The 67,684-nt window shown below is 53.6% G+C and overlaps 1 protein-coding gene across 2 annotated transcripts; it reads right to left on the bottom strand.

The window, feature by feature from the left end:
* Positions 1-10,022: 10,022 nt before the first annotated feature.
* On the bottom strand, positions 10,023-47,487 carry CMKLR1 (chemerin chemokine-like receptor 1). 2 transcript variants are annotated; one of them, XM_037052357.1, is made up of 3 exons: positions 47,133-47,487; positions 12,216-12,291; positions 10,023-11,594 (listed from the first exon to the last, which is right to left on the bottom strand). In XM_037052357.1, exons 2-3 carry the CDS (start codon positions 12,216-12,218, stop codon positions 10,479-10,481), a joined length of 1,119 nt encoding a protein of 372 aa, XP_036908252.1. In that variant the 5' UTR covers positions 12,219-12,291; positions 47,133-47,487; the 3' UTR covers positions 10,023-10,478. The 2 variants fall into 2 exon arrangements, with proteins under 2 accessions (XP_036908252.1, XP_036908253.1); XM_037052358.1 differs by lacking the exon at positions 12,216-12,291 and having other exon boundaries at positions 47,133-47,486.
* Between the last annotated feature and the right edge of the window lie 20,197 nt (positions 47,488-67,684).

The following is a 67,684-nucleotide window of genomic DNA, read 5'->3' as shown; positions in this document are numbered from 1 at the left end:
GTAGGGTAATAATATGGGTGTAGTAGTTTATAATTTTAATTTGAACACCCCACCTAAAATGTCATATGGTGTGCTTGAGTGTGATATTGTTATGTTACAGAATTACATGCGTATGATTTTGTAATAAAAGAGTTTATAATAAAAAAGGATGTTATTTGTGCCGGGCCCTGTATATACAAATCTTTCTGCTAGTTAGATATTGAAGGGTCTCAATGTCCAGACTAGACTGTAGATGATAAACTAAAATGATAATAATGCTTATCTTGCAAGATCCCTCAAGTTCAAGGTGACTTCCTTTTTCTTTTTGCTGGTTCATATATTCTAAATTTTTTTGCCAAGGATGGTGCATTATTTAATATACAGCGATCCCTCACCTATCGCGGGAGTTACGTTCCAGAGACTCCCATGGCAGGTGACAATCCGCGAAGTAGCGGCGTTATATTTATTTTATTATTTATATTTAAGGCTTTATAAATCCTTCCCACACTCCTATAAACCTTTCCCACACTCTTATAAACACTTCATATGCCCTTAAACACCTTCTAGACTCTTAAACCCACGTAATTCTAACAACATATAAAATTCTATACGGGGACTCACCAGTGAAGTATACAGTCATCCCTCACTATGTCGCCGTTCACTTATTGAGGATTCACTGTATTGCAGGTTTTAAAAAGCCGCAATAAGTGAACCGCGATATAGCAAGGGACGATTGTAAAGAAAAAGAGGAAGTCATTACTCTTGGGGGTAAATCATTCTGATTTTCTAAGAAATAAGTTCTTTATTTCTAACAGCTGTTTCCTTCAGGCCTCTCGCCACAATTTTGCTCAGATCTGAGAATTTATTTTTTCTGGTAACAAGAAGGTAAAGCTACGCTCTGATCAGTTTGCTCGTTATTTTTTATAGCATCACCTCTCTTCTCAGGGTGACACACCCAGATGCCTGTCCCTAATCCACTCCCCTTCCCACTGGCATTGAAACCTGATTGTGTTTGAATGGTCATTCCTCTACCAGGTGACTCCTGGGTGGATCCTGATTGGTTGAAGCCATCTCTTTTCTCCATCACTGATTGGTTTAGCAGTAGCCATGTGACCCAGTTCTAGCCAAAGAGGTGTGAGGGGAGCTCTGCGTGCAGAAGGCTTGGAGAGAGGTACTCCGACGATGCTGGGAAACACTCGCCTCTGCTGCCTGATGCGCCTGGGGGCTGGACCTCTGACGCTCCGGAATCCATCTTATGACCAGGAGAGATGCTGTCCTCAGGACAAAGCCTAACCTGTGAATATGACAGAGCAGAGAGAAGGAAACACTTTGGGTCCTCGATGTCATCGTTCAGCTGCTAAAGTCCCAAACTCAAGGTGTTTTTATTACGGGAAGGAAGGTACTTTCCTCTGGGCTTCAGCCATTTGGAGTCTCTGAGGGTTCCGTTACTTGAAGCCAAATACATCCTAATTGATGTCATCTTATTTCTTGTGACGTTTGCTTGGTTCATTTCAAGTGGTCGGTCCAAAGAGCAATGCCAGCGAGTGTGGATGATGACTTTTATTCATTTCATTTACATTCCCAGCCTTTGAAGATACACTGATTTTGCTTCTCTGCCTCTCGGGGTTATGTGGATGGGTGTGTCTGCACCAACACATGAGAGAAAGACTGAGTTGTTGATGGGGGTGGACCATCACACTGTAGACAGAACAGGAAACAAAGGAACCGGGCACAGGGACAGCTGGGTTCTTGCCCTGGCTTACCTGTGGTGGGACTGGTTTCCCATCAGGGGTCCTCAATTCAACTGACCATAAGGACCTTGTCATCTGACACATTAAAAACAAGCAAGCAGCCTTGGCTGGTGTGGCTCAGTGAGTTGGACATCATCCCGTAAACCAAAAGGCTACAGGTTTGATCCCTGGTCAGGGCTCATGCCTTGGTTGCAGGTTCATCCCCATTTGGGGTGTATATGAGAGGCAACTGATAAGTGTTTCTCTCCCTCCCATCTCCTCTCTCTAAAAAATCAATAAGCATGTCCTTGGGTGGGCAGCTGTTTCCACTGAGCTGTCTGCATCCTTGAAGATGCTGTGGTTGGGGAGCAGAACAATCCAGAACCAGAAAAGGGTGACATTTCAGATTCCAACAAGCTGAAATTGTCCCTGTGATGAACCTGGAAGGGGACCCGAGAGCCTCCACTCCATTCCCAATTTCGCGGTCCTTCAACCCACCTTGGCTCCTGTAGTCCCCCCTTTGGTGCGCCATCCTGTTGGGGGAAGCAGGAGGGCAAGAGCTGCTGGATGCGATCACTGTCCTCTTGGATTCTGAGCAATCGGGGCTGGGGGAATCTGCTGGAATCACAGACAGGGACACGCGGTGCCCAGACTCGGTCTCAGTCCATCCATCCCGGCCAGGATGTGAGTCTTCTCTCTCCAACTCCTGAGAGACCCAAGCCTTTATAAAGGAAGCCTTCCTGCACTCTATTCTAGTTTCTCTGTACCTAATTCATTTAACGTGGGAGGCAGAATATCAAGCGAAAGAGGACAAACCACAAAGCCATACAGACATGGGTTCAAATGCCAGCTCTTCTACATACTAATATGCTGTGAGATTTAGAAAAGTAAGAACAGTGACAGTTGTTGTATCCCCAGAGCCTAGCACAGTGACTTGCACATAGTAGGTGCTCAATAAAGAGGGCTGGCTATCTGTGTGGTTCTGGGACATTCACTTAACCCCTTTGAGCTTCAACTTCTTTGTCTTTAAAGTTAAGATAGGTTTACCCTTCGGGTTTCCAATGAGGGTGACAGGGGATGATGGATGTGCAATGCCACCGGCTGCCTGTCACCATGCCTGAAATTCTGTCACCAGTCACTCCTTCCCAGTAAAGCACTGGAGCCTGGGTGGTAACCTGGGCATCGCAAGCTGCCTGCCATCAACCAGGGGCTCCCAGGCTGTATGACCAGCCAGCCACCTGCCAAGACTAGGACCCCCTCTGCCATCTTCCTGTTCCAGCTCCATGGCACCGGCATCTGGGAGACACCCCTGGATGCCAGAAACTCATTCCATCATCCAGATGTCCGCTCTGTGGGTGCCAAACATCTGCACAGTGCAAACCAAGGGAGAGATGATCCTGGGTTCAGCCCCTCCCAGAGCGAGGCCTCTGGGCTCTGGGGGCATCTGGGGGTCAGGTATCTGGCTGTGCTTCTGCCGCAGCATCGCCCAGCGCCCAGTGGATTTCTCCATCCAGGATTTCAAAGTGGAAGCATAAACACAGGAAATGTGTGGTCGTCACAGTTGTACCAGCCAAATCCTTAACAGAGGCCTGGGCCGGAAGAGGACTACAAAACAATAGGAAGAGGGGGAGGGAGGCATCTGGCTTCTTTATGTTCAGGCTGCAATTAATCAGACAATGGGAAGAAAAAAGGCTGAGGAAGGTGAAACCTCCTCGATGTGTGATTAATGGAAACCTCCTTCATGTGTAACTGCTTCTGATGGGCCAAGGGAAAGAACTGTGGCTTCTCCACTCCCGACTAAGTGACCTGGGGCCTCAGTTTCCATATCTGTGAAATGGGGATTATCCTACCATTCTTCCCAAGCTCCATCCCTTTGGAGAAAACTCAACAATACTTTACAAATGGGTATCAGATGGTCATGAAACTCCAGGGTGATGATGCTAAAAAGATAACTTCAGTCTATGGTTATTTCTTCATTCATTCCACAAATGAAGTCTGGGCACCTTTTCTGTGCTAAATTCTGGGCACTGGGGACCCAGAGGTGAACAAGGCAGACAGAGTCCCTGCCCTTGACAGAGCTCAGCGCCGAGTAGGGGAACAGACTTAGGGCAGCCGCACACACAAATAAATGAAACTCTTCCCTATGGCACGGAGCACTGTCATGAAAGTAAAATACGGACTCTAACCGGCAGTGAATGGAGATGGGGGCTCCTTGAAGTGGGGACAGGTCAAGAAGGACCCGTCCGACGAGGTGACATTGGAGCTGAGACCTGGAGGAGGAAGAGGGACCCGTCACACAAACATCTGTCTGGGAACTGGAGGAAGAGCACATGCAGAGGCCTGAGGCGGGAACAGTCTCAGATTGGTTAGTGTTGTTGCTGTTGCTGATGTGGGGTTTTTTTTTCCCTAAACCCCCACCTAAGGATATGTTCTCTGATGAGAGAGAGGGAGAGAACATTGATGTGAGAGAGAAGCACAGATGGGTTGCCTCCTGCACACGCTCCGACCAGGGATCGAACCTGCAACCTGCCGGTTTGCAGGAAGATGCCCCACCCACTGAGCCGCACTGGTTAGGGGGATGTGTTTGTTTTCGAGAGGCAGACAGGCTGGCCTGGCTGGAGTGCGGCATGAGGCGAGGATGGAGGCTGAGGTCCTGGCCCTCCAGGGCGCTGCCAGTCATGGCCCAGAGTGCTCTGCGGTGGAAGCTCGCTCAGGCTGCTTTGTGGAGAGTGGGTTGTAGGGAGCAAGCCTGAAGGTGGGGAGCCCAGTGAGCCCCATCTAGATGGGGCTCATTATATCCATTTTACAGATGAGAAAACTGAGGCTTTGGAGGGGTTTAGTGGCTTACCAAGGTCATAGAGCCTAATCTAGCCCTAACTCCAGCTGATGTAAATGGTGCAGCTGGGATTCAAGCCCAGGTGGTCTGACTTCTGAGTGCATGTGATCCCGTGTCAAAGCCATCAATGGCCCTTTGAGTCAGGGGATTGGGCTGGGGTGGCCCCTGGGAGGATTCAGTCCTTCCTGAGACCCTTTGGGTGGACCCCACAAGGACCCCATCCCTCTGCGATGCTCTTTTGAATCAGAGAGAAGCCCCTAGACCTGGTTCTGCCCAGAGCACGATTGGAAGTGAGAAGTCCTTCCTCAGACATCATTTTACTCTTAAAAATTCTTTTATTGATGCAGAGCTTGCTCTGTAAGTATGTTCATCTTATACATACAGACAAATGGACATATGAAGACAGCCACGGCCCTGGACAGTGTGGCTTAGTTGGTTGAGCATCATCTCATAAACTGAGAGGTCACAGGTTTGATTCCCAGTCAGGGCACATGCCTAGGTTACAGGTTTGATCCCAGTCCGGGTACATATGAGAGGCAACCGGTTGATGTTCCTCAGGGGACAGCTTCTGTCTGCAAGTTGCTTTACAGTCAGACACACTGGGGTCTGTCACTTATTAGCTATGTGCCACTGGGCAAGGCACTTCGCCTCTCTGAACCCCCACTTCCTCATCTGTGTGTGACACAGCAGTGGTCCCTGCCAGAAAAACTGCTGCAGGATCCAGAGATGATGAAGTGAAGTGGCTGGAGGCTGCCCCAACCTTGGACATCTTCATGAAGATGACCTACTATTGTCACTGTCCTTGAAGCTCTGAGACAACACAAGCTGTCCCATGGACCTGTGCTTCCTCCCCCTTGACCAGCGCTGACCTTGCACCCACGACCCGTTGGCCGGGTCTCTAGGGCAGGAGCTGCAGGACATGCCCAGGTGTATCCCTATCGCCTGGGGGGAGGGACTTCTGGAAGACCCCCCAGGACAGAACCTGGTAACCTCCAAGGTTAAACCTCAAGTCCAAGTGCTTGGAGTCTTGTCTGCATAAATTCTCTGTAGCCATCATGGTGATTGCAGCATTAACATGCCCGCATTCCTCGTAGGTTAATATATGTATTATTTATAGGGCTTTATTATGTGCTCAGAGGGCTCCCCTGAGACATATAATTGTGCTTTGGGAGGTAAATTTGAATAATATTTACAATTAAGTTCCGTCAATAAAGCCACGCACCGAGGCCTCTGTAGAGCTGAAATGGCCCCTGGGTTGGTTTCCCATTAACCACTCCCCTGAGAAAGGCTTGGGGGGCTTTTAAATCCTTCTCCAGCCATCCACTTCCCCCTCCATCTACCTTTGCTTTCAGAATCCAGGCCTCGCCAGAGTCATTTGGAGGCCGCCCCCAAGCCCCTAACCTTCTTCAACCTGTCCTCCCCAGAATGCCCCGGGCATAGGGCATCATTTCCATACACAGTCAACTGACTTTGCTGTGGCCCCTCCCCTTTCAGGCCTCCAGATTCACTCTGCTCCCTCCCACATCAACGCTGCTCCCATGCTGCCCCCTGCCAGCCTCAGCACTCTCCACCAAATCAGCGCCTGCCTCTCCTTCACCTCTCAAGTGTCTCCTCCCCAAGAAAGTGTCCTTAGCCTTTGGACAAGGTCAAGTCCCTCTGCAACAGTAGGTGTGTTGCACTTACTGAGGCTGCTTTCCACTCAGAGGGTGTTTTTACCAATTATTGGCTGTCTCTCCCACTAGCCAATGCAGGCGTTGATAAAGCCAGAGTGAATGCCTACCACAGGGACTGGCAAAAGGTAGGCATTCAATAGAGTTTTATGGAATGGATGAACAGGTGGAGATATATATATATTTTTGTTAAGTGCATGGGCGGGTGGGTGGGTGGGTGGGTGGATGAGTGGACAGGTGGGTAGATAGGCAGGTAAAGGATGGCTGGATGAACGTGTAGACATTCTGCGATCCTTGAGTGGCCTGATACGGTGTCAAAGAGCACAGAGGAGGGAGTAAGCCATCCCGGTTCCAGTCTCGCATCTGCCGTGGCTTGCTGTGTTATCCTGGGTAAGTCACTACCTGTCTCATATCCTTGATTGCCAGGAAAATTAAATGAGTAGAGGGAAATTTTTCCAAGATGCCTATATTTTGAAATCCAAAATTTAGGGGGTGGTAAGCTGGGAATTTCAGGGTTCCGCCTGCTGTCTTATAACACAGCTGTGTGACTTTGGATAGGTTGCTTGGCCACTCTGAGCCTCAGCTGCTATTCCGGGAGGCGGCTGGGGAAGGCAAGGGGGAGTTTGCGGTGGGAACCTCTGGCACTAGCTTCACTCTGGCCTCAGTCTCTTTCTTCGAGAGAAACTTTGTCCTCAGAGATGGGAAGCAAGCAAGTCCCCCACTGAATTATTACACAGCAGGACAAGAGGCTTCCTGGTTCCTCCTGGTCCTGGATACAGTCCCAGCCACAAATCTCCAAATCTGGGGTCTGGCAACCACAGGCCCAGGGCACCCCAGCTCCAACCAGAGCATCGCATGTCAGGGAGGTGCAGGACAGAGAGGAGGTGGCAGAGGGGGCTGGGGAATCACTGACCACTTCCATTCAAGCCAAGCACCGTGTGCTTTTGCAGACTTCTCAGAGGGAAGCTCTCAAAACCTCAGCTCCCTGGTCAGTGAAATGGGAAAGACTGAACCAAAGGAGTGGGAAGGGTCTTCATGGCTCTCACTGTAGGATTCTATCCTCTCCCACCCATTCAGGCCCCTGGGCCCCACCACCCCGCCCCAGAGCTGACTCTGGGCTCAGGTGTAAGCCAAACTTCTCCCTTGGCCAGCACCCTGTCCATATCCCCCTCCAAGCCCCGACCCTTCACCTCCTTCCTCTAAAGGGCTGAAGACGCTGGGAGCATAGGTAGCAGACCTGGTTCAAAGCCCGGCTCTATCATTAATTAGCCGTGTGACCTTGAACAAGTGAGGTCCAAACTCTGAACCTCATTCCCTGGATCCCCCAGGCAGATCTGATGGTCCTCTTCTCACAGGACGCTTGGGGGACATGACAAAATGTGATGCCTGCACATGGCAAATGTTCAGTGATGCTGGCTCCTTTCCTTCATCATCATTCTCCATTTCCATTGTGCTGCCCTCCCCACTTCCTGTCTGCCCCGCCCCGTGTCCTGTCCCTCTGCCTGCTTCTTAGCACCCCCTGGCCCACCCACCCCACCCAGGAGGCAGCACTGAGAACCCATGGGCCAGGTTGAGGCCCCCAAGCCCGGGCTCAGGGGCACAAGGCAAGCCTGCCGCTTGTGGGGTAACGCAGGCAAACACACTCTGTGAATTGCAGGGACTTTGTATGTGTGATCGGTGGCAATCCCCAGAAGAAGCTGCAGGGACAAGATTGAAGAGGCTGTCACAGTGACATTTTAGCATTTGAGGGGATGCCACAGTCAGAACAGGAAGACCCGTGGGGCGGCCAGAGAAAGGAGGCCTGGCCCGCAGGAGGAAAACAGCTGGTTTGGATTTTGCTCCTGTTCATCAACTTTTCCAAAGACCGAACGATTTCCTGGCTCCCCGGGCCCGGCCTGGCGGGGAGCCACACCGAGGAAGCGGCCCCGTCCTGGGGGCCAGAGGCCCACCTGGCTGCTGACTGTCTCTGAGACCTGGAACGCGCCCCACGCCATCTCTGGCCTTGGTTGCTGCACCCCCACGGAGTTGGAAGTGGAGGCGGATGGGGGCGCTGGGCGATTCTGAAAACCTGTCCCCACCCAAACCACCCAAGTGCACACTGCTGGAAACAGTCAGAGGCTGCAGCTTGGGATCGATTCCGAACTGGCTTGTCACAAGCACAGGGACTCAAGAAGTGAAGGAACAGTCTGTCTCTTAACGAGGTGTGAGTCCAAAGAGCCCATGGCCTTGGAGCTGGCCTGCGCTCTTTAGGTGCTACATCTGTTTTGGTGCTTCTTGGTGGAGGCTGGCTTCACAGGGAAGGGTCTTGGAAGAGAACAGAATGCAGACCCGGGGGCCCCCAAGGGCCTCTCTCCAGCCAGGCCTCCGTCCCCAGTGCCCTCCCTGAGGCCCCAGGGGTGCAGGACAGGGAGCCACATGGGTGTGTGTGGATGGATGTCCAGGAAGCAGCATTTTCTCTACTGTGCTGGGTCGTTTTCAAAAGCAAATTGCCAAGCTGACTTAAAGGCCACTAACATGTTTATGTCAGTCTGCTGAAGAATAGATATTGATGGTCAACCCCCCAGCCCCTCTCAATACCTTAAGACTCTGCAGCCTTATTTGAGCCAGACAGAGATCCGGGTTCAAATCCAGACTCTGGCAGAGACCAGCTGGGCCCTCTGTCAAGTGGCTTAACCTGCTGCTAAGTCTCGGACACCCATACGGAAAAGGGAAGTAACACGTAACTGTACCTAACTCAGGGCAGCGGTGAGGGACGGACAAGCGGATGGACGTAAAGTGCTTATCACAGAAAGTACTGAACCCCCGTCGGCTATCATTTGGCTCTAGGACGTTCTCAGCAGATGCGTCCTCTACACGGCCGGACAGAGCCCCTGGCTGGCTGCGTGCATGCTGCTGGGTGAGTTGCCTGCCTCCTCGGAGCCTCAGCTTTGTCGTCTGTAAGAGGGAGAAGGACTCTGCAGGATAGGAAGGTGTTGTGCTGGGCGAGGGAAGGCACAGGGCTGCCCACAGGCGCTCAGTGCCTCTGACACCCCAGGACCCGCATCCCAGAGGCACAGCTCAAGGAGTCAGGCTCCAGGCTCTGCCCCGTGACCTTGAACAAGCCCTTGGGTGCCCTCAGCAGCTCACCAGGTGCTCCCAGGTTGCTTTCTGATGTTGATTTTGGACTAGTCCCCGGCGAGGCTGTGAGCAAGTTAGGGACAAAGAGGAGAAGCCCTCCTTACTCACCTCTCCCCGAGGAACGGGTGAGGGAAGGAGAGAGGGATCCTGGGACGGGGTGGAGGCTGCTAGTGAGCCTGGATGCCCAACCCAGCCCCGCCCACAGGAGCAAATGCAAAGTGAGAACAGGCTGGGGGAAGGGCTAGCACCACCCCCCACCCCAAGATAACTACAGCAGAAACACCCTCACCCAGGGAGGGGCTCGGGGAGCTGCCTCATGCCCCACCCACCGGAAGTCCTTTCCTCTGCTCTCTCCCTCCTCCCCAGACTCCTCATGGCAACCTGTGTGTGTCGCCCTCACAAAGAGCTCACGTGACCCCTCAGGACCTATTCTTTGTCTCCCCAGAGGATCTGAAAGCCCAGTGCATGGTCCTGGGAGTTTTGGGACCCACGTCACCTTCTTCTCCCAGGTAACCTGTGCATTTCCACATGCCCGGGCCCAGAGGAATGGCGTGAGGGGTGGACTCTGGCTGGCTGTGGTGCAGGCACGCCAAAGGGCCACATCCAGCACTTTGTTTGATCCAACCGAGCACCTTGTTTCTACCCAGAGGCAGTGCCAAGCTCTTGCTTAACATGTATAGTTACATTTACCCAGCCCTAAAGTTACATTCGGCCCTTGGAAGGCAACCGCGAGGCTGACGTGGCCCCTGGTGAAAATGAGTTTGACACCCCCGTGGCGTAGAGTATGCGTATCATTACTGGGGAGCGCACAGTAGGTAGCACGATCTCCCTGTCTCGTGCTGGTCAGAGTTCAGGCCTGTGCTTGGGAGAATTCTCCCTTTTTGCTTTGTGTCGGTCAGGGCTGGCATCCCAAGAAGCATGGGTTGCCAGTTCAAGGCTGGGAGCCGCATGTCATGCCAGGTCCCCCATGCCACCCACTGGAAGGAAGGGGTTCCCAGCCCCGGGCACCCCACTCAAAACGCTGTTCAGCCCTGTGCACAACACAGTAGGCACTGGGGGGTGCTGAAGAGGTTCCCGCCGCGGTCTTGAGAAGCCTTAGATTTGGATGCCAAGGTTGGGAGTGTCCGCGGGGCTCTCCAGGCCAGGCTAGACCATGTTGGTCTCCTTCTCGTTCATCGAGGACCTCTCATTTAACGAGGACATCCTGGTAAAGCTCCTGTGGCTGGGGAAGGAAGAGTGGCCTGTGTCTTCACTCAGAGCATTGACCAGGCGGGAGAAGAGGGCCACCTTGAACTTCTTGAAGTCCTGACCCATGAAGACATAGAGAATGGGGTTCATGCAGCTGTTGGCGATGGCGAGGGCAGTGGCCAGGGGCACACCCAAGCTGAACACGGCGCCGGGCACGGCGGTGTGGTAGAGCTCCAGGAGGTAGAGGGTGTGGTAGGGGCACCAGCAGAGGAAGAAGGTGACGATGATGGTCACGATGATTTTGAAGGGCTTCTTGGACTTGGCCAGGCGGTTGCGCCGCAGCTTGCAGACGATGGTGAAGTAGCAGGCTGTGATGACGAGGACCGGGATCAGAAAGCCACAGAGGAAACGCGTGATGGTCACCACCATGTACCGGCGAGACCCCATAGAGTCCAGGTGGGGGTAAGCGGGCCATGGGGAAGAGCTGGCCGCGGACAGGCTGAAGTTGTTGAAACAGGATATCTTCCCGTGCACGTTGGCCGTGTCCCGGAACACGAGGGAGGGGGAACTCAAGAAGAAAGCCAGGACCCAGACGACCACGCAGGCCACATAGGCCAGCCGGAGGCTGCGGTGGTTCTGGGACCAGACCGGGAGGAGCACAGAGATGCAGCGGTCGAAGCTGATGACAGTCAACAGGAAGACGCTGGCGTACATGTTGTGGATGAGCAGGAAGTTGCTGATCTTGCACATGGCCGTCCCAAAAACCCAGTGGTAGTTCATGGCAGCGTAGGTGATGTGGATCGGGAGGAAGATGTTGAACAGGAAGTCTGCGATGGCCAGGTTGAGGAACCAGACAGTGTTCACCGTCTTCTTCATCTTGAAGGTAGCGATGAAGATGACCAAGCCGTTGCCCAGGATCCCGAGGAAACAGACGATGCTGTAGACCACCACCAGGAAGATGTTGATCACCCCGCTTTCTGGGGGGTGAAAGTCCTCCACAACGATGATGTCAGGATCTCCCAGGTAGTCTTCATCATAGAGGAAGGAGCTGTTATAATCCTGGTCCCCCATTCTCTGCAAGGGGACACGGGGGTATTAGAGGGATCTCGATCGGAACTGGCTTTGACAGGTTAACTGACACCAGCAAGGCCAATGTGTTTCTCCCTGGCAACCAGCAAAGCCAGTTCTGCAGCTGAACTACTTCCCGCTTTGCTATTTTATTTATCTAACAAAAGCTACCCAGCACCTCTTCCATACTGGGTACTATTCTGAAGCCTTGACGTATATAAACTCTGTTCATCCTTGCAAAAGCTCAGTGGGGTAGGTAGGTGAAGAACCCCATTTCACAGATGAGGAAACTGACACACAGAGAGTTTAACCCACTCAATCTAAGGTCAAAGAGCTGAAAGTCAACTCGACTTCAGCACCTGTCCTCTGGACGACCATGTTTGGCTGCCTGTCCGGGGCCCTCCCTTTACCTCTAGTGGAGGAAGTAAATATTTGTCAGAAATTTCCTTCATCGTGGAAAAATCTCAATGATGCTAAGGACAGTGAAGGAGAGGTGCACGGTGCCATAAACTGGGTCCCAATCATGTTCCCAAGACCCAGGGGACAGCTCTGCAGGGCTCCCACATTGTCAGTGGACCTCACTGGTGTCCTTTGGAGGCAGGAGTTCAGACCACAGGAGCTCCTCACCATTCACTGTACCGGCGTCCAAAGCTCTGCTGGGTGGGCCCTCGGCCAGTCAGCCTCTGTGCGCCGCTAGGAATGCCTGCAGGGAAGAACGAGGAGACAGCGGTTGGCTCCAGGTCTGAGAGCCACAGCGCTGGGTGGACTCACAGCAAAGGAAGCAGAGGCGGAGCAATGTGCCTGAGGTTCCTCAGCCGATGCGCAGCTGAGCTGGAATTTGAGCCCAGGGCGCTGACACCCGGGAACCCAGGCACTTTCCACCACCAGAGCTTTCCCCACCTTGACACAGGGGCTCCCAGCAGATGTCGTAGCCAGGCGACACTGCTGAGTGATGCTTCATTACCAGTAACTCCAGCTCTCCTCCATCTAAATTCACTGCTGGTCCTTAATGGATGGGAGGTTATAATTTATTGCATAAAAGTCGCCTTTTGCTTTTATTAAATAAGATCTACTTGTAAAATTCCCTTGAGGACCCTGGGCTCTGGGGACTCAGAATTGAAGCTTGGGTGTCACCCTGCTCTGCGGGCTGGGAGCCAATTCCAGAGGTGCCCAATAAGGGGTCCCCAGCACCTCCTGGGACACTGGGAAGAGGATAGAAGATGGGGACATCACAGCTGCCCCCCCCCTTACCTGGGGGAAATGTGGCTTAGTGTTCACAATTCTATTACATGGACAAGCAGTCTCACTTTGGCATGTGAGGAGGCTGAGGGCAACCATGGCATCCAGGCAGGAGGTGGCTGAGCCGGGGTTTGAACCAGGTCTGCAGAACCTGGGCTCTTCCCATCACTCCATTCTGCCCCTAAGTCATGATCTGATGACCACCACTGAGTGTATGCTTGAGGAAGAAATGACCATGTCCATATTCCCTGCCCTGGGATGTAGAGGCCCCAGGGTCAAATAAAAGCTGCCTGAGCTCCGGTCATCACACCCATGTTCCAGGCAGGAAGAAGGGAAAAGATGAAGGAACGGTACCCCACAGGAGCTGCCCGTCACTTGTAAGGCACGAGTCAGAGAAGTGTTCTGAGAAGCCCTGAGGAGAGATATTCGACAGCCCGGGAGTCTGGGACTTCCTGGGGCCAGCTTTCCTAGAGCCCCACAAGGCTGAAGTTTTAACCGAACGGCTGAGCTTTAAAGGACAACTTTAAGCTAAGATGGTGGAAGGAGGGAGGTAGGAGCGCCCCACTCTCCAGCATGGCCCCCTGTTTGGCAGTGGTGGTGGGGAGTGTCTGAGGCCCTGGAGGACGGTGAAGAGGAACGGACTCAGGACCAAGCACTTGGCGCTGCGGCATCTGTCTGCAGAGATGCTCTGGGGACACAGATCACGTCATGTCTGGCTCTCCAGCTGGGCTGGGAGCCACTCAGGGTCAGAGGCCACTTCTTTGCATCCTTGACTGGGAGCCAGGCTGGGCCCGCACAGGGTGGCGCTGACATCTTCCGGGCACAGCTGCCCGTCCCCCCGCCACCCCTCACCCTGAGAACTGAGTGAGTCAGCGTCCCCAGTTGGCATATGTCCTCCCTCAACCTTGTCCCTCGGTCCTTCCTGGAAGGGGCCCCAGTCACAGGTTTGCTTTTGGCCTCTGTCCTGTCCCCACATTCAACCCTCCTATCCTGAGCTTGTTTCTGCCCCCAGGCCAGGTTATAAGTCGAGGACACATGTTCTGCAGCCCAGACAGGCCATTGGCATTCAAATTCTCATCCTGTATGAACTTCCTATGACCTTGAACAAGTCAATCACTGTCTCTGCACCTCAGTTGTCTTAGCTATAAAATGGGCACAATCATAAGAGTTCGGACCTGTTGAGAGGATTGAACATCACATGCAAGTACTGAGGACGGTACTGTTCCTGGGTGAGTACTAGCTTGTTATCATCATTACCACTATTCTCATTCTTATCACCATCGTCATCATTATTATTATTATTATTTCTCAGGCCTCCACTCTAAATTCCCTCCTAAAATAGCTTTTGCCTGGGAAGTTGGGCGGGGCCAAGGACAGAGGACCAGTGCATTCTGCCCACTGGTCTCCCAGTTCTGGGTTCAAGGGCAGGTCAAAAGCAACACAGGTGAGGATTTTGCTTCTCTAAGCTCTGGTCTCATCAGTCCAGTGGGGGTAAGAACCCCTCCGTCATGTTGTCGGGAGGGTCATGTGAAATGAAAATGAATCCTTTGCCAATTTTAAATTGTCAAGAATTATAAAATTCTTGATATTTGTATTTCTTGTTATTGTATTTCTTCCCCCACAACCAGGAAGCTTATGGAAAAAGTATCTGTAACTTATATGTATATGATACATGTACACACACAGGCAACCTTTATGTGAGTACTTATCACAATGCCAAACCCTGCTGTGCAAGACTCCATGCACTGCTCCCAACAGCCCTGCAAGGGTTTAGGTCTGCAGGTGAGACAACTGAGGTTCAGAGAGGTAAAGCAACTTGCCTGAGGCCACACAGCTCGGAAGTCCGACTCCAGCGTCTGACTTCCAAGGATCCCAAATGAAGAGTCTCATGCCCCGTCTGCTTCAACAGTCCCCCAACCCCACCGGTATGAGTCCCCTAAGCCTCTGCCTCAAACCCCGAGAGCCAGGACCTTCACCGCATTCCTGACCCTCCACAGAGCTGCCTTCCCTGAGCCACCTCCCCAGTTCCCCTCCACCTTTCCTTAAAGGCTCCATACGAGTCAGATCCGCAGGGCCACATGAGCCCTGGTCCGTGACGCTGCGCCCTGTCTCTGCCGGGGCACCCTGACAAAGCCCCCTGCCCGGGGAGAAGGGCCATGGCTTCCCCCTGAGGAACTGGGCTGCTTCCTCATTCCCGATGATGCAAGTTCTGCAACCAGTCACATTTGCCTTTGTGATATGGCCACAAGGAAGCTCTGAATCACGTTTGCAAGTCAAAAGCAGGAACTCCATTAATCCTGCTGGTCTGCGGGCTTCTGAATTGGTTTAGGTTGGTCCTCAGGTCGCCATCTGATTATACTGGATATTGGTTTTAGTTCCTCCCGATAAATAATAATTGCTTAGTGCGCTCAGTAGTCCAAACCCCACACCAAATGCTTTAACTGCATTCGCTCACATACCACCACCAAGGCCCAGCACTGGCAGAGTTATTATCCGCCCTGTGAAGGTGAGGCCATGAGGCTGACGCACCCCCCCTGGTGGCCCTGACCCTGAGCCCTGCTCCTAACTACCTTGCTTTCGTGTCTGTTCACACCCTTTCTCACGCCCCTGAGTCCCCAGCTACCCCCTCCAGGGACACCTCCTCGTTCAAATCTTTTTTCCTGCCCCTTAAGGAATCCACTGTCTCCAGTTTTCGGGACGATTTGGCTGAGGTCTGGGGCACACAGGAGAATCACTCACCAAAGGCGACATCCTCCATCCCAGCCCAATGAGCAGTGAGCCTGTGGCCAGCCTGCTACCCTCTCTTCTCTCAGCTCTCCAGACAGCCTGGGGGGCAGAGGGGCTGTCCTGGCCCAGCTCCTGGTTCCTCCTGCGACCCTGAACTCACACCCCATTTGGAACCAGGGCTTACAGCCAGCCTTCTCTGAGGCTCCTGGGCTAGAGTCCCTGAGCCAGCTGTGGCCATCCTTTCCTTGGGACAGTTCCCATGGGCCTCCAGGGGGAGATGCCGGGGAGGAGATGGTCATGAAGGCAGGAGACCTGCTGTGGCACCTGAGCAAGTTGCTTCCCCTCCCTGGGCCTCAGTTGTGCAATCTGTAAAATGGGGATGATAGTACTTGAGCCCTGCCTACTCCTCAGGGCTGCTGGGAGGGAAACAGTCTCCAGATGCCTCTCATTTTATAACTCTTTTTTCTATTAGCACCCAGTGCTGACCCTTCCTGCCCCCCTTCATCTCCATACCGTCCAACTCCCCAGGCCTCTCTCTCTCTGAAGCTGACTGTGACCTACCTACCCTCCCAGGTCACTTTCCGCCCTCCCCGCCTACCCTCTGCTCGATAACAGCTTCGTTCTTCAGCAGCCCCAGCTCAGGGCCTCGCACACAGCTAGCCCCAAATAAACACGTGTGTTACCACACTGGCACTGTAATTTAGCGGGCACTTACTATGTGGCGGGCGCCAAGCTGTCCCAAAACAGCCGTGCAAGGGGGTGGCATCCTTCTCTCTGAGGTTTCAGAAACCTAGAACTTGACTGACAGCTGCCACATTGGTGAGCTCGGGCTGCTGCATAATGGAGTCTGCAGACTGGGAGATGCAGAGGGCAGACTTTCCCCTGCTTCTGCAGACTGGCAGGCGGAGATCAAGGGGTTGGAAGGGTGGGTTTCCCCTAAGGCCTCTCTCCTGGGCTTGCAGACGGCCGTCTTCTCCCTGCGTCCTCACACCTTCGTCCCTCTGTGTGTGTGTGTGACCTAATCTCCTCTTCCTACAAGGACACCAGTCAGATTAGGGTGAGGTCACCTGCTCTAGTGACCTCATTTTACCCCAATCACCTCTTTAAAGGCTCTGTTTCCAAATACAGCCGCATTCTGAAATGCCGGAGGTCAGGGTGGCAACATATACATTTTGGGGGAGACCCGGTTTCACCCATAATGGCTATGTCACTGTTGTTACTGTTCTAAGTCCGCATGCTCTCTGTGGCTCCCCAGATCACTCGCTCAGTGCTGCGCGTCTCACCCCAGCTCTGCCCCAAGGCCTGGCCATGCCGGGGCCACGCCAGATCCTGATGATGGGCTATACACACACACACACACACACACGGGTAACCATCTCTAAACCCAACAAGGACTTGCCATCTACAAAGTATAAGAAGCTCTTTCCCACCCATCCAAACAGAAAATCCCCACTGAAAAAAAAAAAATGGGCAAATGATATACACAGTTAATTTGTAGAAGGGAAACCCCAAACCCAGACATATGACAAGTGATACTCAGAGACAGGCAAATGGGAATCGCAACCAGTAGCACCTGTGTCCCTACCAGACTGTGGCAAGGACTAGAACACTGGCCAGGGTACCCCTCGGCTCAGCAGTCTGAGGCGCAGGCTCTCATGCCGCCCTGTGGGGACCCGAGAACCCCTGTGCACCCCACAGCACCCACCTCCCAAGGAACACATGCTAGGGCACCCCAGTGCAGCACTTATGGGGCGTCCCTTGGCTTCAGTCCTCTAAGAAGCAAGCCTCAACAGTGGCTTCCTGCAGCAAAAGAAATCTATTCAGGAGATGTTCCGGGGGAAATCAGGAGGGACGTAGAAAAGCCGGATTGGAAAGGGGATGAGGCTGCACAGGACATGAGGCCTTGGCTCAGGCTGGGGGCTCGGGAACCAGGGGGTGGAGCATTTATATCGCTCCCCCCTGTGCTGGGGGTGTGCGTGCCTCCCATAGGGAGGCGCGGGGCGGGCTAGCAGGGAGACTGGGCACAGAATGGCCACGGGGCCAGCAAACTCGGGCAGTGGCTGCCGACGGCTGGGAGAGAGGGGACGGACGGGCGGGTGGATGCTGTGCAGCTGTTAGAAGCAGCAGTTACCCAGTGCACACGCAGTGAGGAGACACGAAGCATCTTGAAGCCACCTACCCTCACAGCCCCTGAGTGCACTGGACACATGCACGCGAGTGCAGCGACACACACAGAACAGCAACACATGTGTTGCGAGAACGTGGCCAAATCGCAAGACCCACACTGAACGCATTAGAACGGCTCCAGGGGAGCGGAAACGGGAGGGGAAGGAGGAGAAAATGGGGCTACCAGGAAATGAACGCAGTGAGAAGGAAAATAGGACAAGTGCGAGGGCTTCCAGAGGCCGGTGGTGATGCAGATGGACATGGATGGAGGGGTGTCATTATGTCAGCCCTCTGTCCTCTCCTGAGATCCAGAAAAACCCAAGCAAACAAACATAAACCCCAGCTGGGTCACTGAATCCCCAATGAAGCCACACTGGGCAGGCCAAGGGCCTAAGAAGCAGCCTTGCCCTTGCCCAAGGGGCCTCCAGAGTCCCACCCCCACAGCCTCCCTTTTCAGGCAGGGAGTGAACTTGGAGGAGACAAGGAAGTCACAGCATTAGCCCAGTGTGAGGTGGCTGTGCAGCGGCCACGGCCCTGGCACCTCTTTGGCGAGGCCACCTCTGCCAGGGACCAGATGGCCACCAGGCAGAGGGTCCCGCTGACCCTGCCCTGCCCACACCACCAGAGGCCCTTACTGGGGAGGGAGTGGGCTGGGGCTCACAGTCACATCTGGTTCCTCCCACCACACAATGCCAAAACCTCAGGCAGATGTTCTTTGCATAATTTTTTTTAAAAGATTTTATGTAGTTTTAGAGAGAGAGGAAGGGAAGAAGGAAGAAAGAGAGAGAAACATCGATTGCTGCCTCTTACATGCACCCCAACTGGGGACCAAACCTGCATCCCAGGCTTGTGCCCCAAACAGGGATCAAACCGGTGACGTTTTGCCTTGCAGGACGATGCCCACCAGTGCCCACCATGCTTGTCAGAGATTTGCTCAATTTTTGTTAAACAACTATGTTCATAGCCCAGGCACAGTCCTGGGCCTTCCTGGCACATTACTGGGCACTGTTGCAGATGAGGAAACTGAGGCCAGAGAGAGTCAACAAGGGGCCCAAGGTCACAGGTGAGCAAAGAAGATCGAATTACTCATAAAGAGGAGGAAGCTCAGAACCTGCTGAACCGCCAAACCCACTCTCTTTCCTTGTCCACTGCCTTGCCTCCTCGGAACATTCTAGAATCCTCCGGCCTTTGCCCCAGGGGAACCCCCAGGAGCCCCCTCGATATCATCCTGGCCGGGTTCTGGGTGTGCCTGTTACAGGTGGGGCGAGACAAGGCTCCGAGTTCCCCCGGCTGTTCCCCCAACCCCCTCTGCCTCCAGTTAGTGGCCCGAATGGGAACGGGCCGTGATGCCGGAAGCTCTGGGAAAATTCCTTCAGAAGCAGAGCTCAGTCATTCACTCATCCTCCGAGGGTCTGTTCAGCCCACGGCTCCTGGGCCTGGGCCTCCTCTCACCCTGCAGGCCGGTGGTCAGTACTGATTTACCAGAGGGGTGAGGCTCACTGGCCTGAGGCCACACACCTAGTTGGTGGCAGTGCAGGGTCCTGATGAATCTAGGGCCTCCTTGAGCTGCTGACGGCCTGCCTGCCTATGTCCCCATGTTCCCACAGGCTCTAGGGACAGCAGGGCTGAGGGGCATCTGGGCTACACAGGTGTGCCTTCTGCTTCCTCTCTGGGTCACTGCCCAGGCCCCTCGGCCAAATGGGCACCCTGAATCTGCAAAGGACTTGTTCCCTCTCAGTCACATCTGTCTGCCCGTTTGCGTCTGTCTGTGTCAGTCTGTCCACATCTCTCCCTCTTCCCATCTCTGTGCATGCCTCGCGGTGGCCCACTCTCTGCCTCTCTCTTCTCCATCAAGTCTCCTGTCTTCCCTCTCTGTCACTCTGTCCCTCCTCATCCCACCCTCCCCTCTGAGGGTCTCTGCAGCCCCTCAACCGCCTGCATCGCTCACCTGCGTGCCCAGCCAGCCCAAGCTGCCAGCGGCCACTCACTGGCCTTCCCACTCCAGTCACAGAAGGCTGCTATCCCTTTCCTGGTTGCCGCCCCAGGCCCAGCGCAGGCGCCTCATCAGGCCAGCCGTGGGCGTGGGAGTCTGTCAGGGAAACCGGAGGCTCATCCCCAGTGTTTGGCCTGGCTCCTGTTCCCATCTCCCACCTCCCCCACAGCCCACCCTGACAGGCGGCTCCAGATGCCGCTCCTCCATCCCTCTTGGCCTCCGAAAGGCTTTTAGGGGCTGAGAGGCCTCCCTGAGGCTGCCCCATTTTGCAGCTGAAGAAACTGAGGTCTAGAGAGCAAGTGAGCCTCCAGAAGCCACACAGAAGAGGACCCTCGGCAGTTTGAGGTGTGGTGGGCGCATCCCCGGAGCCCAGAACTCAGCCGGGCACCGCCCACGCCTAAGCCTCACCACTCTGGGTCCTGCCTGCACGGGTTTGCACATGGGAACTCCAAGAGGCGCAGTGGCAGCCTTGGCTCCCACGGCCCCCGAGCGTCAGCTCAGGATGTGAACCAGACTCTCTGCCCCCAAAAACCTTTGCTATTTCCACTCGTCCAGAATCACAGCCTCAGCCAGCATCGTGGGGCCTTCCAGACACCACCATCCCAGTCACAACTGTCCCTCCCTCCTCAGCAATGCCCCCGCTCTCCCAGCCTGGCCACCGACTGTGGTCCCAATGTCTTTGTCCACTGTCGATTCTCAGACTGGCCCCATCCACCCAGGACAGAGGAAAGGGGCCTTCCAGCCCCTACAGATGGCTCCAGGAGACACCACAGGGGTCCAGTCCTTAGACTGCCCCCGCTCTGAGAGACTCATAGAGACCTCAAAACCACACAGCTCCTGCTGATGTTCCAGCGGCAGGCCTGGCGGCCAGCCCTGGGCCAGAATTAGCTGTGTTGGGAGAGAATTTCCTCCCTGGTCTCACGCCCACACTGCGCAGCTCACACTGAGTCACGGCGGTGGGGCGAGAAGGCGCTGGCTGCCTCACGGGCTGTCCCACTTTCTTTTGGATGAGATGGGGCCGAGTGGGAGCGGAGGGCTCTGCAGGGGTGGATGAAGCCAGGAGCTAATGCTCCTGGACCCGGGCAGCCACCCTGCTCAGGGGCAGAGGCCCCGGAAACCTCCAGCAGCTAGTGGGAACGCAGAAGCACGACACCCCCAGTATCTACACCAATGCCTGGCATCCCCCCAGGAGAAGGCCACCCCTTCCTCCCCTACGTGCTGTCCCCAAACCCACTCCCTGCTGCTCTGTGCCCTGCAGGCTGACCGACAGGAGGGACAGCAATAGGGTCCTTGCCCTCTGACCTCTAGCACGGAGGGTTGCAGGGCAGCAGGAGAGCGATGTCCGGTGCTGATTCCCCAGGCTGCCTCCCTGCGATGTCTCCATCACGTGGCCACGGCTGTGCTCCCTGGGCAGCCGTGACCACTAGGTCCTCCAGGCCTCAGCTTGGGACAGGAGCTCTCCTTGCCTCTTACACTTTGAATCACGGCACTATCCCTTACACCTCTCAGCCGGCTCTAAGTCCTCCCTTGCCTAAGCTCTCATCAACACCCGCTGCTATGACCCTGAGGGAGAGCCCAGACCGTCCCTCCCACCCTCTGTCTTTCAACTCCTACACATCGTGCCCTAAACAACTCACAAACCTTGTCCCTCACGTCCGGCCCCCCCTGGGTGACTGGGACAGGGGCCTCAGCCCGTCTCTCACATAAACTAGGATTTCATTTCCCACCTAGTAGCTGGAGAGATCTTTTAAAAATGCAAATCACATCACATTACTTCCTGCGTAAAAGTTCTCAGCTGCTCCTCTCACCCTCGGAATAACACCGACTTCCGTTCCAAAGTGCTTTCAGCCCAAGCCATCCGCCCCTGGCCCCCTGGACACTGAGCCGAGGCTGGCCCCAGCCCCGGCCCCATCCAGGCCCCCAGGCACCGTGCGGATACCTCTTTGCAAACCCGCCCCCTCTATGGTACTGCAGACACAGCCCCCATTTCCAGCCACCAAAGGCCCCCCACAAGAATGTTTGCATAGATGTCTCTCCTTCCAGGCCAGAAAGCCACTGGGGCCCCTGACGATGGGTCCCACGTACAAACACTGAGTGTCTTCTCAGCCACTCAGTTTGTGTCCTGAGCCATCAGACAGATAAGCCTGCGCCTCTCCCTGTAAACACCTCAGCCTCAGCCCCTGGAGGTAGCCTGTAAACAGGCATCCTCCCTTTCTTGTTTCCCACAGGCCTGGGAGGCCCGGGACCCCATTTGTTAATCCCCATTAACATGGGAACATGAAGTCAGCTTTGAGGCCACTCACGCAAATAATCGTGAGCTGTGTGCACGGCTCGCGTCTGGAAGGCGGCAAGCTCCAGGCGTTCACATGAGCTGCTCAGGATGTGGTCAGAGTCAGCTGTGGGTGGTGGTGGCAGCTTCGTCCCCAAGCCAGGAGCCAGCCCCATGACACACGCCGAGTGCCCTGCTCCCAGCCCAGGCTTGGATGGAGCCGGGTTCTGAAGGGCTCCTGAGTGCCCACTGAGAGGTCATCGTCTCAGATCCTGCCTCCAAATCCAGGCCAGTACAGCCTATTGTCAGCCCTGAGGGCCAGGCTGCATTGAACACTGCCCCCAAGTGTGGCTTTTCCCCCTGGCACCTGGAGACACCTGGGAGGTGGCAGCCAGAGCAGCTGTCCCCATCAACAGGGCCCCCGCCTGCTGTGGGAGAGGAGAGAAGCAAGGAAACTGAGGACCAGGCTCGTCTGTGGGCTCATCTGCTTTGGGAGCCCTTGCTTTCCACCCCTGGGCTTTGCTCCCTCCCTCCTTCCCTCTCTCTTGCTCACCAAGTCCCTGAAACTCACACCAGAGCCTCAAGTCAGTACATGAGACCCAGACAGACGTCCTGTAAGGAGCTTTGAGTTCCAGAATGTCGGGGTTAACTAATATTAATAATAGCCAGGAAAATAACGTTATATTGAGCACCTGCTATATGTGCCAGGGTGCTGAGAAGCACTTTCTGCGCATCACCTCACACAAGCCCCATGGGATGGTGGTATTATTATGCCCAGTTTGGAGCTGAGGAAGCTGAGGCCCAGGGGGGTTGAGAGTCTTCCCCAAGGTCACATGGCTACTGAGAGGCAAAGGTGGGATTTGAATCCAGATTAAGAATGGGGTGCTTTTCCTTTTATAGCTTATAGGCTGTACTTGACAAATGTTCTTAGATCAATTCCTGATCTTTTGGGGCCTCAGTTCCCCCATCTGTAAAACAAGAATGTTGGAGTCGATGGTTGCAAAGGCCCCCTTCCAGCCTTAAAAAAAAAATGGCATGGTTGAATGGGCCAAGGGTCTATTTCCTGCCTTGAGCCAAGAAAAACAGAACATGGCTCAGCGCCATGCTGTGTGACCCAGGGCAGGTTGCTTGACCTCTCTGAGCCGTAGTTAAGTCCCTTATAAAATGGCAATAATAAAACCTTCCTTTCGGCACATCAGGGAGATCTAGATGAAAAGATCTCCTGAAATGGCTTACAGGTCTAAGATCTCTGGGCTAAAGGTTCAAGGTTAATTTATAAGTTTCCCTACGACCATGCCACGAGCAGGTCCGGGATCCTTGTCGTGACAAGGTTGTTTTGGATTTGTCTCCTCTCCAAGCTCCCTAGTGGCAAAGGAGCACACACTTGGGAGTCCAGTGAACATGGACAAATCACCTCTGCTTTCCAAGCCTCTGTGTGCTCATCTATAAAACAGGGCTGATGTGAGTTCTTGCTTCTAGTGTCATTGTGAGCATCAGGCAACAGATTTATGAACACGGTGACCGGCACACAGTAGGTTCCCAGCAAATGTTTGCATGGACTAATCAGAGATGCATATGTGAGAGCCAGCAGAATTTCTGCCCCATGGTGGGAAGAAAGCCAGGTTGCAGGCAGGTTGCAGCCAGGCCAGTTTGCAGATACTGAACCAAACCGAAGGGCTGTGCTTCCAGAAACCACTGGAGACAAGCCTGGGGGGAGTCTGGAAGCCCAGCAGGCTTGGGAACCTGGCCACAGCTGGCCTCCCCTCTCGGCCTCCTCCTCCCAGACCACATGCTGCCCTCGCCGGATGAGGAAGCAGCGGCCACTGCCACAGCTCTGCACAGCCCTGTCCCCCTCCCTGGCATCCCCACATCCCCTGCTAGAGCCTCTGTGAGGCATTTTTTAACTTGGTTACAGCCCCTTGGTCGAAATCAAGCTACGGTCTCACTTCTGTCAGCCCTGGGCATCGAAGCGTAATCAGGAGAGCCTTTCTGGGACACAGAGATGGCCTGACACACTGTGATGATGAAGGAAAGTGACTGGTGTGACGCACCCAGCAAAGCAGCCTTCCCCTTGCAGGGTCTCAAACGATTCTGCTTCCCTCTTATTCCCATTTCCCAGATGAGCAAACTGACTCAAACAAGTTTTGTGATCTTTCCCAAAGTTCCCCAGCAAGGGAGCCATGAAGAGAACCCAGAGCTTCCAGCTGGGCTTCTGGCTCCTACTCCCCTCCCCACCCCAGTTTTTCCTAGACTCATGTCACTGTCACTGAAGGCTAGATTTTAATACCAGCTCCAGCACATGCAAGCTGTGTGACCTCACACAGGTTACTTCACCTCTCTGAGCCTCAGACGCCTCCCCAGTAGCCTCAGTCCCCGAGCATTGTGAAGATTCAAGAAAACAAACTGGCAACGTGCTTGACATCATGCCTGTCACAATTGCAACCACTTATTAATAATATTAGGAAAGGAGAAACTGGGAAATGTGTTCCCACTGTTCCCTCTGGACGGTCCACTTTGGAGGGTCCAAGGAGGGCTCGGCGGGGCACCAGCTTCTCCGGGACTGCTCAGAACAGGTGTCAGGGAATGTTGGCCAAACCAGAGACACCGGGAGGCCACATCATCGGGTCCCCTTTCCCAGCCCTCTCCTGTCCCACCTGCTCTTGTCTGGCCCAGGGCAGCCCCACCCAGGCCCCTCCCCACCAGCTGCCCTACAGCCCCTTTGCTCCAGGCCATCCTGCTCTACAGACTTCCTGCCCCCGGCCTGGAGCATTCTCCCCCACAGCCCTGTCACTGGCACGGGAGGAAGTGTGCTCAGCGTGGGCCGGGGACTCCAGGAGTGTGGTTTGGCACCTCAGCCTGGGAGAGGTCAGAAAACAGAGGCCCTGTTGGAGGGAGAGGCAGGCGGAGGGAGAGTGGGAGGGGGCCTCTCTCAGACAGGCTGACTCAAACCCTTGGGGAAGCTGACCAAACTCCAATAAGGCAGCCTTGACACCCGGCTAGGGGGAAGCTTGAAAGCCAAGGGTCTGCTCTCCGATGCTCTGCGCCTCCTGTCTCCCTTCCTCCATTCTTCCACGACATGTTTATGAAACGCCTATTATGCACCAGGGCCACAGCTGGGCCCTGGGGACAGAGCAGGGAACCAGAGGACATGTCACGTCCCTGGAGGGGCTGGAATTCTCATGGCGGAAGAATAGGTTAACAAACCCTAAGGAATAGGCTCACCTCTCTGGGGCCAGACCATCTGGGTTGAATCCCCGCTCTGCCTCTCTCCAGCCGTGTGACCTTAGGCAAGCCACCATGCCGCCCTGTGCCTCAGTTTTCTCAGCCGAAAAATGGGGGGCGGGGGGTGGCAGCTCTCCCCTTGCACGGCTGTTGCAAGGGTTAACGGAGGTTACACTGGTAGAGTTTTGAAGCAAAGCTGTGGATTAACGTGCTCTGTAAAGGCTGAAAAATAAAGTGAACATAATGACAGCTGATGATATGTGCTACCAGGAAAATATGGAGAGAAATGGGGCGTAGCAATGCAGGAGGGGGTCTGTTTTTCGCAGAGTGCTCAGAAAAGGCCTCTCTGAGCTGGCAACCGGGGCGGAGACCTGAGCGCTCCAGGTGATGAGGGCTGCATGTGCAAAGGCCCTGAGGCAGGGGCAGGTTTGGCAGGTTCCGGAAGTCACATGGGTCCATGCATTCAAAAACCTATTTAAAAAGCAGCTAGTGGGTACCTGCTGGGTGCCACACCCTTCTTTGCTAGATGCTGTTGGAGTGATGCACAAACAGCTCCCCATCTCCACTGTCACGCAGGCACGAAGTGCCGGCTGCCAGCCGCTGTAAGCTTGCCCTGGGCCTCTGCTGCCATAGACACAGGAGCACACCGCCGACAGAAAGCTGAACCCTGCTGGTCTCACTTTCAGCTTTCTTGGGAGGGCATGTAGTTCTTTGTGCAAAGGAGTAATGTCTCTGTTAGTCACTGGTGTCTCCTGCCTGGCCCTGTGAGTTGCTGAGTCTGTGGCCCTGGCTCTGTACAAAGCAAAGAGATGGTGGCTGGGGAAATCAGGGGAGCTTCTTGGAGGAGGTGACATTTGAGCTGAGCCTTGGTGGATGTGAAGCCTTTGCTACATGGAACTGAGCATCCAGCTTGGGAGCCGGGCTGCCTGGGTTTAATCCCAGCTAGCTGCGGGAGCTGGGGAGAATCATTTAGCCACCCCATGCCTCGGTCTCCCCATCTGAAACGTAGAGGATATAGGAGTACCTCTTACACAGAACTGTGCTGCGGTTAAATAACAACATACATACCATGTTTAGACTAGATCCTGGTTCTGGCTATCTCGCTGTTGATGAAAAAAAAAACCATCTACAAGCGTGTCTGTGGGCTGTGGGTGTGACCCTGCCACTGCAGAGCTCCAGGGCGTGGGTGTTGGGATGGGGGCGTGGGTGTTGGGATGGGGGCGTGGTGGGAAGGCAGCACAGGGTGGGGACCGGGTGAAGATAAGCTGCGAGAGGAAGGGAGGTCCCCTGGCTGTGAACACTGATCTCCTTTCCCTTTGGCCAGCTCGAGTGAGGTCAGCAACCTGGGGTCACGGACCCAGGCCAGGGCTGCAGGACTCACAGGAAGTGCCCCACTGGGGTCAGGGAGGGGTCATGGAGGGGAAACCTTGGAGATTGAGTGCTTCCAAACCAACCAGCTCCCTTGTGCTTCCGTAGCCCAGTGGCTCAAGGTCCCTGAGCCTTGGTTCCTGCAGGTCCCTCTGCCGGGGGGTCCCATCTGGTCCCCTCCGTTCCCCAGCCTCACTGTGCACGCCACACAAATCCAGGCAGAGCTGGCGGCCCCGCCGTATCGGCCAGAAGGAAAATGATCCCGCTGCCACATGCCGGGCATCTGGCTGGGCACTTGGCCTCGCTTGAGTCCCGGTGTCCTGATGAGCCCCCGCTCCAGGAGGGCACAGTGAGTGTCCCCACTGTGAATAGGTGGGAGCGGGACTCAGATCTGCAGCCGTCCAGGGCCCATGTCCCCGTGGACCCAGCTGCTTGAATGGGTTGATGGCCCCTCTCAAGTGGCATCCCCTTCTCTCCCCAAGGTGGCCCTACGTCTCACCAGCAAGGCTCCTCTGTGGGGACCCAGAAGCCCTCAGCCATCCCAGGGTCCTGGGTGCAGCCCTGGGTGAGAGGCACAGAAACCGGGAGGCTGGGGGTGATGGCATGGACCCATATTCCTCAGGGGGTCACAGGGTACCCAGGGCCTCTACTCAGAACAACCTTCAAAATGGGTATTTTCATTCCCATTTTGCAAATGTGGAAACTGAGGCACAAAGGAGCAAAGCCACTGGCCCCAGATCCCACAGCTAGGAAAGGGCAGAGGGGACATTGAGCCTGGACTGTTCTGACACCAGGGCCCACATCTTCCATCACTGTGACTCCCCTTGACATTCTGTGGCTTGCCCACCAGGGACCCCACCAGAGGCAGAGCCCTACATTCTTACGCCCACGGCCCCCACCCATGCACGGGGCTGGCAGGGCTGCACACATCCACAGTCCCACCTCAAGGAACCCTCAGCAACCTGACACACCAGCCCCCAGACAGGGTGGTCACCACACACTGGGCTCTGGGACAAGCAGGGAGCCACAGGGGCCCGTCCATCCAGGTGGAGCCCTGAGAGACTGTGGAGCCCTGAGCCGCCCCAGCTGCACCCTGCCCAGGAGGCAGCCCCAGGCACGAGTGCCCTGGGGCACGCAGGCAGGTTCTGGCCCCTTGAAATTCCCTGGCTCCAGCCCAGGCAGTTGACGAAAGCGCTGGCTCGGTTGCCAGCAACCAGGTCGGTGGGAATGTGAGATCCCACCCTGTTCCCAGGCGCCAGGGAGGAGGGACAGGCCGCCCTCCCCCTCCACCCCATCACTGAACTGTCACCTTTCCCAAGGCATAGCTCCGGCCTCACCCCAGGAAAGGTCTGCTGAGAAAATTGTCCCCTGGCTCTCGAGAGAAAACACAGCCAGCAAAAGCCCAGAGGGAAGTCCAGAATGCTGAAAGCTGTTGCGGGAGAGGCTGTAGGATGGAAAGTTCTGGCACCCTTGTGGCACAGATGAAGGAGGGCAGCTGAGTGCGGCTGAGAGCAAAGCCGGGCACCAGCTCCAGCCTGGCCCTGGGCTCGCCATGCAACCCTGGGCCACGGAGTCAGTCTCCCCACCTGAAAAGCGGGCTGATGAAAAGACTATGGGAGCCTGCATCTGCAAGCCGTAGGGGTGACAGGGTCTGGGGATCTTCAATGTGCAAACCAGAACGTTCTAGGCAAATCAGGGCAGGTGGGTACTCTGGCCCCAGCAGAAGCATCCCTTGATGGGTGTGTCTAAAGAAAGCTACACCTTGGCCCCACAGGTGTGGCTCCGCTGCTTGGGCAGCGTCTCAGCAAAAGGTCACTGGATCAATTTCAAGTCAGCGCCCATGCCTGGGCTGTGGGTCCCCAGTCGGGGCGCGTACGAGGGGCAGAGGCAGCCGACTGATGTTTCTCTCCCTCTCTTTCTCCCTCCCTTCCCCACTCTCTAAGAATAAATAAATGAAACCGTTGCAAAGTGAAGAGAGCTGCTTCTTGAGTCAGAGGCCAGAGTTTGGATCCCAGCTGTGCCATCGCAAACTTTGTTTGGTGGTGGGTTTTTTTTTCCATGTCATTCATTTGACAAATGTCTGTGGTGTGCCCAGGCACGGGGGGCGAAACCCCATGCCTGGTGGGGCTCACTCCCGTGGTGGGCAGAGACGAGCACGAGACACGGTCACTCGGGCACTACAAAGGCTGCCCTTTGGCCAGCCACTTTGCCTTTCACCTTGAAATTGGTGGGTGGAGGGGGCCCTCTCTCTGGGACCTCGTCTCAGGTGTCCCCCGAGCCCTCTAGTCATCGCTCAGAAATACAATAATCAGACAGGAACCTCCCCCCCGGGTTTGGCCATTTTCCCAGAGCAGGTCACCCCTATTTCTCCTCTCCCACCCGCAGCAGCAGAACTGGTAGAAAAACCCGTAAAGTCATTAGAAAGTTCTTCCCTTTTTTTTTTTGCTACACTGAACTCGAGCAAACCTCCTGCATTCACCTCGAGCCTGGCTCAGCTGCCTGGAGTCACACAGGACAAGCAAGCAGTCACCTCCTTCCCCAGGCAGCTGGGGTTACTTCCTCGCTACGACCTCGGCACTTCCTCTGCACCAGTCTTAACCCCTTGCCTTCTGGCCCCTGCCCAGGTGGGACGGGCCTGCCCTGGGCAGGGGAGGGGTGCTACACAATGTTTGCGCTCGCAGCTGTGTCTACATTGGCTTGGGCCAGAAGGGAGGAAAAACAAATCTCAAAAGAGGTTCATGAATCCAGGGGAACATAGATTAAGGGAGAGAAAGGAGGAAAGGAAACGCAGGTGGGGACAGAACGCAGAGCCAAGGCAGAGGGGAGAAATGCAGACAATAAGTAATGTCCTAAATATTTAGCATGGGTGGGCCACACTATAAGCCTCCAGACTCCTAGCCTGGAAAAGAGAAGCCATTTACCCGCTAGAAACAAACCCGCTCCGGAGAATGGCAGGCCTTCCCGGAGCCAGGAGCAGGACTTTCTGCAGAGCTTTACGGAGCAGGACTTTTCTGCAGAGCTTTACGGCGGGGGAACGGTGTGATGTGGTGGCCAGCATCCCCAGTGACATCCTGACTATGGACGCAGCCTCAAGGTTCTGCGTCTTCGAAGAGGCGGCCCAAACACAACACCTGTCCCCACGAGCTGGTGGCACTGTTCCCACTGCTCCTAGACGTGCCAGGGAAGGAGTGACTATGTGTTTCAGTCTAGACATCCAGGTGGATGCATTGCTGGCTTAATCTGAAGACATTTCCAGAACATCTGGCGGAGGGCCCGGACCAGGTGGCTGTCGTGACGTGCTCCCAGGCGCAAAGTCTCAGCGCCGTTAGCAGTGGGACACGACTCCCTACGGCGAATGCTAGAACGCAGCCGGGCTCTCCGCCAGCTGGGGGCAGGCCTGGGGCGTCACAGTGCTCACTCCCTGACACCCACGGTCTGTTTCCATGTTCTGATGCCGACACGGACACCTATGACCCACACGTAGAGCGAGCCTACACGCAAACTACACCTCCTGTCCCGACATATGTAGTGAGTGTCCCTTTTCCTCTGAAAGGGCCCCATTGGGCCAATAAACTACATGGTTTTGCTACTCGCAGGTCACCCCTTCCTCTGCCCCAGAGCGGGAAGGGCCAGAGGGATAGAAGCTCCTGATATTGACCTTGCCCACCTGCACTGGGCCTTGTGCTGAGCACTCGCCTGTGTCGTTAAATATCCATGCGGCAGTGACCACCATGGTCCCCATGTGGCAGATGCGGAAACTGAGGCTCACAGAGGCCGGGTTACTAGCTACAAAGGTAGCCACGTGTACCGGTGTCAGGAACTTTGGGGGACTTGGGCATCCTTGGCTCTGCATGGGGACAGCTTCTCTTATGGCCTCTGTTTCACAGATGTAAGGACATCTACCTTAGCTCCCAGGTAGAAGGGGGGCCTGCTGCTACCCAGGCGCCGCAGCTGTGAGCAAGTGCCCCGGTCCCTCTGTACCTTGTTCCGCCTCATCTGTCAAACGGGGGTGAATCTGGCCACCACCTTCTGCTGGTGAAGGATGACCCCCTAGTGGGAATGAGTGCCTTGTGGGGCTGGAGGCACGTCTGGGTGACGACCACTGTCCGGGGGACGAGAAGCAGGAAAAGGGCTGGAACACAGCCCCTGCACCTCAGCCCCACTGCGGCCCCTCCCAGGAGGTTCACAGCCCTCAGTGAACCTGCCGCGTCCTTGGTGGGGCCTGGTGCGGAGGGAATCGGCAGCTTCCTTATCCAGAAAGTATTAAGAATTTCAAGACGGTAACTGCAGAGCATCGAGCCCGGGACAGGCCCTTCCGAGGGCCACATGGCTGCCCTGGTGTCGTGCCCCAGAGCTGGCCCTGCCCCTCAGGCCTGGAGGGTTTGGGAAAAGGGCTCTCTGCACCTTGAACCCTCGAATGGAAGGGCTTGGTGGGGAAGGGGAGCTTGTAGGGAGGAGGGAGCAGGGAAGGAAGAGAGGCTGTCCCTCCCAGGTGTAGACAGAATGGGATGGGAGGGCGGCAGAGAACAGAGGAAAGAGGAGACGGAGAAACGCGGGGGGAGGGGCGACGAGAGGCAGGAGTGCCAAAGGGAAAGAGGGACAGAGGCACATGACAGAGAGCGACAAGCAGCCAATTTCAGAGGAAAAAGGACAAAGGCAGAGCAAATACCAAGTCTCAGAGACGGACAGGGAGACGGAGGAGAGGAAGGGGAAGAGGCCGAAAGGCCCCTTTCCCCGTTTCCGAGAAAGTTCAGGAAGACCTGATGGACACATCCCAGGCGGGCGGCAGGGCAACCCCACAAATGAGCACCCTTCCCGGGAGGCCCACCACAGAGGAGAGGGGAAGGCAGGGGGGTGCGTTCCGTTGCATTCACGCACGTCTAAGTGCACAGCGAGAGCAGCCTTAGGGTGTTTCCAAAACTCTGAAGAATGAGGGGCCTGGTGTGACCTCGGTGGAAATGGGCGGGGCCTTCACTCCGGGATGGAAAGACGGAGCCGCGTGGCAACTGGTGACCACGTCCTGACCAGAACATGCTGGTGTCTTTGGTTAACTTGAACAGGAGACGGGAAGTGTTATTTAGCACACAGACTGTTTGGGGGTGCGGCGGGGGCAGGTCCCAGCAGAGAGAGGCAGACGTGAAGTCTTGCTACGTGCGAGCCGTTACCCTCTCTAAAGTTTCTCTCTGCCCATGGGTGTCAGCCTCGGGGGGAGCCCACAAGAACACACTGTTTTCTCACACATGCTTCATCAAGGGCCTCTGGGAACGAGAGGGCAAGTCAACTCGGGAACAGTGGCTAGACCACCCACGGGGGACCCCAGCAGCACATCCCAGCCACCAGGAGGACAGGGTCCCAGGAGGGAGGTGCCGAATCACATGCTGGTTCAAGGTGGATCAGAAGGAACCTACCCCTGGGGCACCAAGGAAGCTGGAGTCAGGTAAAGCCGGTGTAAAATCCCAAATGTGTTCAAGAGACGGTCAAGGGCATAACGGCATTGGAAGCCACAGACATGCGAGTTTATAGTAATACTTCACAATGACACTGACGGGCCTCCGTTCACACTTCTAACGTGACTTTTTGAATTTGAATGTCTGACTAGGCAGCATAACTCCATCTAACTGGTGATGTTCAAGGCCATTTAAAATCCCAAAGAGGTTACAGTGCAAACCTTTGCTTCTACTCTGCCACCCTCTACCCAGTCCCCACCTGTCACCCTTTATTAGTTTCTTGTGTCTCCCTCCAAACTTTCTTTAGGCAAATACAAATGTATATCCTAATTTCTCTCCTGCTTTGCACAGAAGGCAATAAATTATATACACTATTTGGCAGCTTGTCTGTCTTACCTACCAACACACCTTGGAGATGGTTTCCTATTGGCATCTACAAATAGCAGCTATCCTTTTTGACAGCTGTATAGTATTCCCTGCTGGGTTTGCTATAATTTCCTTGTGGGGATGGGCATTTGGCTTGTCGCTAGTGTCTTCCTGTTGAACTCATCAGACTCTGTGTGTGTGTGTGTGTGTGTGTGTATGTGTTGCAATGTTAGAAACAATCATTCTGTGTGCACACCATTTCCCACTCTTTCTAAATAGCACCTGGGGCACCCACACCCTTGTCCTTTATAATGAGCAAACAAGTCTGATCCCTCCCTTTGCACCAGCTACTCTGTTTGCATCTATCAAAAAAAGTGCTTCAGAGCCACTTAGACCATCTGTCCCCACAGAGCCAGGGCACGTCTAGGGAGTCAGGGAAACTTGGTTCTTATCCCAGCCGTCCTAGCTGTTTTAATTCCTGGTCCTCGGTCTCCACATTTACCAAAGGAAGCTAACAGCCCTTCACGGGCCCTCATGGGGATCAAGCACCGGGCCAGATTCTGCAGCTGTATGAAACCATTTGTAGTGTGAAGGAGGCAGATTTCTGCCCGAGGGCCCCTCGTCAACCGCAAAGGGTAGATCCGGACCCCGTGGGTTCGCAGAGAAGAAACCAGTGACCGGCCAGCCAGCGGGTTTCTCATGCCATCCCCGATCTCAGAGGCCAAAGTCCATGCCCGCACAGAGCTGTGGTCTGGAGCTGGCGTGGCCTTGAGCAGCCTTGAGCGGCCCCGAGCAGCATCCCCTTGAGGCAGCTTTCTGCTTTTATTCTGTTTTAAAGTAAAGCAGTGATCGCATTCCTGGGATGTGGAGAAACCTCTCCCCTTTGTGAACTGGCCCTCGCCTTCCCAGCCCCTCGGGAAAGGATCCAAAGGAATTTTCCACCCATTGCTCACGAAGAGTCAGTCCGGCCGGTGACGAGGTGCCAGGCACGAGTCCTCGTCTGCCTGTTCGCAGCACTCGCCCCACCCCCACCGCCGCCTCCCTGAGGCCGGGCCCCCAGTGCCTGACAGAGGAGCCTTTGTCCCCCTCCTCCCTGCTTCTCTGCCGGCCGCTGGTTTCCAAGCCCCGACCCTTGCCCACCGCGGGGTGAAGCCTGAGCAGAGACCCCAGCAACCCCAGAGATGCCGACTCATGGGAACCATCACCGTCAGCCCTCGGGGTCCTTCCTGTCCCTCACTTCGCCCCAGACACCCAACAGCCCTGACTACCAACCCCCCACCCCAGCTGAGGACTCGCCTCTGACCAGAACCAGTGCCCAGGGAAGAAGCCACCAAGACCCTGGCTGGCACACGGGGCCTTGTGGTTCCTTCCCCTGGGAGAGAGAAGTACTTGGTTTTGCCTAAAGATGCTCCACGCAAGGTCTGGAACCCAGCAGCGGGCTCAGAGCACTGGCTGCTTGGAAGGAAAGGAGGGGAAGGGGAGAGATCGAGGAGGGGTCACGGGGTCAGGAGGTGCATGGAGAAGACAGGGGCCAGGCAGCCAGCCTTGGACCCGGCTCATTGCAGTGTGGCCTTGCTCTGCACTCCAGGTCTGGGGGCAACCCAGAAGCCCCCAGCATTTCCATGTGCCACCCAAGGGGAGAAAGGAGCGGGCCGCCACCGCCCACGGAGGAGCCACATGACACCCGGAAGATTCCAGAAAGTTATCACCTGAGGCGCCGGGGATGTCACCCTGCATCCTTGTAACCACCCGAAAGGGAGCTGATGCAGCCCCAGGTTGAAAACCACACCCCCCAACGAGGCGGAGCGACTTGCCCACAGCCCCACAGCGCAGGTGCAAAGGGCAGAACTGCCCACTCAACCCACCCTATTGCTAGGGACAGGGACAGCAGGTGACAGAACAGCAAGCACCACACGGTTTCTGAGCGCTGGGCCAGAGCTGAGTACATTCCCCTTGCGAACTCCTGAGTCCAGCGTCCCTGATTCTAGCTTCTTTCCTAAAACCTAGAGGTGAATAACATGTGCCCTCCCCTAGGTCCAACCGCCCCTCCCTCCCCCACAGCCTGTGAGGCGCTGTAATCCTCACCCTCCCTTTACAGATGAGGAAACCGGGGCTGCCCAGCTTGGAAGTCGAGGAGTCAGATTCCAGAAGCTCTCAGCAGCACGCCAGGTTGCCTCCCGCCCTGACAGGACACACGTTCCCGGATGTCCACCCAGATGGCATGCCCTGTCCTCTCCCAGCACTGCTCCCCAGCCCCCCCCCCCCCCCAAGGAAGGAAGAGACCCCCCCCCCCGAGTGAAATGACAGTTTTACCTGGTACCTCTACAGGAGGCTGAGCAGAAAGGAGCATTTAAAGAATTCAATCTCACCCCAGCCACATGGCTCAGCAGGTTGGAGCATCATCTCATACACCAAAAGGTTGAGGGTTCGATCCCTGCCCAGGGCACATGCAGGAGGCAACCGATCCATGTTTCTCTCTCTCTCTCTCCCTCCCTCCCTCCCTGTCTCCTGTCCTTTCTCTCTAAAATCAAGAAACATGTCCTCGAGTGAGGATTCAAAAAGAAAAACTCAATCTCACTTCAGAAATTTTTTACCAAGGCCCTTGCGCACACCCCATCTTAAGTGCCCAGAAGCCTAAGGTCCGCTGCCTTTACAGGGGTCTGCGAACTGAAGCCCATTCTAATGGTTACTGCATTTATTCCTCACTGCACTGCACAGGGACGATCCTGGCATCACCCTCACTCCCAGCATTTACAGGTGGGGAAACTGAGACTAGGAGGGAGTGGCCAACAGGGGGGAAGTCACCCAGCTGTTCACCAAGGGACACAGGCCTTAAGCCCAGGTCCACATGACTGCACATGGAATCTTCGGGCGTGGACCCCGCGGAAGAGCGAAACGCTGGCAGGGCTGGGGAAAGGGGGCATTTCGAAGGCAGACTGGGAGGCTGGCTCTGGGCCCAGTGTCCTTGGCTGTGATGTGGGACCATTGGCCCCACTCCCCACGTCTCCAGTGAGTTTGCCGTGACCCTTCCAAGAAGAATGACTGGCCCCAGAGCCAGTTTTGACGGTGGCAGGAAGGGAGGCTGGGCAGGAGCCAGGACGTGTGAGTGGAAACTACCTGTTCCTTCGAGCTGTGGAATCAGCACAAAAAGCTCTTGGAGGAGGAACCCTGGGTCGCCACAGGCCCTCCACCCCCACCCCTGGACCGGACGGCCAGAAATGTGAGACGCGGGAGCTGGGAGAGCGCCAAGGATGGGGCGCGAACGGAAAGCCTGGACACCTATGTGATTTTATTAACGAGTGTCACCCCAATGATTAAATGAAAGAAAAAACGCCTGGATCAGAGGCCACCCAGCAGGACAGGGAGGAGGCCCAGGGCCCCAACCCATCGAGTGTCCTCTCCCAGGCCTGCCAGGAATCAGCGACGGGGACGGGGGAGGCATCGCCCAGTTTCTAATTTCCTTCATGGCTGAGGCTTTTCACAGGAGGGGAGAGCGAAACAGCAAAAGAAAGGTCCATTTAGGCCAGACGGGCCCTGCTTCCCCCAGGGGAAGCAAGGCCGGTGATCCAGGCCTCCGCCCAGCCGCAGGAAACAGAGGGGCAGGCTTGGGCAAAGCTTCGACTCTGGCACCACCTACAACTGGCACTTCTTAGCCCCTCATGGCCCAGGATGTCCGGTGCCCACTGTTGCCCCGCCGCTGGAGCCAGCCCCCCCACACTGGGTTTCAGCCCCCCTTCAGCGCCACACATACTCTCACGGAGCCACACAGCACGGCCCCGAGGGGGAAAGCCCTCTCGCAGCCCCCAGGTTACAGGGGAGGAAACAGGCTCAGAGCGGGCCAGCGACTTTCCTGAGGTCTCCGGACCCACCAGCCGCAGAAACGGGTTTCAAAACGGGTCCAGGAGGCAACAGAGCATCTGCTTCCCCCCCCTTGGGTGGCCGTTTCATTCTTCCTCAAGGGACACCCTTCTTCTTCACGACCCAAATCCTGACAGTCGGAGAGGCCCCCGGGGAGCTCGGTCTGTCAGAAAAGAGACAAGAGATGGACGGAAGATTGCCTGCTCTCCCTGAAGGCCTGCTCCTGACGTCAGTCGCCACCCCCCACACCGCAGGGTGGCTGTGGGCCCTTGCCGACCCAGCCTGGCTCAGCGGGCGGTCGGGAAGTCTGTCTCCCCCTTGCAAACATGCCACAGGCCGCCCACAGGTGCTGCTCTGCATCAATTCCTTCTCGCCCCAAAAGAGACCCCTCGTTTCCTCCCAGCCTCCAGTCAGCAAGGCCTGGGTGTGGTAGGGGAGGGGACCTGTTGTTCAGTCCAAAAACAACCACCCTTGCAAAGAAGTATCCTCTTCTCCCAGCTGGTTCACGGAGCAGACAACCCGGGAGATAAAGCCGCAAGACCGCATGCCCTCTGCCAAGCTGGAATTTCCAATTCAATTAGCCTGAGATTGTCTGAAATCCTCCGTTGTCCAGATGTTCAAGTTTAAGCACCGAGTTTGGGAAGGACAAGGCCTGGGGACAATAGGATGCTGTTCTGGTAAGACGGGGTGCCCTGGGCCACCCGGAAAATTGGGTGGGACGTTCAAGGCCCTGCAGACTGTCCAGACTCCCTCCAGCCCCTCCCTGCTTCCACCCACCACAGCAGACACCCCTTCCTCATCCCGCCTCAAAATCGTTGCTTATGCTGCTCTCCCCGCCTGAAATATCTTTTATTTCCGGCCAATTTCTCCTCTAAGTACTCACGGCCAACTCGTCCTTGGAAGCAGCTCAAACCCACGCTCCCTCATCGAGGTGATTTCCTGGCTCCCCTGATCGAGGATACCCGTTCTTTGTTCCTGTAGCAGCTCGTGTCTTGAGTGCTCCAGGCAGCACTAACTCAAGTGCATTTAACAACCGGCTGGAAGTCCAAATGGCCCAGAATTCACCTATTGTACCGAGGGGACAATGGATGGAATCGCCATGCGTGCCTGTGCACCAGGAGCGACAGGCCCCGTGCATGTTAAAGACAGGCTTCTGGCTCGATGAACCCCACTCTGTTCACACACCTGTCTTTGGGCTCAACCGGGAGCCCCCTGAAGGCAGGGTTCGCCTCTCCCTGTATCCCACGGGCCTGGCACACGGTAGGGGCTCAGCAAATGCTGATGGAGTGTGTGGAGGCTGTGTCCCGGCTCCCTCACCACCTTCCTCTGCTCCTTTAGATAAGTCCCTCTCACCTCCTGAGCCTCAGTTTTTCCATCTGGAAAATGGAAGTGGGATCAGGCTCAGCGCTATGGTTGAAGGCTCGTGCCCTCCCCATAAATTCATATATTGAAATCCTAACCCCCAATATGACGGGGTTGAGGGATGGGGCCTTCGGAGTGTGATTAGGTTACAAGGGTGGAGGCCACATTCATGGGATTATAAAAGAGACTTTTATAAAAGAGACTCCAGAGAGATCCCTAGCCCCTCCCATCACTGGAGGATGCAGCAAGAAGTCAGCAGTGTGCAGCCCTGAAGGGGACCTTTGCTAGATTCAGCCATACCGGCACCCCGATCTTGGACTTCCAGCCTCCCAAACTGTCAGAGACGAATCTCTGCCTTGCAGAATCCACCCAGGCTGTCGTATTTTGTTATAGCAGCCTGAATGGATGAAAACACGCAGGGGTGACAAATAATTGTCTCAGATGATCACTGTCATGAATCCGTTTTTAAAGCCACATCGGGTTGGTAGATTGTCTTTAAAGATGGATGGTCCTACCCCCTATAAATAAACACACGACACTTCCCTCATTGAAAGGACGGACTCTCTTTCTCCTCCCCTTGAATCTGGGCTGGCCTGGTGACCTGCAGTGACCCACATAATGTGTCAGAAGTGAGGCGGTGCTGGTCCCAGTCCTGTATCTCAGGAAGCCTGGCAGCTTCTACTTGCTGTCCCCAAGCCCTGAGCCTGCAGGCAGAGAAGTCCATGCAGCCCGGCCACGTAGACAGAGACAGCCCGAGTCCCGGCAGGATGTGAGGCCACCCTGAACGCCCCTGACCTGGGCGAACCCCCAGCTGAACACAGCCCCCGACCGACCCACTGCTACCCCCTGGAATGAAGATGAGCCATCCCTGCAGAACTCCACCCAAGTACAGGATCTCAAACAAGCCCGTTGTTTCAAACCAGCACATTTCGGGATGATTGGAAACACAGGGAGAAATTACGGAAGCTTTCTGTTTCAGCTAGAGACGTGATCGAATCCGTGATCCCTGCCGAATGCCGAAGCTCAGGAGTAAGGAGTACAGAATTCTATCCCTGGACTAGATAACGCCAAGGTCAATGTCAACTTAGTTCAATGTCAGTTCAAGAGCTGTCTTGGACCTGCAGGAAATGAAGATTGCAGATTGAGAGGGGATTACCTCCTCATCAGAGGGAAACCTGAACCTCATTAGGGACCCAATGGGAACTCTGGCAAGACCGAGTGAACCGATAATGTGGTCCCTCTGGGCTGTTTAAACAGGCAACTCAGAGGGAGGAGGAGAGAGCGTTCAGCAGCAAGGCCAGATGTGGAAAGAGAAACTCAGAAAGAGAGGGAGTTGGAAGAAACTGAGCCACGCTGAATGGTACAACACAGGGCTCCAGGGTCTTGCAGCTGTGGGGACCGAAATGTCCCTCCTTAAAGCCACCTCAGATCCTCAGACTCTTGCAGTTGAACACAAGGCTGCCTGGGCAGCTGGTGCAGCCGCCCCCCAGGAGACACACATCCTCCACAATGAGCCCTCTTCCTTCGAGGGAACAGGAAGTTGCTCTGCTCTCTGAGCCAGGCTAGAACCTCGCCCCAGCCTGGAGCACAAATAGAGGGTTCTCATATCAGGAAGAGAGGCCCAGCCTGGGAACCAAAACTGCACTGGGATCACGGATACATGCGGAGCCCCTCAGCAGGTGCCAGGCACCCTGCTCGGCACTTAACTCAGGCCACCACCCTGTGGACGGCACGTCACCATTGTTATCCCATTTCCCCGATGAGAAAACTCTCTTGCTCAGAGCTACAGGGTTTGTACGTAGTGGAGCAGGGATTTCAATCCAACCTCCATGATGCTGTACCCTGGGGCCTTGGTTGCACGTGACAACCACCCTGTGCACCCTGGCACAGCCTCATTGGTTGTTTACATCCATGTCTGTTCTGATTGGTCGGTGCCCTGCGGAGCCAACTGTGTGTATGAGAGTGGCCACCTGAACTCTTAGTGTCCAAAGTCAGGAACCCAATAGATGCAGGCAGATGGGTGTTTGCGAGATGCCTCACTGTCATGGGAAGAACAATGCCCACCCCCCTCACCCTCCACCAAGATATCCTTGTCCTAACCCCGGAAACCTGAGATTATGTCACCTGACATGCAAAAGGGACTCTGCAGAGGTAATCAAGTGAAGGGTTTTTGAGGTGGGGAGATTAGCCTGGGCTATCCTGGTGGGCCCTACATCATCACATGGGTTCTCATAAATGGAAAAGGGAGGCAGGGGGGTCGGAGTGACTCGGTGTGAGAGGATTCCTCCTGCCACTGCTGGCTTCAAAGCTGGAGAAAGGGACCAGAAGTCAACCAGTGTGGGTGGCCTCTAGAAACAAAAAATGGCAAGGGACTGGACTGTCCCCTGGAGTGTCCAGAAGGAACTCAGCCCTGCTGACACCTTGCTTTTATCCCAGTGAAATGCACTTGGACTGCTGACCCCCAGGACGTTAAGATAATACGTCTGTGTTGCTTTAAGCCACGCAATAGGACCTCCCTACACTGGCTCTCTGAGCTCTCAACTTCAGCTCACATCCAGAGAGTCACAGATTCTGAGCCCCGTTCAAACAAATTCATATGACAAGGGACACGCTTATTTTGAATGTCCCCTGCCCTTACTCACCACCCCAGGTCATTGGCAGTGCCCTGCAGACAGTCTCTGAACAGCTGTGAGAGGAAACTAAGCCTCAAAAAGGCGACGAGACTTGTGGGAGCTCACCCTGGGGGTAGGTGCCAAGCCCAGGACAAGACCCCAGGTCTGCCCCATGACATCACACCCTCTCTGGCCTCCCAGCTCCCTGATCCATGATTTGCAGAAGGAAACACCGAGTATGCTGGCTGTTGAGTATTGCATCAGCCACCCACTCACCCACCTCCTTGCACAAGAGCTGCCCTCAGCATGAGCCCAGGGCTGGGGATCAGAGGACCCAAGTCATGTACCCCAAGAAAGCAGAACCGATTCCCACATTCTGCCTGGGTTGCAGCTGACCACCCTACTGAGTCAGCTGCTGGTACTTCCAAGATTACCAGAGGGTGTCTGTGGTGGGTGGTGCTTCACCTCCCACCCCTGGAGCCCTGGACTTCTCCCCAGGGCGAGGCATGAAGCCAGCAGACTGGCTAAAATGGTCTTTTCTAGCCTAGGAATCCAAGGTCACAGGTACTAGATGCCCACAGCACCTCAGCTATGCAAAGGCGAATTTCAATGCCTGCTTTCCTGAGCATAAAAACAGATACACTGCCCTGGCTGGTGTGACTCAGTGGAATGAGGGCAGGACTGTGAACCAAAGGGTCACCGGTTCAATTCGCAGTCGGGGCACATGCCTGGGTTGCGAGCTAGGTCCCCGGCATGGGGCGCATGAGAGGCAGCCACACATTGATGTTTCTCTCCCTCTTTCCCCTTCCCCTCCCCACTCTCTCCAAAAATAAATAACTAATAATCTTTTTTAAAAAAAAAAACCCAAACCAAAAAGGCTTTCATTGAGCTGACCGTGAGCTATACTCAGTGCTTCACATACATTAAGTCATTTAATCCCACAACGATCCTGTGACATAGGCACTGATTCTGTCCCCACCCTGCAAATGAGGACACGGAGGCTCCAGGAGGTTAAGGGGCAAAGCTGGGGTCTGAACTCTAGAGTAGCTGGCTGTGGGGTCTGTGACCATGTTCTGTCAACAGAGGCCAACCAGGCACTGACATCTCTCTCTCTGACAGCTCCCTGCAGAATTCTGCCTCCCAGTTCCATCCAGCCAGGCAAGAAATTCCATTCTTTCTCTATCACGCTTGTGCCCATCACTGCAAAAATAGATTCTAAAGGAGAACTGACTTTGCTAAATATCCTAGTTCTGCCCGAAACCAGCATGTCCCGGAGTCCAGATGTGGCACAAAGTGGCTGCCAACCCTCCTTCCTTGCATCCCAGGCCCGGCCTAGGGCCTCCCCCTCAGCCAGAGGACAGAAAACATCCTAGATTGGCAACCGGGAGCCCCAAGTGCGTGTCCCACCGGGTGGCCTTGGAAATGTCACTTAGCCAATCAGGGCCTCACTTCCCTTATCTCTAAAATCGGGGTGAACACTCCCATCCTTCTTGTCATGCTGCTCTGTGGAGTGCCACACACAGATGGCGCAAATAAATGTTTTCTTGAGTGAATGAATGAAAGTGTGTGTTCCAAGGTCACTTCCCCTCCCTTGGAGACCTTAAGAACAGGAACTGGGCCTGATTCATCCTAAGTTCTCACGTTAATACAGCTTTCACTCCCCCACAGGTTTCTTCATACAGGAAATTGATCCTGAGCACCCACTACGTGCCTGGCTTAATCAAGGCCTCAGGGTCACCCAGGACCCACTGGCGCCAAATGTATGTCCTCATACGCCATCTCCTTCCTTTTTTCTGGGCAGTGGCTATCATATTGACTCACACCGGGCTTTCTCGGGCCAGGACAACCACCCAGCTGCCTTGCAATCAGTAAGTTTGACCCCTGCTAGGGGCTTGGACAGTGATTCCTGTACTTCCACTTCCCCTATGCCCAGCGCTGGGGAAGTACAGCCCAAGAAAACCCTACCTTAAGACACATGCACACACATACACACAGACACACAGAATGGGACCCTATGGCAAGAGTAGCGTTTCCTTCCTTCAAATCCCAGTTCTTTTGCTCATGAGCTATGTGACCTCGGGCAAACCCCTTTACCTCTCTGAGCCTTACTTTCTTTATCTGTAAAATGGGGGCCGATGATCCTAAAGGTTTTCAATAGAGAGTTGTAAGGGGATGAAGCGAGATACTGGATATGAAAACCTTTGACTCAGCAAATGTGCCGTGCACAACAAAACTGTGATTCTTGTTTCCTTTTTCTAGAAGGGAAAGAGAGTGGCAGTTGTCCACGTTCCAGGGAAATCCATGTTTAGGGGTCTGGAAGGTTGGAATTTACTTGTGATATTTGATGGGGATTATCTCAAGGAAAGAGAAGTATTTGTGGGCCCATCGCTACCATATTAACTTTTAAGATGAACTAATGAACATGGAGACTTAGATTCAGAGAATGGGAGACCCAAGAAGCCACCGTATCTGTGGCAGAGACAGCCAGCTGTCCACACAACTCCATTCCCCCCGCTACAGTGCGCAACTGTAGCTGGGAGGAAGCCACCCTGGCCCAGAACTCCATGTCCCAGACCCCCGTCCAAACAGAATTTTCACATGATTAGTTCTTAGATGTCGTGAAAGGCAGTTTAGAAGCAAACACGCCGCCCCCATGCTTGCTTTCATCAGGGACTCTGTCTAAGGAAGGGGATAGTAGGAACATGAGATGGGCCACTGAATCGCTGAGTGGAAGAGGACCCCCCTCCAATCAGAAATACTTGCCTTACAATGAACGTCTGTCTTACTGAGCCATTATACATGTCTTTGGTCGAGCGGTTACTACAGCTCCTGCCCAGACAAATACAACATTCAACCTCCTCATTTACCAATGATGACAGCCGGGGAGCGACAGTACCATGCCTAAGGCCACAGAGCACATGCAGCAAAGGTCAAGAACTTTGGTCTCATGATGGTTTGGAGTGGGTTTGCAATTTTCAGCCTGCCCCACAGAGCGCTGATGGTCCTTAGGGGCCCTTTAAGGGAGTGAGGTCCAGCGAGCTGCGGTCTGGAGTCCCCCGCCTCTGTCTCAACTAGACCAACACCACTTCTATCTGTTTCCAACTTGTGCTTCTTCATGGATTTTCTGTGGTTTGGAACACTTTCCTAGTCTGCACGCTGGGTGACTGCTAACATGATCCAGCGTTCTGCGGTACGACCCAGCAAAGTTTCACTTCTTCTCCATCTTGCCTCCTGGCCGCAACTGCTGACACAGGACATGTTGACTTGCAAGAAGTACACAGACATTTGCTTAGAAAGGAACAAAAAAAACAAAAAACAAAAAAACCTCAGTGTGCAGCAAAGAGCCCAGAGACCTGGGCAAAGGCAAAAAGAGGAGACATTTGAGGACTCTTCAGCTTTGGGGTGCATCAGGCTCATCTGGGAGCAGGTTCAACATGCAGACTCCCACGCTGCTCATCCTCAGATATTCTGAGTCAGAAAACTGAAGCTTTAAGAAATACTCATGGTTATCAATCATAAGGACAGTAATTCCAGGGTTACATTTTGAGAAGTCTTGAGTCTACTTCATAGCCTCAACACTGGCGGTGATAGCTGCACCCGTGCAGCGTAGCTCAAAGAGAATGAAATCAGCCTTTAGTTTTCTTGTACCCCGGCAGGCAGGAACTTGGCATTAATAATCTACTGGTAAAGAAAGTAATAATAATTTCTACTGGGCTCAGATGGGTGCCATAGGTATAGATAGACTGGTAGTATAGAAATGGTAACAGAATAACGGCTAATGTGTATAGAGCCCTTTCCACACGACAAGCCCTCTGCGAAGTTCCCCCTCATGTATCATCTCATTCAACCTTTTAATAGTCCTCGGAGGTAGTTTCTATTCACATTCCCATTTTATGAGGAAACTGAGGTGTAAACATAAGAAATCACTGGCTCTGGGTCCCTAAGCTGCCAGGTGGCAGACCAGCATCAAGCCCCCCCAACAGGTGAACCCCACAGCCACAGTGCTCTATTGCCTCTCTGGAGGTCTAACATCAGAACCCCCTTCCAGGACTCAGTTTCCTAATCTGTCAAACAGACATATCAATAGTACCTTTATCATATAGCCACGTGAGGATTCAAGAAATCATCACAATAAAACAGCGTACAAACCGACAGGAGTTCCTAAGTAAATATTTAGGAGATGAAACGTTAGTATAACTCCCTCATCCCACTTTACAGATGGTGAAACTGAGGCCTGGCTACTTTGTTTATTCAATGAACATTCACTGAGCACCTACTACATCCCAGGTCTTGTGCTGGAGACTGAGGATGGAGAGAGAATGACACCCCGTTCAGGCCCCAAGGAGCCCAAAAGGCCAGCAGGAGAGACGAACAGCAGGGCCAGCAATGACAACACAGTGTGTCAGGCACTGTGACAGAGGAAATTCAGGCACCTGGAGGGTGGGTCGCGTGCAGATAGGCCTTGGCGCAGCTGCAGGGGGAATTCTCAGAAGGGCTCAGCCCAAGAGGGACGTACTTACCCAAAGTCGAGCTTATCTATTTCTAACGTTTGAAGGAGTCCAGAGAAGGTCCCTGTGTACCAAGAGGTGAATAACTCATCCCGGTGCCTGATGCCCCACCGCTTGTGCATGGACAGCTGAAGTTAAATCTCTTTCTTAAGAAAATGCTGAGCTATTCACCTCCAGCCGGCAGAGGCCTGAATTAGCCAATCTTGTTCATTTTGGCAGCAGAGGCATTTAGAGAAATTTTTCCTTTGCACAAGTTGGAGGAAGCAGGAGAGAAGGCAAGAGCTGCAAGGAGGAAAAAGAAAGTAGGGGATTCCAAAAGGGACACTATGGCCTGCGTGAAAAGAGACAGCAGGCTCAGGGCCCAAGCCCCGTCTCACCGTCCTCTTAACCACACAGGTCAGACTGAACAGACGTACGTCCAAGAGCAGCTACAGTCACCCTTCCATGTCCCGCGGGGACTGGGTTCCAGGACCCCCACAGACACGAAAACCCCAAATGCTCAAGTCCCTTATATAAAACGGTGGAGTATTTGCATATAACCTAACACATCCTTCAAACCACCTATAGATCACTTAAAATACCTAATACAACATAAATGGTATGTATTATAAATAATCATTGTACCGTGTTGTTTAGAGAATAATGACCAGAACATGCTGCTTATATGTTTGGTACAGATGCATCCATTGCAGGTCCAAAGACAGAGCACATGTCAACAATAACAAATGTTGTTCTTTTTTTTTTCTTTTTTTTTTACAAAGATTGATTTTTGATCTGCGGCTGGTTGAATCTGCAGATGTAGACCTTGCAATATGGAGGGCTGACTGTACTTAATTATTAAGTGCTGTTTGCTTGTAATTTTGCGCAAAGCTGGTCTTTATGGCTAAACTGTGCTAGTGCGAAAACAGAGCGGGGAGTGGAATATCTTCAACAGAGAACACGGGTAAAGGGCTCATACCCTTCCTATACAAAGGACTCTTAAATATCAAACAGAGAAAGCTAAACAAGCTAACAGGAAAAAAAGAACTGGGAATGGACTTCAGCAAGGTAATCATAAAAGGAAAGTGAACAATACGATTATCCAGGCGAATCAGCGTTAAAAAGAAACGTAACGTGAGGCCCCAGGTGCTCTCTCACCTTTCTCAGCAGGGAAGCTTTGTCTGTTGATTTTAGAGAGAGGAGTGGGGGGCGGGGGGAGGGGCGGAGACAGAGAGAAACATCAATGTGAGAGAGAGACATCTATCAGTTTCCTCCCATTCGCATCCCACATCCCAACCTAGGTACGTGGCCTGACTGGGAATCCCGTGACCTTTTGGCGCACGGGTTGACGTGCCAGACCACTGAGCCACCCGGCCAGGGCTTCTCAGGGAAGTTTTAAGAGCTGGAGAGCGAGCCGCAGGGGTGACGCTGGAATACGTCATCCCAGGACAGCGCCAGGAGAGTGCAAGCCAGCACAGCCTTGGGGGACCAGGTGGCCGAAAGCCTCCACTGCCTTAAAAACAGGCCAACCTTGGACCCAGCAATGGCACCCCGGAAAGGTGTCCAGAGAACACACGCCCAACGATGACATAGATGACGTACTAGCACGGTCACTGCAGGTCTATACTCTTGCAGGTCCGTACTGTTTATAACCCTGGGGGAGAAAAAGAAGGAAACAGCCACGCCGAGCGATGACCGCACCCTGCAGTCGCTGGTGGAGCAGAGCAACCTGGCTGATGGGCTGGGCAGCGCAAGCCCAAGGTGCAGCACAAGAAGGCTACCCAGCCGGGCTCCCGGAAAAGTGGGCGGGAGACGCAATGCACTACCCGGAGGGTGTGTATCTGTAGGATCTTGTTAACCTGCATCACCCCAATACATTCAGTTTAAAGAACCAGGGAAACAAGTAGGTGTGTGTATCCATGTCTACATACGTGCACACACCGGGCACGACGCAAGCACCCAGCAAACGTCGTTAGTCAGGTAGCTGGCAAGCCAGGGAGGGAGGGACTGAGAGGGCTCCTGAAAGGCCACTTCTGGGTTAGGGCCCTTCTTTCATTTGTGCCCCGAGCGTTCGTACAGCTAGCGGCAAAGAAGGTAGGTAGGCTCTGCAGACTCTCACATCACCCCAATCTTGAGACCCCAGCCCTGAACCAGTGCCCTCCCCTCTCTGAGCCTCAGCTTCCTCACCTAGGAACCGTGGCCTCCCTCGTGGGACTGCCTTCCTCGTGGGAGCAGAGAAACTTTAGACTTCTGAAATCTCACTTTTTTAAACAATGAGCACGCCTGACTTTGGAAATCTGAAAATCATCGTAGAATTGCGTCCATTTGGATAAAAAGTAAATTTTAAGAAGAGGCAGAGAACCGCTCTCCCAGACTAGTATTCCCCTTCCCTGGCCCCTCTGGGTGGTGTCAGAGCCAAGCGCGGTACCTTGAGGCTGGTATCTGCCCGGGTTCTTCTGGAAGGCTCCCCAAGACTTCTGGCCACACGGGGCTGTGAAGGAGACCTGTGCTTCCTGACTTCTTTTTCCCCGATCTCACCGGTCTTCGGCCATGGCTGTTTGCTCAGAAAGCAGTTCCTCTACTTCCTCGAATCCCACAGAGCGCGGCTCCAGCCCAACCCCTAGGACACCCTCATCCCCGAAGGGGCTCCTGGAGAGACCTCAGTCTGTCCCGAGCTCCTCGCTGGTCGGGGCTTCGGTCCTGAATGGGAGCAAACTCTGCCAGAGAAACAGCTGGAGGGAGGAGAGCCAGAGGGAGGGGCAGGAAACTGGACGGAGTGAGGGTGGGGGTGGCCAGCTGCATAGAGCGGGGGCTGTGGGGGGGGGGGGGCGCTGTCCCTGCCAGCCAGGGACTGGGTTGGTGGGCGGTGGCTGGCGGCAACGCCTGCTGGGGATGACCCGCCCCCCCCTCCAGTGGCCAAGCCCAGCTGGGAGCCCTGCCCACTGTCTGAGCACAAACCGGGAGCACAAGCAGCTGGGGGCCAGTGCTCCCCACAAGGGCCTCAGGAGCTGCAGACAACGGGCTGCCCGGAGCAGAGTTAAGGAGGAGAGTCCGCCCCCTCGGGGCTGCCTCCTCACCCCGGGCCTTCACTCACACTGTGTACTCCACCGGGACGCCCTTCCTGCTCCTGTCTGGCCTGATGAGTAGCCTCCCTCTTTTTCTTTTTCTTTTGTAAATTAAAACAGCAACGAGAGGGTTTTTTTTAAGTATCAAATGAACAAAGATTACAATGTTTGATTGTAGAAAATGTCATACGGGAGCAAAAATCTCCTGTGTAATTGGAACACACATGGACATGCCCATTCTGGAGAGCTGGCCGACAACACGCATCGGAACTTTTGACTATGTTCAGACCCTGTATCATCTCAATAGAAATTCTGCTTTTATTCCAAACCCTGATGCCCAAGATAAATAATATTATTAACACTCTGATGTGAACATACACATACATATATGTTATATATAAATATAAAATGACCCAGTCAGATCCTATGGGCCATGTTGTAGCCTTTTTCATTCAGTGATTTTATATAAATATATATATATGTGTGTGTGTGTATATATATATACATATATATATATATATATATATCCCTCTTTCAATAGCTGCTAATTATTTCATGAGTCAGGCACCAACCACAGCTTATTCAATCAATATTGCTTGGTGGTCGATTAGGTTATTTTCAACTTTGTAGCTATAATAACCACAGTTACCCAATTATTTTCTTTTAAAAAACTCTTAAGAACATATTTATTATTCAAAGGTCTTCTGCTCCCTCTTCAGGTCTCGGCTTTGGGACCACCTTCCACAAAGCCTTCCCTGCCCCTTGGGGGTGCTCCGGGCTCCCCTGGGCCCCTTGGGCTCCCCCGAGTCACAGCACCGAGGTGATATTGTCCCTGCTTGTAAGGGTGCCTCTCCCTGGCCCTGGGAACCCCTTGGGGAAGGGATCGTGTTTTGTCCCCTGTTCTGTCCTCATCTAAGCACCTGGCTTATCGTCTGCATCGTCCCATCCTCATCAGTGGAGTCATCAAAACAGCTGAGAGCCGGGCACTTGCCACCTACCCCGACTGCAACCCCAGGAGGCAGTTATTGCTTCTGTCCCCATTTTACCAGTGAGGAAATTGGGACACGGAAAGGTTAAGTGACTTGCCCAAGGCCAACAGCTGGTCAGGGGACAGCAAGGATGGAATCCCAGCTGTCTGGTTCAGGGCCCAGCCCTTCGACCCCACCCTAAGGAATGGACAGAAGGGCCTACTGAGCGCCTGTCCAGGATCAAGCGCTTTCCATGGAATCAATCATGTGGACCGCCACCAATGCCAGGGGACGAGTCACGTGTCCATTTTCAGATGAGGGTGCCATGGCCACAAAGTGAAGTCATCTTGGCAAGGGTGCCCAGAACATGCCCACAGATCTGACTGAACCCAAGTCTGATTCCAAAGCTAAGGCTGCAGGAAATAACTTGTGTGGAAGGAAAAGAGAAGGGGAGGAGAGGAGACGAGGGGATCAGGGAGGGGAGAGGAAGAGAGAGAGAGAGAAGGAAAAAAAAAGAAGGGAGAAGGAGGAAGGAAGGAAGGAGAGAGAGGTTCTCCTGCTCTCTTTGGGGCCTAAACGCGAGGGCAGGTCAGGGGGCGTGTCCTTTCCCATCAGACCAGCCTTAGAACCTCATCTTTCTCTCTCCACCNAGATCTGATTGAGCCCAGGTCTGATTCCAAAGCTAAGGCTGCAGGAAATAACTTGTGTGGGAGGAAAAGAGAAGGGGAGGAGAGGAGACGAGGGGATCAGGGAGGGGAGAGGAAGAGAGAGAGAGAGAAGGAAAAAAGGAAGAAGGGAGAAGGAGGAAGGAAGGAAGGAGAGAGAGGTTCTCCTGCTCTCTTTGGGGCCTAAACGCGAGGGCAGGTCAGGGGGCGTGTCCTTTCCCATCAGACCAGCCTTAGAACCTCATCTTTCTCTCTCCACCATCCTCGACTGTTCGGTGAAATGTACACTTAACACCTTGTAGTCTAACTCATTCGTTTCCAGGATACTAAGTGGAAGCACAGAGAGGTTAAGTCACTTGCCCAAGGTCACACAATTCCCCAGAGTCCAAAGTCAGGCCCAGCCTGACTCCAAAGCCCTCTCCTCCCGCCCTGCCATGCTTGCCCAGGGTACTGAGAGCATCCGCTCCTGCCTTACCACGCAGATGGGAACATTGGGTCCAGAGAAGGCAAGGGACTTGCCCAAGGTCACCCAGCCGAGCAGCAGCCCCAGAGTCTCCTGGTCCAAAAGAAGAAGGCATTTCCACAATGCCCAGGGGAATCCAAACATCGCCATCTAAAGGTCATTATAAATAGAAACCAGCGGTCTCCAAGCGGGCAGCAGCAGCCTTGCCTGGGGGCTTGTTACAACTGCAGACGCTCAGAGGTCACCACACACCGCAGAATCCCACCCTCTGGGGGCCGGCAGCTGCAGGTTAGCAAGCTGCTGGCAGATTCTGGACTTTGCTCAAGTTTGAAAACCAGTGATAGAGACATTTCCATGAGGAAAACACTCCGGGTCCCTGAACAAGTCACCTCGTCAACCCACAGAACAGCGGTGCCGAAGGGAGACTTCAGGATCACACCCACCGGGTCTCATGGAATCCCTGTCGCCGCCACTGTGAGCTGTGTGACCGCGGCAAGTCTTTCCACCTTGAGCCTCAGTGTCCTCATCTGCTGTGGATGAGGAGGGGTGGGATGGGGAGGAAGAGAGAGGCGGAGACCAAAAGTGGGGAAGAGGAAGAGCAGAGCAATGAGGGAGGGAGGGAGGGAGAGGAGAAGGAAGAGAGGCAGCCTTCCAGGACAATCGAGTGCCCGGGACGGGGGACCTGGGGGGGGGGGGGAGCAGGTGAATCCAGTCTCTGGCTGGACTTGTGGAAATTGCCTCGCCCCCTTCAGTGTCATTACTGCAGGCCTCCTGGAGGCCCCATGCCCCCCAAGCCAAGCCGAGGCTGAAAGGAGGTTCGGGTTTTACCAGCTGTCAGGATGGGCGGGGTAGGACAAAATGGCAGCTGAACTACAATCAAAATGGCGGCTGAACTACAACCCGGAAAAGATGGCTGACGTCAAACCAGAGAGCGGGAAGGGCGGGCTTTGCCAACACGGACATCCGCATAGCAACCTGAGCCTGAGGAAAGCCACCGATGATATATTGCCACTTTGTTCAAAGGGGACCAATCCCCAGCTCCCACGGAGAGAGCCAACCAAAATAAAACCCCGCCATATCCCCTGCTTGGACGTGACTTCCCCCGGCCACACTATGCAGGCCGGGGAACCAGGCCCGGGTGCGCAAACCCCAATAAAGCTCTATACTGCCTAACTTTGTGGCGGATTGGCATTTCTTCCTCAGCGGAGCCTAGAAAACCTTTCATTTGGTGCCAAAACCCGGGAGGGGTTGTTGTCTGCTGAAGACCACCCCTCTCCCCACTCCCCGAGGAGGCCTCGCGGCCCCCCCACCAGTCATGACTAAGAACCAGGGTAAGTGCCACTGCACTTAAATCTCTGGTCCCCAAATGCCCATTCCGGGCCCCCGTCTGCTGGGAAAAACTGCTCTCACACCAAAACCACAGTGCTGCATTGGGGTAACCCCTCCAGGAGGGACTGCCCTCCCATGCTGAGGGGTTCTGGGCACCAGAGGAGATGTCCCTGGACCCAGACCCCAATTTTTACCAGACCAGATCAGCAGATTGGGTTGAGGGACGCCGAATCCCATCTGCTGCTCCTCGTGAGACCAGGAATGGGAGGACAGGAGTCCAAGCCAGATCCTAAGTCACCTCTAGGGTGCCTTCTGAAAAATTTGGAAGTAAGTGACCCTGACCTCAAGTGAAAACGTTATATCTGTGCGATAATCCTGAAACTTGGCCTCCTGAAGGCACTTGCGATTTTGTTACCCTTACTGACCTAGATAATTTTTGCAGATGGACTGGCAAATGGTCTGAGGTCCCCTACATTCAGGGCATTTGGGCCTTGCGCTCCCGCCACGATCTGTGAGCCCAGTGCTCCACAGCCCAAGTTCTCCTTGCCTGAGGGAACCCTGAACCCATCCGGCCTCCTAAGCCTACTGCCCCGGAACCTCCCTCCTCCTTCTCTGATTCCCCTGAAGATCTTGCTTCCCCTCATCACCATCATCATCGTATCCCACTGACAGCTACTCCAGCCCCGGCCCTCCCCTCTCAAGCAGATTCTCCCCCTCCCCCTGAAGACCTTTCTTCCCCGGTCAGCTCACATACTCACTCCCGCCTGAATCTAGAGCCCCTAGACTCCCGCATTTGCCCCCTCCTGGAAGTAGCAGGAGTAGAAGGTTTCGTTCGGGTCCATGTCCCCTTCTCACTAACTGACCTCTCTTCAATTGAAAAATGCCTAGGCTCGTTCTCCACTAACCCTACCAATTTTATCAGGGAATTCCAGTACCTAGTCCAGGCTTATGACGTCACATGGCATGACCTATACATCATTTTAACTTCCACCATGACCCCAGATGCGCACGACCGCGTCTGGACTGCAGCTAGGGCTCATGCAGACCAAACCCACGCCACCAATCCCCTCATGCCAGTAGGGGCTGAAGCCGTGCCAGAGGCAGAACCAGGCTGAGGCTACCAGGTAGGACAGGCAGGTTGGAGGCCCCGTGACCAAATGGTCAAGTGCCTCATAGCAGGTATGCACCAGTCTGCCCAGAAAGCAATCAGTTACGATAAGCTCAGAGAGGTCACCCATGGCCCCGGAGAAAATCCGGCATTGTTTCTCAACAGACTCACCGAGGCAATGGTGCTCCATACCTGCCTTGACCCGACTTCTAACGCTGGGGCTGCTGTCTTAGCTACTCACTTTATCTCCCAGTTGGCCCCAGGTATTAGAAGGAAACTAAAAAAGGCCGAGGATGGTCCCCAACCCCCCATCTGAGATCTGGTAAATACGGCATTTAAGGTTTTCAATAACTGGGAAGCAGAGGCTGAGGCTGCCCGCCAGGCTCGCCTACAGCAAAAGGTAGTCCTGCAAACCCAAGCCACGCTAGCGGCCCTGCGGCTGGCGGCAAACACCGGCACGGGGGTGAAGCCTAAGTCTGGGCCAAAGAACACCCCACCAGGGCCTGATTCAAGTGTGGCAAAGAAGGGTACTGGGCCCGCCAGTGTCCTCAACCTCGGCCACCAACAAAGCCTTGCCCAGATTGCCGACAGCTTGGCCACTGGAGGGATGTCTGTCCCCTTAGAGGCTCGTCCCAGGTGCCTCCACACGGGGACCAGCCGATCAAGGTGTGGACTCTTCCCTGGCCACACCGGAACTTCTCAGACTCCTAGGCAATTGAAGTGGCCCAGACTCAAAGACCCCCATCACCCTCACCAAGCCCAGGGTAACGCTGCAGGTAGCGGGTAAGTCCATCTCTTTCCTAGTGGACACAGGGGCTACCTACTCTGTTTTACCATCTTTTTCAGGACCTCTTACACCTTCCCAGATCTCGGTCATGGGGGTTGACGGGACCCTGTCTCGCCTGTGGTGAGCCACCCCCCCCCCCCGCCCGCCCCCACTCAGCTGCAGTCTGGACGGCTTTCCCTTTTCCCATTCCTTCCTTGTCATACCCTCCTGCCCTTTTCCGCTTTTAGGATGGGATGTTCTCCAATTATTAGGCGCCACTCTCCAGATCGTGCAAAACCCGACCCCTTATCCTCCTGCTGTTAGAACATCCAGTTCCTCCTCCAGCTCTACCTGTTTCCCCTTCCCTCATCAACCCACAAGTATGGGACACTTCTACCCCAACCATAGCTTCCCATCAGCCCCCCGTGGTCGTCCGCCTCAAGCGGCCCAATGTTTTCCCATCCCAACCCCAATACCCTATCTCCCACGCAAACTTAAAGGGGTTACCTTCAACCAGACGCTGCTTCAGGCCCGAACCTACTTGCCCCTCCCTGATGAACCAGAAATAGCTGACTTCTAGGCCCTCCCCTCTACGCCTGCCTGACAGCAGGAAGTAGCCAGACCCTTATCCTATCAAAGAAGTCGGCATGTCAGGATGGGCGGGGTAGGTCAAAATGGCGGCTGGACTACAATTCAAAATGGCGGCTGAACTACATCCCGGAAATATGGCTGACGTCAAACCAGAGAGCGGGAAGGGCGGGCTTTATCCGTATAGCAACCTGAGCCCGAGGAAAGCCACCAATGGTATATTGCTGCTTTGTTCAAAGGGGACCAATCCCCAGCTCCCACGAAGAGAGCCAACCAAAATAAAACTCCGCCATATTCCCTGCTAGGGCATGACTTCCCCAGCCACACTATGCGGGCCGGGGAACCTGGCCCAGGTGCGCAAACCCCAATAAAGCTCTATACTGCCGAACTTTGTGGCCAATTGGCATTTCTTCCTCGGCGGAGCCTAGAAACCCTTTCATCATCTGGGAGCCACATCTGGCAGAGAGAGGGAGGGCTCTGGGCTCCAGGCCAAGCAGGCCTCTGGATGCCACTGGTGGGGCTGAAGCACACAGCCAGCCCCTCCGGGCCCGGGAAGGAACAGGTGGAGCTGGGCCACGCTGGAGACAATCAGAAGCCATAGGACCTTGGCCACCATTCTGAACATGGCTAAGTTTGGCTTTTTTCACCCCCTTGCAGCAAAAAAGGGTTGGGGAGGGTGAGATGGTGGTGGTGTTTTATTAAAAGGATTCTGAAATCTAAGGTCTGACATAGGGACCTTGGGCTGGAGAGAGAGGCAGCGGCCTGCAGAGTATTTAAAGAAGACTTGGTCTATTCCCTTGAAGACTGGGTAGTTCCAAGACGGTGGATCAAGCTTCACCTTGATGCTGAGGGATCCGGAGGCCACATCCATGCCTGGCTGGAAAGCACACGGTGATTGATTAGCAATGCCTTCCCTGGACCTGGGGAAGTGCGCTTTGCCTTCCTCATCCCACTCTGCCCTCCAATAAAAGTCCACCCCATTGGCCTCAGAGGCCAGGGCGCTGGTTCCTGCCTGCCCCGTCCTGTCCCGTGTACCGGCCAACCCTAGTGTAGATGATCTTGGTTCCCGCTGCCCTTGGTATTTCTGACTGATCTTAGGTGTTCATGGGTTCCTCACACTAGTTAAAGCTAAACGGTGTCCTCCATCTCCCTAATCATCAGAGGCTAAACCAGGTTAACCAAAGAGGCTCTCACATCAGGAAGTCTTCAAAGATGCTTTCCATGGCACAAGGATTTTCTGGAAGCCCACACTGTGCCTGTTTTGGACTTCCTTAGGGCAGAGACAGGCCACCCTGGGGTATGGGCTCCACTTCAGCCGTGACTGGCTGCATGGCTTTGGGCAGGTCATCTGGTTCATTCGGTGCCCACGGGACTAAATTATAGATGTGATTAAATTGTGAATCTTAAGATGGGGAGGTCGTCCCGGATTATCCAACTGGGGCCAATGTCATCCATCCAAGGGTCCTCCCCTTGCTAGCTGCGGGACCCAGGACAATTCCCAAACCTCTCTGAATCTCAGCTTTCTGCTCTGCCGGCGGGAGTGACAAAGCACCCACCTCCCACCACCGTTGGGAAGACGACGTGAGTGGATACATAACAACGTACTCAGGACGAAACTGGGCACACAGTCCTCAAGGATGCGAGGACTAGGCATTAAAAAGGCCTCATCTGCAAACGCAGCCCTCTTCTCTCCCCGGGGCACTGCTAGAGGCTGGTTGGGCGCATTCGCTAGAGCCTGTGTGACGTGTATGGGGAATGGGGCTCCGAGCAAGTGCCTAATACACGGCGTGGCATCGATGCTGCGGGCCATTTCTGAAAGCCCATGTCCCCCACCTCCCTCCCGCCTCTGGCCTTGCAGCACCTACCAAAGTCTCCATTCTCGCTGTGTTGTCAGTGGCATGGCTGGAGCTGGGTCCCCAGATCTGCACCCTGGCTCAGCTAATCCCTGGCTGTGTGAACTTGAGAAAGTGACTCCACCTCTCTGAGCCTCAGTGTCCTCTCGAACGTGGGGCTTGTAACAGCACCTGCCTGACGGGGTGTCGTGAGAATTAAAGGGGCCAGGTGCTCACAAAGCTCCCAGGGCAGCACCCAGCATCCTACTAGGCCGATGAGGCACCAGTTTGCAGACTTGAATTCACCATCCGGGCCACTTCTTTCTCCTCCCTGTTCCCCCTCCCCCAGCCCCCACCCCGCAACCTACAACCAGTGACTCAGCTTTTTCCCCCTTCACTGTTAGAAAAGCCCATGGCCTCCCAGATGACTGGACCTAGATTCCTCAGGTCCTCAGACCTGTCCCCTTTCTTCCAGAAGAATCTATATGGATCCCCAAAATATAAGGCACAAGAAAACAGACCTGCTTGGCTAGAGGGGAAGAAAACCAGGAGCCACACCCCTTGGCCCCTCCCTGCCCGAAAATATGCCAATTAATTCATTGACCCCTCCCATCCATTCCCACCATCATCACCTTGGGTGTGGAGACATTTTCATTTTTTATTTGGACATCATTTCATTTTTTCATTTTATTTAAACTTACAAAAAAGTAGCAAGAACGCCCATACACCTTCACCGTAAGTCACGGATTCTTTATATTTTACCCCATTTCATCATTTTCTCCCAGCCTCCCTCCCCTCTGTCTCTCAGCACACCTTCTCCCGAGCCCTTGGCCCACCACAAGAAGCCCAGAGCCCGAAGCCCACCAGCTTATCAAGGGCCCTCGAGGAGATATGAAACCCAAATTTACGAGCAAGTGGGCCCCAGAACACCAAAAGGCGACTGCAGACTTGAAGTTACTAAATGTCTGATTAAACACCTACAACACCTCAGCGAGTCCACTGCTTGTCCGAGGCACTTGCTGCGTCTTTCGAAACAGAACAGCCCGATCGCAAGAACATGATGAATAATTTAGTCTTCAGAGAACGATGGAGTAGGAATTCTTTTAGAATCTTTCCAGATATTTTTTATAAGAAGTGCGTATGCGTACTGGGATCTGTAGGGACATTTCGAGGTTTGCCCTGATGTAGGGTGGGGTTCCCAAAACGTCAGAGATGCCAGGGCCGGCAAAGGCCTGAAAACATCCTCTCCTGGCCCCCGTTCTCCTGGAACCTCCCTCGAATCGGGCGTCAGAGGGAGATTTTTCCATGGATTTTTACAAGGAGGCCATATGTACCTTTTTATGTGGGTCATTACAAAAAATAAAAAAATTTTAAAAACACGGAGCAACACGAGAAATTCGTCATAGCAACAGGGCTGCCTCTCCTATTTTTGAAAAGCAAGCTTCTCCCTCCTCCTCTTAAGTACAGAAAGTTTATTTTCCTGCTGGGGCCTGTGACTCAGAGACTAAGCTCAGAGTTCGGTCTGCCGCCGCAGAGGGGAGACGGGGCGGGGGGGGTGGGGGGCTCTGGCCTGGGGCCCAGGTGGGTGACGTCCAGGGGTCTCTGACCTCAGAGCCCCCGCTCCACTGGCACGTCCTCCAGGCACACAGGTGCCCTTGGGTATCTGGTCACCATTCGGGCCTTCTACTGGGTTCACCCGCGTGCTTCCAGCCTGGCCTGCCTCCTCAGCACGTCCCCGCTGTGCCGGGAGCAGCCAAGGACTGGTACCAGTTCTATAAACAGGAAAACCCTTCCCAAGCGGCTGGTCAACCCAGGCACGGAGGACCCTCTCTCCTAGGACCACCCCATGGTCCCAGAGCTAGAGGGGCAACAACTGTCAAGCAGGGGGGCCTCAGATCCTGGCTCAGGGCTACCCTTCACTGGATGAGGGCCCAGGTCCTATCGGATGATCAAGAAAATATTACCGCAGCCTGAGAGCTTCAGGGTAGCGACTGGGGGAGATGGGGGGTGCGGTGGAAGTTCTAATCCTGCCCCACCACTGACCACCAGCTGTGTGACCTAGGACAAGTGGCTTAACCTCTCTGTGCCTCACAGAGGTTATCATAGAGGGCCCAGAAGCAATAGCAGTAACAATGAGTGGTGGGGGGATGACTCATGTTAACCCGTATAAGGCACGTAGCACAGTCCCCGGAACACAGCCGACCCTCAGTCATTTCCTACCTCGTGTCCTCTCCAGCACTCCACGACCCTCGAGAAAGCCCCAGTCACAGGACCCTAAGCATCTGAGGAGATGGCCTGTGTCTAAATCAACACCCTCCTCCATTTTCCTGGGCTTTCCCCTTCCCAGACAGTCCCCGTCTGAAGCGCCAGAACACGGGAGGTTCATAAATCAGATGTCTTTCTCTCTGTGCCACTCTACTGCCTGTTCTGAAGCAGCTGGCGGCCTCCTGGTCGCGTCCTGTCACCGTGCATGTGACAAGGCGCTTGGATCTCGAACATAAAAGAACTTTTATGGGCCCTCCCCACGTGCCCCGTGTGTGGAGTTGGGGCAACAGAGAGGGGATGAGCGCCCAAGGGCTCATCCAGAACTCAGCGAGGGAAGCCTGTGAATTATTCACCCTGAAGGACACCTTCCTACCTCGGGGTGACTCATCCCTGTGGGAGGCAGGGGGCGGGGCGGGGGATCTGCCCGTCTCCACTGGTTTCACAGGCCTCAAGTCGTGTGCCACGGAACACGGCACAAGCAGTCACACGCAGTGTGCAGACCTCCCAGAGCTGATGAGCATGGGTGGCCACGCTCTTGGCTTCATTTCCTGCCCACAGATGTCTACCTTGGTTTTCACCGTTGGAGGCCTCCCGGTTCCCAAAACCCTAATGGGGCTCTGACATCATCCAAGACCAAGCTCCGCTCAGCCGCCCCGCAGCCCCGGCCTGGACTGGAGGTCGCCAAACCCGGCGAGATCCAGGCTCCCTGAGGCTTCCCTTCTGCTGCTTATTCACCCTTATTCCTTCCCAACACAGAGTTGGCAAGAGCCAGGGGACACATGCCCTGCTGAGATTCAGCAGCTGTCCCCAGGGCAGTCCAGGACAGGGAAGAACTCCTTCCAGGACCGTGGGCTCCGTGAGGCCTGGGACCACATCTGCGGGACTTTCTGCTACAGCTGCTGTTGAAATGTCAAAGTCTGTGAGTGGAAATCCTTGATCGCGGGTCAAGCTTCAAGGGGTTATGTCATCATAACGACACAACTCTGACACTGACATCTCTTGTTTTCATTTACTAGACTGTAACAAAGACCCCGAACCTGGCACCCATGCCCCCGACCCTGGGAAATCTACTGAGAGTCTCCAAAGGAGCCATAAACACATAAAACTTACATGGCGGCGGGTGGGGGGCGTGGCACAAGGTTCTCCAAACAGGCAGGTCCAACAGTTACACGGGGTTCTGGAATTTTAAATGGGTAAGCATATGGGTAAACATATCAGACTTGTGAATCTGATCCATACTGGTACCTCTAGTGCTATGACAGGTACATAATGGATGTTCAAGAAACGTTTGTGGGATGAATCGATCGTGGAATAACTGCTTAAAGCCACACACTCCCTGGTACAGTCCAACCCCACCAATCTGGAATAGCCTGAATGGATTCTTTTTTCACACAGGAAGGGAGAGGTGAATTAACGCTGCCAACAGGAGTGAGTGGTGACCGATGTGGAATGAAGGCCCACCGCTGGCCGGCAGAATGTTCTCGGAGGTTCTGTTTCCTGCTCCGAGTTCTGCAAAAGCCCCGCCAAAAAAAACTTTCCAGAAGGAATGGTTTCTCTTCCCAGAAAGCTGTTGTCTGCACAGGAAAGGAATAAAACTGCATCTCTTGGCCCTGGCTCAGTGGCTTAGTTGGTTGGAGAGCCTTCCCAGAAACTGAAAGGTTGAGGGTTCAATTCCTGATCAGGGCACATACCTGGGTTGCGGGTTCGATTGCCAGTCAAGGGCACATATGGGAGGCAACTGATCCATGTTTCTCTCTTATCGATGTTCCTCTCCTTCTCTTTCTAAAAATCAATAAATGTATACTGGATGAGGATAAATAAATAAATAAGACTGCATCTCTTGACAGGGATGCTGGAATCTGGTTAGCCATCCCTTCTACCTGGACTTACCTCTGATGGACCTCAAATTTTCTTCCCCAGACCGGGTTCTTGCACAGTGGAGCCGGGACCAGCTAGATGCTCCTCTTACAAGTCAGTGAAATCCAGTGAATTTTCAGCAAATCCAGAGAAGAAGTTTTTGTTATAAATAAAAGCAGCAGGGGATGCAGCAATTGGACTCCCGAATGCACCGCAGGGGCAGGTGGTGGGCGGAGACGGGCACATGGGCACTGCCTTTTCTGAGAGCACTGTCCTGAGTGTCGTAAAACCACTCACACCCTTAGGCAGAGAAGTGGCACTTCTTGGCCTTTGTCCTAAGAAAACCATTAGCACTGTGCATAGATTTATTCAAAGAGCTATAGCTTAACACGATTAACAACAATAGTAAATTACCTGGGAACACAAGTGTTCGATTATGGCATACCCAGAGGAGATATTAAATTATCTCATAAAATCATGTCTTGAAAATATTCTTGAAACTTCATAAAAATCAAAACAACTTTCGTGTTTCAAAGGATATCATTGGTGGGGAGAAAACCCACAGAGTGGGGAGAAACTGTTTGCAAACCGTGTATGTGACAAGGCGCTTGGATGTCGAACATAAAAGAACTTTTACAACGTGCTATAAAAAGGCAACTCCACCTGGCTGGTGTAGCTCAGTGGATTGAGCGCGGGCCTGCAAACCAAAGGATCACAGTTCAATTCCCAGTCAGGGCACATGCCTGGGTTGCAGGCCAGTTCCCGGCAGAGGGTGCACAAGAGGCAACCATACATTGATATTTCTCTCCCTCTCTCCTTCCCTTCCCCTCTAAAAGATAAATAAATAAAATCTTTTTAAAAAAAGACAACTCCATGGCCCAACTGAAAAATGAGAAAATGATCCAAATAAACATTTCTCTGGAGGAGACACACGAAGGGCCGATGAGCCCATGGAAAGATTCTCAATGACCTCAGTCATTAGGGAAATGCAAATCCAAACTACAGTGAAAACCCGATCACACCCACAAGGAGGGCTGTAGTAACAAGCATGGGACTGCGTGGGGGAAGTGGGAGTCCTCACACACTGCTGATGGGAAGAGAAATGGCACAGATCCTGTGGAAACAGCCCAGCAGTTCCTCCCAAGGAGAAACAGAGCTACCTTGGAACCCAGCAGCCCCGCCCCTAGCAGACACCAAGAGAAGCAAAAACTCACGTACGTGCAAAAACGCGTACGCAGATGTTCATAGCGGCGTTAGTCACAACAGCTAAACACGGGACCAACACCATGTGGTATATCCATAGAACAGATGACTGTTCGGGTACCAGAAAATGAAAGACTGATATTTGCTACGACAAGGATGAACCGTGATGGCATTACAGAATGAAAGGAGCCAGACCCTAAAGGCCACATATTACACAATTCCATCTGCATGAAATGTCAAGAATAAGCAACGCCACAGAGACAAAAATAGGTCTGTGGTTGTCAGAGTTGCCGAGAAACAGGCAATAATTGCTAATGCATAAAGGGTCTCTTTTTGAGGCAATGAGAATGTTCTAAAATTGACTGTGGTGCTAGTTACACACGCTTATGAACATACTAAAAACCATGGAAACATACATTTTAAATAGATGAACTGCGTGACATGTAAATTATGTATAAAGTTATTTTGTATATAATTATGTAATACATGTTATATATGAAGCCTACTGTATATACTACACAATGTATAAGTATCTATTAAGTATATGATACATTTGTAATATATAACACATATTAAGTAAATGATACTTGGTGAGTACTAGATTTAAAAATGTCTCTAGGAGCATCTGCGATCTTGGTCCTCAGCATATGTCATCAGTTTGGCTCCAATAAATTCACGAAAATTCTCTTAAATAGAGAAAATTCTCTTAAAGTAGATTGACACTGCTCACCCTTGCCCGTCAAATGTCAGAGAAGCATGAATGCATAGTTCCGTAGGTCTAAGCTCATCTGCTCATTTTTCACTTAAGCTGCCCATCACAGTTACAAAATTCAGGCACATTTTGCCCTCCACCTCACAATGTGGCCATGCTGATTTTAATAGAAAAATAACATATTTTCTCTAAACCCATGAATACAAATCCTTGATCCTCTAGAAAAAAAGAAGAAATATTTAGAAAAGAAGGAAAAATATTTAGTAACATGGGGAAATGGTCGTAACATAATGGTGGGGGTAGGGGGAAAGCAGGTATAAAACTCTGTTTATAGGATGTGGGTGTCCTGGGTGGCTGGGGGGAAATACATATATGTGAAGAGAAAAAAGACTGGAAGGAAATGTGCCAAGGTATTAGCAGTGATTTTCTCTGGATGGTGGGATTGCAATTTTTTTAAACTTCTTAGTACTTCTTTCCTTTTCCATATTCTTCATGAAGGTGGCTTGCATAGTACTAAACAATAATGGCTTGCATAGTACTAAACAATAAAAAATGTTTTAGTCCAACAGATGAGACACGGGCGGGAAGACATGACGCAATGTTTTTCTCCAGACGGCTTGGCAAACCCGCGTTCTGGCGTGCGCATGCGCATACCCCAGGGATCGCAGCTGGACCCTGAGTAGAATGACGTGAGCACACATGGACGCTCCCAGCATTGCCTGCTCTCCGCAGGTGCCGGGGCAGAATGTGGATTTATTCCCAGAGGAGAGATGAGGCCAGAGGCTTTGCAGAGTTCTGGGAAGAAAGACAAGCAGATCACCATTACACGACAACAGCTGGAGGAGGCAAATAAGGACTGGACATGATGTTGAGGGCAGAGCTCTGGACCGGGTGGGTATCAGGAGACATAGTTGCAAGCCTCCACTGTGCTTCCAACTGACTTAGTCAATTCAGCTTCTCTCTCCAGGCCTCCATTTCCCCCTCTGGAAAACGAGGCTGCTTGGTCCTTCTAGTTCTGATGGCTAAAGATTTCATGGTCTCACATCTGCTTTGCTTCCACCATCCATGAAACAAACGGTTTGAAGCCCCTTACACTGCCTGCCCCGCACAGCCCATGCCCCTAGCACCTCAAGGGACAAAGGGGCAGAATCTCTAAATCGACACGTGACACTTTTCAAACCACCTAATCAGAGAAAACTTTCTGAAGACGGTAGAGTGAGCAAACAGCATCCCCCACCCTCTGCGACCCTGAACCAGATCAAACGTGAGGGTATTTATTGAGCATCAAACAGGTGCCAGCCACTGATGACCCTGTCCCATTCTCTCGGGCTAACGGGATGGATGATGACTACCCATTACAGACCGCCTGTCCTGTTCGAGGGGGGGGATTCACGTATAATACTGTTTTTAATAAGCCTCTGTCAGCCCTTTGAGGCTGATACTACCATGCACATTTTACAGCTGAGAAAATATTGACTTAGGAGAAGTGAAGAGCTTTGTCCCAGGTCACGGAGCAAAAGAGTAGTAAAACCAGGGTCCCCACCCTGGTCAGTTGTGCCTCGAAGGTCCCCGTGATTTGTCAGTGGTTCTTAACTTTACAGTTTAGGCAGGGGAGAAAAAAAGACCTTAATTAAGACTTGCTCAATCCCAACCCTTTTGATTTGGCCGTAAGAAAGAACGGGAGGAAACCAACATGATAGCAAAACATCAAGCTTGCTGTTGGCTTTCTAAGAGCAAACGATGAGCTCATACAGATGGATTTCTATGCAAACGTAATGCCCTGGAATATGAACAAGGTGCTGAACAAATATTGAATCATAAGATAAATTACACGCTTTCCATTCTTCCCCAGCCTTCTCATTGCGTCTAGGAAAAAGTCTCAATTTAGTGTCCACAGGACACTGACACCCTCACCAGCACTTCCCAATCTCCCTTTCTGACACAAAGAACAGGCGTTATTAGGCTCAGAGCCTTGGGCAGGCAACTGTGTCTAGCTAGCATTTAATAACATTGTTTCATTTTTCCCTGTTTACTGGGTGGGAGCTAGTTTATGGTTACCTTCTATTTGAGAAAAGCAATAACATAACTGGTTTTCTATTTCCTATGGTCATCTAAATGTTCCTTTTGAGCTACATGTACTGATATCTTTCAAGAGTACCTTTACTGACATTTTAAATGAGGTTTAAAAAAATGTGAAATTCATGGCACGGTAGAGGCAGCACACAAGCAGGACAAAAATTCAAAAGGTGGTACCGGAATGACGAAGGCTTGAGCAACGCTGCCCCATGAAATTAAAAGTAACCCAGCCATGTAATTATATTGCCCTGAAAGTCTATTGCAAGTTACCTAAATAGCACAAATTCACAGTAGCCCATCACTAGTAAAGTGCATTTTTGAGGGCTTACGTATGCGGTTACTTTAGCAACAGAGCTATAACTGAATCATATTCGAACCACAAGATATACGTGCCTGAAAGCCTAATTATTGGAAAATTATAGACCTAAGAAATACAGCCATGCCTCACTGCACACTACAGGGTCCCTCATGGAAACGGGATAAAACTTGATGACCCAGAAGCCATATGGAAAGGAAGAACCCTTTCCTCAATCATGACCCCCCTCAACCACCTGTGCATGCAGAACTGCACTTATTCATTCATTCACTGATTTAGTCATATGAGCAATCGTTCACTGCAATTTTAACAGAAACCGCCAAGTGCCCTGCAAATACAATGAAGGACCCCAGTGAGCCTCCAGTCCAGAAGGGGGCGCTAGACATCACGCCCAGCCTCACATGCCTGAGTGTCAGCCTACTGGGTTATGTAAAGAGCACCATTCTTTGCAAACATATAACAAAGAAACCTGCCTATCCTGGAGTTAGTCACAGAGGGCTTCCTGGAGAAAGTGACCAAGTTGAGACCAAAAGCAGGAATAGGAATTAAGCGGAAGGAGAGGAGTGGGGGGGTAAAAGAGCAGGGCATCCGTATAAGTAGAAGATCTCTCGCACCCTGGGCACCCCCTCACACAGTGCACATCTCTCCTGGGGCATCACCCAGGAGTGACCCTTGCATTCAAAGACATGTGTTCCATGTGCCTTGGTCCCTAAATGCAAGCCAGGCAGGGTCTTTAGTGGGGACGTGGATATCCAATCCCAACACTGAGGACAAACAGAGATGGTGAGTGGGGTCTCTCTCCCACATCAGCCCCCCTGTGGGATTGGAAAGAGTGATTTCGACCACTGAGGATTTTCATCACAGGCACCAACATAACGGTTCCCAGCAGGGGCTGCACCTGGGGCTCTGGAGAATTTCCAACTCTCCACGCCCGGGCAATGCCCAGGCCACGCCCAGTCATTCAGTCATTAGACTCTCTGGAGGTGGGGCCAGAGACCACTAATGTTTAAATCTCCCCAGGGGAGTCCAGGTATGTGGCCAAGGCTGAGAACTACATAGAGAACCCAACCCCTGTAGAAGATTCAAATTTGTAAAAACGTACTGAGCACCTACTATATATATCAGGCACTGGGCGGGGGCAGGGGGGTGGGTAAGAAGCAGATCCCGTCGTCATTTAAGAATCACTATAGAAGGCTTTGCCCACTTTCGACAAATGCATGCCAGGGCCAAGATCAAGCTAAACAGCGCTCTGGGCACATGAATTGCCTGGGGAACTGGTCAAAATGCAGGTTCTGGTTCAGCAGGTCTGCGCTGGGGCCCAAGAGTCTGCACTCCTTACGTGCGCTCCCTCCTGTCTCCACTGGGCCGAGAACTGCCTGGTGGGTGGCAAGGTTCTGAAGGAGACCGGTCAGATCCCGCGTCTTCTCCCCACCCCTCTGACGGTCCTGTGCAGCCCCCAGAGGGGTGCCACGCATGGGGAAAGGACAAAATGCAGCCTGCCCGGTGTAGACACGTGTCCCCCAGGCTCCAAAATCCTCTCACAGCCCCCAGCCCCGACCCCACACATGAGCATGGGGTAAATTTTAGGAAGAAAGAGAAGAGAGCAGGGTGGGAGGCGGGCGCTGGATTGTCGTTACTAGTAGACCATCTGCCCACCGGAGGCCCAAAGGCAGCAAAATATAAGAAGAGGCCTCAGACATCAGAATGGCCGGGAGGTTCTCCTGCAGCAGGTCTTCGAGTCTTGGTGTCTAATGAATCGCTTGTCCTTGGCAAGTCAATGACCATTTGTTTTCAAATCTGCACGCCAAGGGTGAGAGATGGGGCTGAAGTGGGAAGCAGGAAGGTCTTTGGAGTGAATTCTTGGGGAGGGGACAGAGGGGTCAGCAGGGCCAGGAAGGGTTGGATGGGGGCAGGGAATGAAAGCTTGTAGAGGCCAGGCTACTCATAGGAACAGGAGGACCTAGCGGGTGGTGAACAGAGGGAGCCCCCCGGGGCCTGGGGGCCTAGTGGAGACCGTGGTCCTCAACCCAGTCACTGCCCACATCCCCGACCACCCTAACAAACAGGGTGGTGGCTACCCACTCAGCCCCTTGTGGCCCAGCAGAAATGCAGACCTGTTTGTGCATTTGTGGAAGATTTGCCAGGTCTTCCTTTCACATTTGAAAATATCTAAAAATACAGTTTCTTTAAATACAACATCTCCTGGCTTGTGGAAGCTGGCTCAAATTGTGACACCATGCCATCCACGGAAATATGTTCAAGGGCCACAGACGAAGTGCAGACTGCCCATGTGGGGCCTCTGCAGCAGAAACCAGGCGGTGGGGGTTACCTGGAAGGGGAACCAGCCTGTGGGCCGGGACTTCCTCAGGATGCTCGGAGCTGCAGAATGTGGGCAGGCAGTTTCCTGAACACAAGGGAAGTGCCCCTGGAGGCCTCCAGAAATCCCCAGGGGAGACACTGAGGACAAGTGAGGTCCAGCAAGTAGGGGCTGAGAGCCTTTGTAATTTGGCCTTCACTCTCCCTGCAGCCTCATTTGCATAACTCCCCGAACATTCACTCTATTTAAGTAATAATAGAGCAATACTACTGAGCACATACTGTGTGCCGACATCCTACAAGTTCTTTATGTGTACTAACTCCTCTAATCCTCACAACGACCCTGTTACTATTATCCCCACTTTACAGACGAGGAAAGTGAGGCTCAGCGAAGTGGCTTACCCAAGGTCACACAACTATTAAATGGTCGAGCCGGGATTCAGACCTGGATGGCCTGGCTCCAGACAGAATCCATTCTCATAACTATTTACAGCCTTGTGTCTCCAGCACACAGTGGGTGCTCAGGAAAAGTCTGTAACATTGAAATTAAGTCTTTGTGAATTGGATCTACTAGAATTGGATGCTATCATTTCAACCAAGCTTATTTTTCTCTTTCAAGAACTGGCTCACGGTTTCTGCTGGGGCAGGGTCCTCACCCGGGGAATGTCCTCATCGTCACGTTCAGTTGGTGCTAAATCACGCAGGCACCGTCTGCAAACAGAAGGAGCCCCCGGCCTCTCCTCGCCATCCTTCCAGACTCGCTGCCTCCCCCGCCCCCACCCCCCACCTACTCCAGCTCTCAGGCCTCCCTCCTGGGATCTGTTTCAGATGAATCCCAGAAGCCTGTCTTACTGAGCAATGGAGCCTCCAGGGTAATTTCTCAAGCTGTGGATCCCACCTGAAGCAGGGGGAGCGGGTTACCTGCCCAGAGTGAAGCCCTAGGTGAAAATTCCCACTCTCTGGAAGGCAGAGTTCGCACCTATGGGAGTTCCGTTTCCCCGCCCACTGCTCATTGCAATGTGGGAAATGCACACAGGAAACAGGACAGACTGTGCGGCCACGAGGCCACTGTTGCCGAGACGGGCCACTGAGCCCCAGTGCAGGCTTCGTGTCCCATGGCTCTGGTTCCAGACATGCTGACAAACACTCATTCTTCTCCCAAGAGTTGGTTGCACCTACTATGTGCTAAGCACTGAGGTGGGTGCGAGGGAAGTAGCACAAAATCAGAAATGCCTATGCAATTTACAACCAAGAGGTCAAAGGTCCTCTCTGGACTCTGGCTTCTTTCTCCCTAAGTGGGGGTGCTCGGAAAGAGGTATGTTCCCCTCAAAGTTCCCTTCCTCCACTGTGTGGCTAAGCCCCACCCCCGGGAGAAAGGCCTTGCACGGGGAGCATGAAGGGGAGTTGGGGTGCAGCCCCTGGTTGTCTGTCCATGACGAGGTGGCTTCCCC

The sequence above is a fragment of the Sturnira hondurensis genome, unplaced genomic scaffold (genome assembly GCF_014824575.4).
Source record: "Sturnira hondurensis isolate 20B ecotype Veracruz unplaced genomic scaffold, ASM1482457v3 Scaffold0007406, whole genome shotgun sequence".
NCBI lineage: Eukaryota > Metazoa > Chordata > Mammalia > Chiroptera > Phyllostomidae > Sturnira > Sturnira hondurensis.
The sequence above is the reverse complement of the archived record's forward strand: the minus strand, read 5'-3'. Positions and strand labels throughout refer to the sequence as shown.